The following is a 70,331-nucleotide window of genomic DNA, read 5'->3' as shown; positions in this document are numbered from 1 at the left end:
TTAAGAAAAGTTATTTGTTTTTCTGGGGGGGGGGGGGATGAAAGTAAGAATAAAAAATAAACTAAGATATAAATTGAACAATAAAACTTAGGATAAGATAAGCACTTTAGATCTAACAATACACTACAAATAGTTTTACCAAAAAGACTTAGAATAAACTTTGAACAAAAATAGACGAATATTAGTAATTTACAAACTAATGGAATAAAAACTTCAGAGTATTAAAAAATTAAAGAATCCAAAACTTGATTAATATAATTAAGTTAAATAAATAAATTAAAATTTCATAGCATGTTATGTATTGTAGTTTTATTTAATCTAAAAAATAGGCTCAGCTTGGACTGGCCCGCTAGGCCTGGCACAGGCCCAGCCCCTACTGGGTCGAGCTGGTCCTGGTACTAATACGTAGGACCGGTCGACTAAAAACCAACGGGCCAATCCTGTCCAAGGCCCGGCCCATTATGCAACTTGACCTACACTCTGTTATAATTGGGTGAGGCCTGTATGAATTTCCTGGCACAACTATCTTTCAGGTGATTAATTTCTTCTATGTTTTTCTAATTTTCTCAATATACATATTTTTTAATCTGTCAACAACAGCATAATTGTTGGACGAAAGTTATTTACATATAGTTTGCTATTATGCTCCAAACTGGTTTAGCATTTGTTGTAAGCTGCTTCTAGATGTATTTTACACAATTCTGATATCTTAGAGTGTGCACATGAGACTCCCTGGAGAAAAAAGTTAACATAATGGTTTCACAATCTGTTAGCTTGTGGTTGTGCAATTTAATGATCCAAAACAGTTTCATGTCTATGAGTAGACCGATGATAAGTAGAATCATGTTTCTAGTTGTTTGTTGCTCACACGGTTGTGTTGCAGGTGTATGTGAAAGCTAAAGAATGCAATCAACCTCTTTCATCAGAGGAATTTGCCATTGTACTTGGCAAGCACTTTACATCCTTTTATCAGCAGGTAATAGTTTGAGAGGTTTATGAACAATGCCAACTATGCCGTTGTGCGAGTCTTACCTACGTCAGTTAATGCTTAAGAATAAGGTTTCTTTGAGCTTGTAACCTCTGTGATTGAGTTGAAATCAAGCATGATTTTGGAACATATGACCCACATAATAAATGGGCTTCATTGCATCTGACATACATTAAATGATAATGTTATGTCAGAATGATTTCATAAATATCTAGTAACTTAGCCACAAGGAAAAGAAAAAATTATGTTTCGTGGATTTATTGAACTGCCTTAATATAAGAATCTCGTCTCTGAATTTATTTTTCCTGCTTTTCTTTTAATATGTTTATCATTGTTAGTAACATGCAAAGATTAAATCCTCAATGATGCAAGCTATTGAAGTGAGCTTTGTTTTCCCTATTGGTGAGGATTCCAGTAAATAATTTAATACGACGCACATATAGAGCTTGTTTTTGTTGGTTTTCTACAGTCTACCATTATTAGTTCTATGCGTGTCATTGTGACATCTATAGTTTGAGATAGCTTTTTCGATATAGTTATGAGAATTACGAAAATTTTCTGGTTTGATATAAGTTATGATGTTAGCAACCCTTTTGTTGATGTATTTGGCTTCGTGTTGGATATTGTCATGCTAAACTATTTTCATTCATACAACTAGTGTTTCAAAGTAACAAATAGAACTTCAGTTTACTGCTACTAGAGGCATGTTACCCATGGGTTGACGAACTGTGTAACTTCTCAATGAGCAATACGATCAAAAAGCATTTGATCTCATTACTTTTTTCAGGTTACTGCTGCTATAATTAATATAATTGAGAAGCCATGGGAGCGCATTTGCATAGATGGTCAACCACATGAACATGGTGAGTTGATGTGGTGCACATTGATTTCTGCATTTTTCCCTAGGGAAGGATCCAAATGAAAGTGCTCAACTTGGTGAATGTGCTCATATTCATGACACTTGTTCTCTTGGGGAAGCCCTTCCTCTAGCCATTAATCAAGCTCAAATAAACTTAGCCATTAATCAAGCAAACTTGATGAACGTTGCTCATAATGATCACTTTTGATTAAAGTTTTCTGATCAATCATTCTGAGGACTGGTCTGGAATGATAATCTTCAATGTGCTTCTGGGATTTCATTTCTGCTATAATCATTTTGGCTATTGGGGGGCAGAGGGCAATAGGTTATCTATGATTTTCTTTAGTAATTTTTGTCTAATGTCTCTTCTCAAGGTTTCAAGCTTGGATCTGAGAAGCACACAACTGAAGTGATAGTGAAGAAGTCTGGCGCACTGCAGATTGTTTCTGGTATTGAAGGATTGGCAGTGCTGAAGACAACACAAGTGAGTTGAAGCTAAACTGTGTCTGAGTTGAGTGGGCCGGAGAGTTGTTTTGTGCCCCCAATACAACCCGACCAACCAGAATTTTCTGGATATTCTCATTAGCCTCATATAAATAGAGGACTTTGCGTCATGTCAAATATGTGGTTTACTCAATGTAGTCAAAGTGATCAAGTGCCATCCATCCTGTTTTCGTCGTGTTAGAAATTCAAACATGAACTTCAAAGCTTTTATGTCATCAAGTAACAAGCATTTGAATGATTTTTTTCACCCCTGAACTCTTAAGCTTCTCAACTCCCGAAGCAGGACCCCATTCTTCCCACCATGTCGTTTTTTAAGTCTTTCCGGTTTTTCTATGCATTAATTATTTGGATACCCTAACATCTATTATACTTTTCCGAGTTAGAATAAGCACTTTCTTTTACCTGCTTATACTGCTATAAATAGCAACATGCTAATCCTTGCCTGTGGCCCCATGTACTTCAGTGGCCACTGGAATGAATGGGATGACAACTGTTTACATATCATCATATAATTTACCTGATTCATATCCTTGAATGTTGAACCTTGTAGAAAATTAGCAGTAAAACTATTGGCTAAAGATAGCATATAGGTCCCCCTCGCCACCATGCTGGTGATGAGAGCTGAAGTTTTGAAATGTCTCCACTGTGTGGGTTTACTTGGTGTCTTTGCCCATAAATTGCAAATTGACATGGTACAGCTTTTGTTAACCAATTAATATCATCATTGCCTTCATTTATAATTGAAATCATGCTTGCCTTTTATTTGAAGCTGTTTATGTATTGGACTTCACATATCTGAAAGTTGGTTGTTTCAATTACTCGTGAAACTTATTATGAGTTCTTTTGATTCATAACTATATATTTTGGATACCATATTTGAGGTCCTTTTCATACCTCCTAAAAAGGCAAGTTTTAGAAATTTTGGCTTGTTTTTCCTTAAAAGATTGTCCAACTCAACGAGTTACTAATTCATGTCATCTTGAAGAATAAAGCACACGATTGATTTGTCAAATAGAGAATGGAAGAAAAATTGTTTCTGGAGTTGTAAGCATGAAGAATTTATTGTACATCTTTCAATGGAAAAATTTCCATTCATACAGAATGCAAGTGATAATTCTTTGCCGTACTCCTTTGACTCTTGAATCTGTCAGAATAATCTTCCTATTTGTCTCTCTCACTGGATTTTACATTGTGACAGTCTGGTTTTGAAGGATTCATCAGGGATAAGTACACAATATTGCCTGAAACACGAGAGAGGATGCTGGCAACAGAGGTCACTGCATTTTGGAGGTATATTTTATGCGTGAGTTCGTGTACAAAACAAAAACAGTAATTTTGGGAATTCAAATCAGGAACTTATAAGCAATTGTACTTGTACTATATTTTTTCAGATGGTGATCAGATTTCTTGTCTCTCAAAGTTACAGTATGTGCTCATGTTTGTTTCTGATGTAGGTACCCTTTTGAGACTCTTGCAAGTATCCCTGCAAAAGAATTATACTTCACGGAGAAATATATGGATGTGAAAAAGGTTTTGATTGAAACTTTCTTTGGTCCTATTAAAGGAGGAGTATATAGTCCATCTGTTCAAAGTACTCTCTATTACATGGCAAAGGCCGTGCTTGCCAGGTAACTGTAATTTCTCTCTGGATCTGGGAGAGACATAACAATGACCTCCTTCTGGGAACACTTCAATCTAGAGTCCCCCTTCTGAGCATCCTTGATATCATTGCTTATTCTGGTTTCTGTGGTTACATAAAAACACGTATTTGCCTACCATTTTTTGACTCTTTGCTAATTGCATTTCAGGGTTCCTGATGTGTCATCAGTTAAGTTGAAAATGCCAAATCTTCACTTTCTTCCAGTCAACTTATCAAGCAAAGATAATCCAGTAATTGTAAAGGTATGTTTCCCACCTTATTGTTATAATCTATATACTATAAAATAGAATTTTATAAACATTGAGAATATCCAAAGTAAGGGCCATGTGTGACTGACTTTGATAACCTTATTGAAGTCAATATTGTCACCTAAGAAATTAAACATACCTTTATTGTACTAAATTTGGATGAATATATAATTACCCATCTTTATCCTAAGACATCATTTAAGTTGACACTCCTTGAATCTGGAAAGAGATATGTGATTTGCTTGCTCTGAATATGATTGGCTAAAGAACCCACCCATAATTCTTGTTCTTTTACCTTAGGAGTCGAGAGCATCTGGTTTTCTTCCAACTACATCATACACATTCTTCTAATGAATTCTTGTTTTTAGAGTTTTCTAAAGCATGGATCAAAAACGTTTTTGTCTTTAAACTAGAGAACTCCATGTAGTTAGTCAAATCCTTGACGGAAGTACGGATGGCCAACCACTTGTGAAATACTTCACAAACGTCGTTAATGTGTAGTTGTTGAACTATATATATTATGCTGAATCATATATACATTTTGATGATTATTACAGTTTGAAGATGATGTATATTTACCAACGGATGAACCACATGGATCGATCGAAGCCACCCTCAGTCGCATTCACTCAAAGATGTGAAACCTGCTGCCCTGTTACTGTAGAAAGAACTTTCCTGCCATTGTCAAGGGGAACTATTATCAAATTGCGGTCTTTTCCCTTTAAGCTCGCGATGCGTTGATAATCTTTTGAAACCCACACCTCTTTCGTAGTGTTTCTCATGGGATAATCAACTGTGCGTAGCCTTCTTCTGATCTTTGTATTCACTGTAGAATTTCGTGAAGGTGGGTTTCGTTTCTGTGTGTGCTATTAATAATTTGCGTCTTCCCTGCAGCATGTAGATTGATTTTCTTTGGATAATAGTTTATAGGGGACGTTTGTATTTTAGATTGAACTATATACGAAGGTGTACTACTCCTTACATGTCTTTTAAATCTATCTATACTATATATAAAAGTATAATCCTCGTGTGTTTGTTCCTATTGTGAAAAGACGTTTATATTTTTAAATAATGCTTTAAATAATAAATTAAAATTAGTTTTAAAAGATAAAATTTTATCAAAAGAATGACTAAGAGTCCTGATTGCTCTAAATTATTTGGACATTAATAATATATATTCAATTAAAATTAATAAATAGACAAACATTATTTCTACATGATTAGTCTTTAGCAGTTATTTTTAAAAATTAAAAATATTAATTTAGGCACAGTAAAATTTAAAATGAACGTATTAAAATAATATATAAAATACTAATATAAACTTAAAAAATGATATATATATGAAATAATAAATAAAATTAGAAATACTTTTAAAAATTTAAAATGAGTTAATTCTAACTAATTGATTTTAGAAACAATTATATTTTTGGTTTCATATGATAGGTTTTCTTCTTAATTTAGTCCTATTTATCATAATTTTCTCATATTGTATCTTGAAAGTTGAAAGTTTCTCAATTTTAGTTGTCATGTGCATTTTCTGGCCAATAGTTGTTAGCAATTTTTTGGACATTTTCTCGTCAATTATTGGACAAAAAATGTTATTGGACAAAAAATGCAAGTGAAAACTAATATTGTTGGACAAAAACTGCACGTGAGTACTAACGTTAAGAAAATTTTCAACTTATGAAATGCAATTTTTTCAAAAAATCTGTAACGAATGTGATTAAATTGAAAAAAAGCTCTAACATATGCAACCAAAAATACGATTTTTCCTCGATTTGATTCTAATACGAACAGTAGAAATTTATTTTGAAATTATACTTTTAATTTTTATCATAATATGCTAGAGGTAAAAATAATACTAATAGTGCGAGTCTCTTATTGTGAAAAAATATTTATACACTTAATGGGATATTCCTTGGAATTTTGATACTTTCATAATATATTAGTGATCACATAATTGTATCAATATTATGTCGTACTAACGTTTCACATAATATATATTTACAGTCATTCTAAAATTTTACTCATTATTAAAATATATTAGTTTTCAACTTCTCTTCAACAAAATAAATAAACCAAAAATAAAAATAGAACATAATCAATCAATGAAAAAAAACAGAATATAAGTTGACTATTTTGCCCTTAGAAGATACGATCCAACGAATTATCCCTATCACAATGTATCACGAGGAGTACTTTGCATAGAATTTTTTTTTAATTGAATTTGGTCAACTATGAACTAGTTATACGGCAAATATAATACATTTATCACGTAATTGGTGCACTATTTAAGAAGATTACATGTCAAATACATCATACTTATTGTATGATTTATTGTGCTTTGACAGAATCTGATTTAAATAAAATTTTTTATTGTACATATATACAAATTTGGATTCTTAAATGTGACCGATTCATCATTCTACGAATCTAATTTCCCCTATTTGTAGTGGCACTAACTCCATGTCGACAACTTATAAATTTAGGGACAAAAGTGAGGAAAAAAATCTAAACTTGTTATTTTATCCTTAATTATAATATGATCATAGGGATCAATTTGAGACAAAGCTAAAATTTCGGGATGTTAACGTTAAGAAATAAACTTGAGAAATTAGAGTGATTCTAAAATAAACAAATAATATTGTAACACACTTAATTTGCTAGGAAAGATCCTAAATATTTACTAAGAAAAAGAATTACTATGGCATAGTAAAATTTAAAATGAATAGTATATGAGTAACATGTAAATACTAATCCAAACTTCAAACAATAAAAATATAATATAGAATAAATATATTCAATTTTATTAAATTAAAAATATTATTGAAAATTTAAATCAAGTGGTTTCTGACTAACTGATTTTATTTTAATATTAATATTAGATAATTATTTTTAGCTTGTAAATTTTTTTCATTGTATAATCGATGTATCATTTTGAGAATACTAATAAGTATAACTTATGATTAAAACAATCCAAAGTAAGGAGCTTTGACTAATTATTTTTATTTTACTATTGAATTTTTTAATATTATTCTTTTTATTCTTATATTAATTGATTTGATACAAGATAACAAAATATGATCACTAGTGAATACGAAATACAAAATTTTAATTTTGAAAATTATTTTTTATTTAGTAGTAGCAATTAAATTTAGAAAGTAAATCACAAATAATAAAAGTAAATAGTTTTCTTAAACTAAAATAATTATTATCAATTTATTTTAAAAACATAATTGTATAATACTAATGTTTCAGTGACAGAAACATAAATAATATAATGAATTTAATATTTTTGTGACTAACTATAAATTATATATTTAACTTTATGAATATATTCATAAATATATTTATGAATATATTTATACACGTACATAAACAATTATATTTTTAAAAAAGTATAGTTTTTGTTTAAAGCACTTTAAAAACATAATTAGTTTGCAAACACCTCCAGGAACTTTGATTTTATGGATAGTAATAAGAAATTGTTATGTGAATAAAGTTTGCATTTAGATGGCAATGGTTCTGCTCAGAATCCCAAGAAGGAAAATTCATCAAGTACAAAAAATTCTTGGAATAGGAAAAAGACCTTGAGTAGAAATGATTATTCTTCCTACTCCAGTAGTCCAACACAAGTCTTGCACTACTGGAGAGGGGGAGGGGGAGTGATGATGCCTATGTCGATATTTTTCAAGCCAAAGTCCAAATATGGCCTAATTCCAAAAAGTCGAGCCCCAATTCACTCAGCCCAGCAGGCCCAAACCTTGTTGTCCGTCCGATACAATTCCCCAGCAGCAAGGCCTCCAACCTTTTCTTACCGTTCAGATTCATGAGTCAGAGCTCATAAATGAAACCTAACCAACAAGCTCAAACGCCAAATACCAAGGTTGCCACGTCAGCTAAATTCTACACATTAAGGGCAACGTCACCTCAAAAGAGCGTCAGCTAAGACCCCATATTATGTTGGAATCGGTTGCTGGAAGCAACAAGTAACTAATTTCCTACATTCATAGTTGACTAAGGCATATTCAAATAGTCATATTCTTAGATGATAATTTCAAATCAGAGATAGGTATTATCATTTCGAAGTTGACATTCTAAGGATTCTGATGATATCCAGCTTGCCCCTAACTAATCAACTTGGGATCTCTCTTGAATTTCTCTAAATAGAGACCTAAGCTTAGTCAACAGGTAAGTGTCTTCTTATTCAGCATACTTTCCCCCTCGAACAATAAGGCTATGCACGACTTGCTATTTTTCTGCACTCTACACTCATATTTCTACTTCCAACTTCTTGTTCAAGCACTCCGAACTTCATTACACCAATTATTTTATCTCATGTTATCTAAATTTTATCTTATTTTATTCTGTCAAAATCATTTATAGATGTAAGTATTCGAGTGCTAATTGCTCTCTTTCAGGTTAGTCCTCAGATAATCATAAAACTTTTGTGAAGATATCCTTTGATTCTTATGGTACTACTGGACCCTGATACACATCAATATATATATATGAAAAATAAATATTTATATTTAATTTATACTTACATATTGATTTGGCTTACATTCGATCAATGCCACCGTTGCATAATATATTGTCTGCTTTGATTTCGTATAAGTTTAACGATTTTGCCCTTAGAAGGGCCTCGTTAGAGATAACGCCTTGAGGATTATAAACCGCTCAAACTTCTCATCCACAAGTTTACAACTATTATGGGATACTTGCCTACATAACCTCTTACTTATAATTTCTTTTGATGATAGATATATGTTCTGAAATTCCTGAATAAATTAAATCCGAAAGAGAAAGCACGTGTGGTAGATAATGTGAATTCTTCTATTTCTCCATTTCTTTGTTTTTTTTTTTGTATTTTTAAATAAAATTTATTTAGGTATGACTCAAACGCACAACTTCATAGTTGTGAGACCTCCACTTCACAACTTAAGCAAGACTTCAATGATCTATTTTTCTATTTCCAACCAATATGGAAATGTAACTGTAACCCCATGTTATTCATCTCATCTTTTCTCAATTTAATGAGCAAAATTGAAGTGGAATGAGTCTGGTTGAGGTAAGATTTTATTTAAAATATTTGATTGGATGTGGGATAAAAGCATCTTGACCATAGTTGATGCGATGCACAAATAGTATTAGAAAAAAATAATGATTACACTACAAGAAAAATGATCAATAATTAACAAAAAAAATTGATGCTAAAATCAGCGTCAAACTGATTAGCAAGTAAAATTTTTGTTACTAATCTCATTATTTAATATTTTTTATAAACAGTTTATTGCTAAATTTATTAGTAAGTAAATTTATTGTATTAGATAATATAGATCAGCAACGAGAGTTTTACTTCTAATTATCTCGACGTTAATTTTTTTCCTTGCTATTGAACAATTTTCTTGTAGTGTTATAGATGGTGATGTGATAATCTTTTTTTTTTTTTAAATGGTGAAATATATTTAATTTTTTTTAGATGAAAAAATTATGTTTACAACCAAATACTACCTTAATATTATGGAATGGAGTGAGATATGATACATATATCTCTACATAAAATCCAAGCTAAAAATTTTATTTGTTAAAATATGAAATCAAAATAGTTTAAATATTAACTAATATTTCTTTTATACACTTAACTGTAAATTGCACGTTTTATCCTATTTATTCCCTATTAAATAAATAAATAGATAAATAAATTTTATTAGTATTATTTCCTAAAAAGATAGTTTCAATCATTATTATTGCTAGGAATTTGTGGTACACCTTATATGTACGTGAAGTTTATGACACTATTTATTTATATAAAAAATTTTATGTCTGCAAAAATAATTACAAGACAAGAAATACTATGGACCAAATGAGATTTTATTAATTTAAATGGAAAGTGGATACAATCTCTGGTTTAAAGATAATCCTCTAATTCTTTGCTCACTATGAGGATCAAGGGCTTGAAACTTATTCTTGAATGTGAATATGTAATCTCCTTCGAATTTGTCGAGCAAACTCCGTGTCGTTTTGAAATTTGGTATCAAGGCTTAAATATTTGATGCCGAGGAATACATGGAACCTTTGCGATTGCAGAGTTTCTTTGTGGCAGAGAGTTTTGGACATTGGTGTTTTGATTTGTTGTGTCTTCTGTGTTGTATGTAGGGACTTGTCTTGAATGTTGTATGTCATTTTATTTCGGCGGTGGATGACCCTTTTTATAGGCATGACTGGGGCTATAGTAGCTTGGGCTCACATCTGTTGAGCTTAAACCTCGTAGCTTTTGACATGGACTCATTAGATTTGATCAAATTAACTACTCTAAAATAAAAGAATAATTTATACATATCTTGGATCAATTTGAAAAATACATAAGACCCAAATCTAGTATGAACACTTATACAGATTTGTTGTCTTGAAAATATAAAAAGCTCAAATTTATTATGGACTTTAATTTGAAATCAATTATTAGCCAATTTATTTTGAATTTTTAATTAATAACTTTATTCTAAAATTTTAATGTCAATATAATTTAAGACAAAACCTTCTCAAAAATTTATTATTTAATTAAGTATATACAATATACTAAGTTAATACTAATTTATAAAAAAAAATATGCTAAAAAAATGCATGAAAATAGAAAAAAATAATTGAAATACCAATTCACCCCTTCTAATTATGTATAGTATAGATACAGATTACTCTTGCATAATTTAGTTTGCAATCTTAGTACACACAAAGGTGTAAATTGAAGATTTCACCTAGTCAGTGTGCAAAATGACGAGATAGTTGGATATTTGGGGGGTGATTAAGGTATTTTATTGAAAAGAAGGGGTCGGAATGCAAAGAAATGGAATTTGTTTGTTCTCCTCTCTCCCCGTCGACGAAACTGGAAGAACCACTTCTGATTCATTCTTCTTCTTCTCCTCCGACCCCGACCCAGATTTTTCCCTACTTCCAGTACTCTCTATCTCTCAATCTAGATTAACACGCATATATATATATGTGTGTGTGTATTTTTGTACGTAATTCTTGCCGTATATGACCTCAGAAATTTGTAGTTAGGGTGTAAGGATGGATGCAGATGAAAACCAAGAAGCCCAGATCCCAAAACCCACTAGGATTCCCGTTTCATCTTTTTCAATGAAACCCTTTTGTTTTCTCTCGATCTTGATACTGTTCTTAGCCATCTCATTGGGCGTAATAACCAGAACAACCCTCTTCAGGGTGTACCTTCTAAAAGCAACCATTTCTCCCCACCCTAATGTTTTTCAAGAATTGTTGAAATTTCTCCGGTTTACTGTGGTTGAACACAAGGAAATTACTGAGACCCCTTACTGTATCCTATGGATGGCCCCTTTTCTTTCAGGTGGTGGGTATAGCTCAGAAGCCTGGTCTTACATCTTAGCACTGAACAGTTACATTAGGAAGCAAAAGAACCCATTTTTTAAATTGAGAATTGAGCAGCATGGTGATCAAGAGAATGTTGAGTTCTGGGAGGGTTTGCCTTCGGAGATGAGAATCTTGGCTCTCGAGCTTCATCAGACTCAGTGTAGATTGGATCAGACTATTGTGGTTTGTCATAGTGAACCTGGTGCTTGGTATCCCCCTCTGTTTGAGACCTTTCCTTGCCCGCCGACTGGTTATGGTCGGTTTAAGGTTGTCATTGGGAGGACCATGTTTGAGACTGATAGAGTGAATTTGGAGCATGTGAGGAGGTGTAATAGAATGGATCATGTTTGGGTTCCTACTGATTTCCATGTTAATACATTTAGGCAAAGTGGGATTGATCCAATCAAGGTTAGGAAGGTTGTTCAGCCTGTTGATTTGGAGTTCTTCGATCCGTTTAAGGTTGAGCCGTTGGACTTGGCTTCAATAGGCAGTCTTGTATTAGGATTGGATAAATCAAATTTGAGAAAACAGTTTGTTTTCTTGAGTGTTTTCAAATGGGAATATAGAAAGGGGTGGGATGTGCTGTTGAGGTCTTATTTGCAGGAGTTCTCTGGAGTTGATGATGTTGCTTTGTATTTATTGACTAACGCATACCACACGGACAGAGATTTTGCTAACAAGATTGTTGAGTATGTTGAGGATTCTGATCTGGAGAAGCCTGCTAATGGTTGGGCTCCAATTTATGTGATTGATGGTCATATAGCTCAGATTGATCTACCAGGATTGTATGTGTCAGCTAATGTGTTCGTTCTGCCATCTAGAGGGGAAGGTTGGGGTCGTCCAATCGTTGAGGCGATGGCAATGTCACTGCCGGTGATCACCACAAACTGGTCAGGGCCGACTGAGTATTTGACTGACGAGAATAGCTATCCACTGCCGGTTGAGGGAATGACTGAAGTGAAAGAAGGACCATTTAAGGGGCATTTGTGGGCTGAACCTTCCGCTGATAAGCTGCAACTTCTGATGAGGCACGTAATGAGCAATCACGATGAAGCTAAAACTAAAGGAATGAAGGCCAGGCTTGACATGATGAGAAGGTTCTCCCCTGAAATTGTCGCTGAGGACATCATCAGTCATTTACAACAAGTTCTAGTCAGTATTCCTTGAGCCTTCCGAGTTTGGTTTCTTAAAAGAAGAAAGAGGGAACAAAACAGCTGGACCATGAGAATTCACGTCACTCATGCACGTGCTGCCGATCTTTTGGCCTACAACAATTTGGCTGACTTAAACTGAACTGGCTTCTTAGCCGATATCTTGCTCGCAGCCTGATTAAACTATGGGAGCTGATAGTTAGATTACCTTTTATCATTTGAATTGGTTTTTGCATATTGTTTATGCAGACTGATTTTCTTTGGATGAAAAAGATGTTACAATGTGAGGTATTATTGGGACTCACTCAGGCAGAAATGGGTTTTTGTAGGAATTGGTAACTCGAGCAATATTGTACCACTTTGTAGTTGAGATTCTGTCACTCAGATGCTAATGTTATATACGCGGGATTGATGCATAAAACCACTCTTTCATTTTCTCTTTGAATTTCTTCATGACCATCTGCTGGAACAATTTGTCTATGGCCCGGAAATCTGTATATAACTCATAAAATCTAATACATCCGAGGTTGAGAAATAGACAAGGTTTGTGTGATGAGAACAACTTTTCTAATAAGCTTGTTGGTCCATTTACTTCCGAATCCTGAAAGCCGAGGATGGCAAGAGACATCGGTAATGTTTGATTCTATTTTCTTTTTGTTTAATTTTATCCAAAAGGCAGTACAAGATTGATTGAATATTTGGTTTGTGATACTTGAGGTGGTTATATCAAGTGGTAAGTGGCGTGTAACTCTTGGAGATGGAGAAAAGATGGAAAGATACTAAGAAAAGATCCCGCAAACACTTGGAATCACTCCCCTCGAAAGTAAGAGGTGGGGAGTGTCGACCACCAGAAGCATCCTCAACCACTGAAGGATGGATCCTCGCCTCTCACTAGAACCCTTACTATGGGGAGGGCGAACTCACGAGGAGTTTTCAGAAGGATTTTCCCCAGAAGCTTTGAATCAACGCACTTGCTCCAAAGAAATCTTTTTTCCATACAAGAGATAACACATATATGAGAAATCATAAGTCACAATCATAAAAGAAATGGATCAATGTAAGAAAGGAAAAATACCATAAGATAAATGACCCATCAAGTCGTAAACTCGGTCAAACAACCCAGCCTCGATAAAGGACTTTTTGAGATCGTGGAAGGAAGAGGAGAATCAAACGACAGAGCACAAAGACCCCAATTAGAGTCATGGATATACAAACATTGCACCTTCTAAGAAAAGTAAGGTGAGGAGGAGGCCCCGACCATCGAGCGGAAGCATACCGATTGCCTAGGCCCAAGCGGTCGAGGCACCCACCTCGATCAACCTGCTGGTTGAGGCCATGTCCTCGACCAGCCTGCGTCACGGCCTTCTCGGCCACTTTGGCCAAGGCAGGCTTCACTAGACCTATGAAAGGATCTTATCCTACTCGATTGATTATTGACCCACATTGATGCTATTGGAGATATTATGAGAAGCTAATGACTAAACAAAGTACGAGCAGAAAAGAAAAAAGAAAAGTGGAATCAAAAGAACAATTTCAAGAAATTGAAGAGTAACTTTCCTGTTAGACATTCGAAGGACGACCGTTTGCTACGATAATTTATTATTAATCATCACTACAAAAAGATATAAAATTACCGAGAAAAGAAATCAAGTCATAATTTTAATACTATCACTAATTATATATATTCAGTGACATTAATTTTTATTTCGTCACAATAATATATTTCATAATTTTAATAATTATTATTATTTTGTAAAAATGGGTATCAGCAAAAATTAGTGACAAAAGGTGGTGTATAATTAAAGTTGTCACCAAATACAATTAATATACATATGTTGTGACGATCTAATAACAATAATTACTTGTTTTTACTATATTTTATAGTTACTATATATGTGTCATTGATTATATACAGTGATAATTTTATATACGATTCTTGTCACTAATAATTATAGAGTGACAATATAAAAATTATTGTTACTTAATATATATTTTATAGTGACAATTTTAAAATTATCACTTGATTTCTTGTCACTAATATCATATTTTTGTGTAATGCATGGAAAGTAGAACGTTATATTCTTGTAGCGATTGTAGCACAAATTGTATTTGGTCACATCATCACTACGAAAAAATAAATTATTCTCTATATAAATTGCAACGACTTTAAAATTACAGTAAATTAACACTATGTACCTCGATTAGACAAAATCGTTGCGAAACTGAAGTTTGATCATAGTTAATCAATATTTTCTATGTTTTTAGCCATGGTGAAAACAATTTACTCGGGTTTTAACTATACTAATTTTTTTCTAGTCTTACTTGCAGAAACAATGAATAATAGTCGTTGTATAGTCATGACTAATTAGTATTTTTCATAATTTTTTATTTTGATATTGGTAATTAACCATGAAAAAAAAAATTATTTCACCTCTAATGAATTTATAACATATTCATATAATTATCATTATACATGTGTACGCACTAGAAGAATTATAACATTTAACTACGATTAATTGTCATGGTTAATAACAAATAACCACAAAAAATAGTCATTGACTACAGCTACGCAACGATTGTTGGTCATATGTTTTGTGATGGTGGCTATAACAAATATTTTAACTATGGCTCTTATCCATGGAAAATAATTTTTTTTTTATAATGGAAAGCTAGTTTTTTGCATAAATTTTATTTAATTGTAGTTAATAATAATTATTTACCATAGTTTTTAATCATACCCACTAATATTATAGCTAATAATAATATTTTTTTCTAGTGACGTACTCATTAATTATAAAACTAGTGTGTGCAGTTAACTTAAATATATGTGCATAATTAAAATTTAAAATAATAATTAGTAAATTCAGTAATAAATTAATTACTGTAAATTCAAACATCATAATTAATCTTTTTATAGAAGCGATAATTAAATGATTATATCAGTGTTTCAACAAACTGAGTAATCGAGTATACATTGGTTCAATCGATACACCGATATAACTAAGAACTATGAAATAAATTCCAGTAAACTCATATAAAGTACGTAGACAAATACGCGTATGTCCGGTGGGACTCGAACACATGATGTCAAACTTGTTCATGAGACCTCAATTTCAAGTAGTGTTGTATCTATTATTCCATCAACATATACACACTCTGATGTGTAAAAAATCTTTTCTTAGATAAAATAATGGCGTGATCTTTATACACGTGGCGTGTATATATTAATTAAAATAAAAGATCCAGCATGATTAGCAGTAGGAATCCGATATGCTCAGCCTGAACCACTAGACTAATACATCGTCATTGATAATTATTTCATAATCAATTATGCAAACGTCGGATCAAACTGCGCGGTAATAGCAACATAAATCAATGGCATTGCTCAAGAAATTGCCTATAATAATGCCACAAAATTGGGTCTTGAAGAAGGAACTCAAAGAAGGCAAAAAATCAGATTCTTGACTGGATGAACAAAGAACATTTGCTGGCGACTTTACTGCACTAACTAAAAATAGATGAGTTTTGGATGAACATTCCAACACACTCTCCACGTAAAGCTGACTCATCTTTCTTAGTTTGCTTCTGAAATTTTGGCTAAGGACTTGTGATTTTTCAGTATAAAAACTGTGCATGTTCAGCCCTCTAATCCCACAACACAAACAGAGAACAGCACTTTTTTTCTGTTGTTTGGAGTGAAGATGACTGTCTTGATTGAGCACCCTGAGTTTGGTACAACCATTTGTTTTCATCAGCTCCCGTTCAGTCTTTCGATGATCGGTCGTAGCAACCGATCATGGAATGCTGTTTTACTTGTTTCTTGTGATGTTTTTCATGTTAATTCGTCCTGAATATGTTTATGGTTTGATTGTTATTTCTGATAAGGGATCGAAGAAAAGGAACGTAGAACGGTTGCTGACAGCGATGAATTGGTTCTGGATGAAGGATTCGTAGTGCCTGCTAACAATTCATACGGATATTCTTTCAGGTCTTATTTTTTCTTAGTCTTATTTTGTCCGATCATCAGTCTAATGTAAGATCCAAATTAAGTATGTCTAGTTTTCCTACATTGCAAAATCTTGAATGTTCGATGCCTAATTTCAACAGGGATTATGATGCTGAAAGCGAGAGAAAAGAGAGGGTAGAGGAACTCTACCGGCTCAGCCACATCAACCAAACATACGACTTTGTAAGAAAACAAGACAAGAAATCAAGGATGTTTTCTTTCACAGGATTGAATGCAAACTTGTCCCTCTACAAAACGTTAATAAGCAAATTAATCTCTGTGGATTAAGAAAAAGGGCAATCCGTCTCATGTAGGAGGCAACGAGCTTCTTTCTTAAGAATTCAGGGATCTGTTGGGTGTTCTGTTTTCTCTAGTTCAAGATTGCGTTTCATAATGGACTATGAAAAGCTGATGGATAATTTTGTGCAGGTGAAGAGAATGAGGGAGGCATATAGCTCGTTGGATCGGGTTGAAATGAGCATTTGGGAATGCTGCGAACTCCTGAATGAGGTCGTGGACGATAGTGATCCCGACTTGGATGCGCCTCAGATTCAGCATTTGTTGCAAAGCGCTGAGGCCGTTCGGAAAGACTATCCTGATCAAGATTGGCTGCACTTGACGGCCCTCATTCACGGTACTTAAGCTTGCATTTGAACCATAAACTTTAAAATGATTAACAATATTAACTGACCTTATAGTAATTTTTTTTTTGTTGAAGATCTTGGGAAAGTTCTTCTTCTACCTAGCTTTGGAGGTCTCCCACAGTGGGCTGTTGTTGGTGACACATTTCCTCTAGGTTGTGCGTTCGATCCATCTGTTGTTCATTATGAGGTCTGTCCTCTCATCAAGTTCCGACTGACTGCATATGTTTTTCAAATAGACTACATGAAAATAATGTTAGAAAAAATGAAATTCTCAAAATTGCAGCACTTCAAAAGCAACCCTGATCACAACAATCCAGCTTACAACACCAAGTTGGGAGTTTATAAAGAGGGATGTGGACTTGAAAACATTTTGATGTCGTGGGGGCACGACGACTACATGTACTTGGTAAACTTTTTTACTAAAAAATTTATGAAATTGTGTGGTAATTTTAGAATATATCTCCTCTTATTGCACTTGACATAGGCTTGTTATTGGGTAAGGAATCTACCCGGTCTATAGCCTAAAGAGACTTACTATGTTTAGTGTATGGATTTAGACTCGAGGGTTTTAATAGGTTTTGAACCCCAAGAACATTCTATCTTAACCTGATTTTTTGAAATGAATTGGGGTAGAATTTTACTTTACTGATTGATAGGCCTAGCCTGGATTTTGATGTATATAGCTTCTTCATCAATAAGAATGAGATTAAACTCAGCTACAAATATGGTTTATGCAGGTGGCTAAGGAAAATAAGACGACTCTTCCATCAGCTGCATTGTTCATTATTCGGTATCATTCATTTTATGGTAAGGATTTGTATGTATATGTATCTTTTTCATTATTTTGAATTAAGCTCCTGATATTTCAACATATTACGCAAAAAGCCCTTGATTTTAGAGAATTATATAGACAAGTAGATATCTCCCAGCCATCCATTCTTCAGAATGATATTTATAATGTAAGACCAAATAACATAATGTATTAGTGTAAATTTTTACAATTATGGGCTTTTATGTAATATGGCGAAATTTTAAGGGGTGTCTAAGTAATTTTCTTTATATCTTACCCTTGCTCCATATCTTTGGTTAAGCATTGCACACATCAGGAGCATACAAGTACCTAATGAATGAAGAGGATGCTGAAAATCTCAAGTGGCTGCAAATATTCAAGTTAATAGCTATTTCCTTGATTTTTTCTTTTTTGCATTTTGGTCCTGTAACTTCTTTTTTTTGGATTTTTAACCCATTTTTCCACGTATTCTTTGTACATGTAGCAAATATGATCTCTATAGCAAAAGCACAATCAGGGTAGATGTTGACAAAGTGAAGCCATACTATACCTCCCTCATTCAGAAGGTAAAAACTTAGCCCTTGTTTTCTTTTGTGTTCGTTTTCAGTTTTTAATATTTTTTCCAAAAAATAAAAAATAAAAATTCAAATATATGTTTTTTTATATGAATTTCCATTAAAAATCTTCTCGATATAATTATAATGAACTATGAATGTGATTCTTACATATATTACTCTTATGAATGTGCAGTACTTCCCTCCGAAGCTAAAATGGTGAAAAATTCGTACTATCGTAAAGAAGAAAAACGAGTCGAAAATGTTGGCCGGGATGGCGAATTATTGTGTTCTTCTTATGTGAAGCAAGTATTGGTGTGTTTTCTTATTGATATGGCGATGTGAATGAGGTTTTCAGTCTCCTATACGAGTAGAGATGCATTTATGTTTGTGTGAATTAATGAACTTTATTTCTCTTGTATTTGTGAAGAAGTAGTTGTTTAGCAATGCTCAAATAACTTATATATATTTTTTAAAGGGTAAATGCTATATTTGGTTTCTTGAATTTTTGTTTAGAATTATTTCAGTCCCTCAACTTTATTTTTTTATTTTAGTATTTTTGGATTTTAATTTTTGTTTTATTATGGCCCCTCTTATCATTTTTTTCGATGAAAATGTGGTTAAATTTTGAGTTTTTTGGAGAATAAAATGGTCAATATTAAATTTAATTTTCTCACTTTAATCTGTTAAATTTGTAAAATTGTCAAATTAGTCCTTTTATTTAAGTGAAAAAACAACTCTTTTATTTTTTGTATGTTGAATATGATGTAATTGTTTTATGTGAATAATAAAAATTTTGAATGCTTGTGAATATTATAATGACATATTACTTGACTTAAAATAAGTACTCTCTCTTTTTTTTTTTTTGCATTTTTAGTAGTTAAAAAATAAAAAAATATGGATAAGTTTTATAAAATATATCTAATATGAAAATATAAAATTTGATTAAACTTCATATATCTAATATGAAGATAAACTATAAAACAAATCTTAACAATATTTATAAAATCTTTAGATTTGAACTTGGTGGATTTCATATATATAGGAATTCATTCTAACAAGTTTTTTTAAATATATAGAAGAAATTCTGTAAAAGAAAATTCTCATAAAATGAGTCGTATACACATATATGAAATTCACTCACTCCACAGCTTTTATTTTTGTAAAATAAGCAACAATACTGAGGTTACCTTGCGCAATTGATGTAGGTACAACCATCCTATCTGATGTAGGTAAGCATCCCGCATTAGTTGCAGATGAGACCCACTTTTTCCCCTTCAAAAGAGTATCATTCCTGGATGTTGTAACCTTAACAAATCCGAATTGCCTGTACATCTCTCTGATTTGAGACACACATTTCAGAATCTGTTGCTAGCTAGACTACTTTATCAAATGTAGGTTTTATGAAATACATATGATAGCTGAAATCAAAACCAAGCAAGGCCATGAAAGAGGAGGTTATGATTTTGGGAATTTTAGAAAGAATTTTCATTAATTGATGGCAGCAAAATTGAGAGAGCTCTCCTTTTAAATACATTCAGGCATCAAATATTTATCTGCCAACCACCTAATCGCCTCATCCCAAAAAATGAGCAATTTCTATCTCCACATTGTTCGCTAAATTTAACAAATCAAACTTGAACAAAAGTTTTTGTTCTGTAAGCTTTCAAGTTCAATTCGATTAGTGCGAAAATACTAGTACAGAATTAACAATTATCAAATTCCTCAAACTCGATTCATTTTTTATCCAATTAAATCTCGTACGGGTACTATTAGAACAATTATCAAACCAAATTCAAACTCAATATTTATTCAAAAAAGCTTGAACAATAATGTGTGAAAGGTCTACTTGAGTCATTTACAGCTCAATTGCTAACCAAATTAATAATACCTAACTTCATCGTTCCTCCCAGTATCTCAGGAGCCTCATTGCTATTGCTGACAGAATCAACAACCAAACGCCTGACTTATTTAACAAGTATACATCAATTGTCCAGACCTGGGCAACTGCAATATCTTTTTTTTCCCCCTCCAGTTGTTTGAGCATAGAATTAGGCTTAATTGGAGAAAGAAAATTGGTGGAGAAGGTTTCCATCCAAAGGTTAATCCTGCTCGCACAGCGAATGTTTACTTCCCGGAGCTCATTGATGAGAACAAAATAAGTTTTCAAACAGCAACCAAGTTTCAAACACTATGCAGAAGCCGGTATAGTATTCAAGTAGTTGCCTCGTATTATCCTGATTCAAGATTACAAAACCAGAAATTGCAAGTTTAAGAGAATTATTTCAGTATAGACGTGCATTGTTTGCAGAAGATGTTGTCAATGCTGGAGGCATCAACATCTATAGGGTCCGGCCTTTTCTGCATGCATCAGTTTAAGTGATAGGTGGCGCTGATACAATCTAAATTGCTAGACCCGAAATATCTGTAGAAAACTTGAGTTATCTACTGAAGATGTGGAGAGAAAACCTTCAAAACTTCCTGGTATACAGGCTTCTTGAAATCCACTGCCTGCAAAGGGAAAGATTGAGGGAACGATGAAAATTCAGATGCAACAGAATAGAGAAGAAGTATTCACAGTTTTGCAGGATGAGGAAGAAAGCTGACATGATCAACTATTTCTTGGGGTGACATCCATGACCATTGTCCAAACTCGGCTTTTTCAGTCCCATCACCCAAAAGATTGACTTCTTCGTCCTTTCCAGTAAATTTTAGAAGAAACCTGAAGTTATGCACACGATGTATCAGAGCGGTAAAGGATATTTGGCCAAACAAAAAATGGAAGTATCGCTTAGACATGAAAGTATCAATGCAAATATTATCGAGTTTAACCAAAAAACATATACAGACAAATGGCTTGAACCCATCAGCGCCATGAGTAAGCTACAATTAAATAACAAAGCAGAAGGTTCAACAAAATATCTGCATGTAACTCAACAGTAGCTAATATCTGCATGTAACTCATAACTTTCCAGTACAAGACCCTCACTAGAGTAGTTTGGTAGGATTTCCAACAGAAATTTCATCCGTCTACATATAATAAACAAATGATGCTGTAGCCAGATTCGTGCCACACTTAATTCAACCACAGTGATGATCTTCAATGAGCACACATTCTTACAACACAATTTGAAGACCACTGTGATTGAAAATACGAAGAATCATGAATGCTCTTCCACTACTACCAACAAAAATCCCCATATTGTTATTAACCTCAACACCATTCCAAAGTTAATTTAGAATAACACCATCTCTTATCTTTCAAAAATGATTACCACCGCACATGCATCTCCATGCCCACAACCAATCTGAAAACATTATTTCATAGCCAAAAAGAACTATCCAAAGCACATAATGACAATTTCTTATTACGAATTCGAATAACTATCCAGGTTGTCCTGTCCGTTCAGTAATAAAAGTCATCAACGAGTAACAGATCTTTTGATTTAACCTGATTTTTATATAGACAGGGACTCCGAAAAGCCTCCCCCACCTCGGGGTGGTTTTAGTATAAAAAAAAAAAAAAAAAAAAACAACCAGTAACAGATCTAATTTCAAACCTTGAACCAGCATTAGGAGCCACAATATAGTTGCAGAAGAATATAAAGGGAACATGAATAATTAGAGGTCATGCCCTGATTACATGAACATCAGAAGAAACTAATTCCACATAAATGAGTAAAAAACCAGTAACAGATCTAATTTCAAACCTTGAACCAGCATTAGGAGCCACAATATAGTTGCAGAAGATTATAAAGGGAACATGAATAATTAGAGGTCATGCCCTGATTACATGAACATCAGAAGAAACTAATTCCACATAAATGAGTTCTCACTTTTTCCCCCTTATTTTCTGTCTTCAAGCAAATACCATGCAGATGCAGTTTTTATTTGTTTTACTTCCCTAGTTTGAAGCATATGTTTTTGTTTTCAATTAGCAACCACAATGGGAATATGAATCATTCTAGTGCTAATCCAGGACTTGAATGAAGTGGGTAAGTGGATTATGTTTCAATAAAAGGTAAGGGCATTCACATAAGAGATTGCTATGGATAGTGACATGATTTCTAATACATACGTGTTATTAATCTCATTTGAGAAGTCATAAAAGTTTAGGAACTTTAAGTCAAAGAGACAATGAGGGTTTTTGCTTTTATCTACAATAGGAAGTAAAATAAATATAACTATTTGAAGATCGAGTTAAGAACTTGAACTAGGAGAAATAGATGAATAGAAAGACAATCATATAATACTTATTAATTAACTTGGAGAAAAGATATTCAAGACATTAATGAGGTCAGACAGAGACTCACATTAAATAAGTATAAGATAAAGCTCCTATCACAAGTACAATGACATGGACCTAGCATCTAGAACAAGCCCATTTTGATAACATGTCCATTTGGTCAGTGCACCAGAAGGAGGTCCACGTCAACGAAATCAAGAAGGAAAGAAAGCCACAATTTATATAACAAAAAATCACAGATGTAAAGAAATGAGAAAGCAGAAGTCCAACCACTTCTGAGCTTGACCCTTCCAGTCTGAACCCCATTGCCGCTTGAGTTTTTCCCTGACATCTGGTGGGAAATCATATGTCAACCAATATGGCACCTGCAGAAAATATCTTTCAGATGAAAACATAATAATACAGGTCCGCAAAGCCACAATAGCACTCCAGAATATGAAATCTCTGTAGGTTTTGGCAACACGAAAAAGAAAATCCAACTACTACATGATGACCAATAACCATTTCGTTACAGCTTAAAACATATATTGTTTGTTGTTAATAAAAAAATTTAACGAGATTTTCAGTTAAAATCCTAAAGATTTAATTACAAGATAACAGCCTCCTTTATGCAATACACAGAGTTTTAGATGATCCTAGAACTTCCAGTGGACAGCCTGAACTGTAATACCAACGGAAAGATATATTCTTTTACACATCTCAGATGCAAGTAGTGCTTTTCCATTATTATCTACAAAAGGGTTGTCCACTACTCACCACAGAATTTAAGGGAAACACATCAGGCATGGACATAAACATATGAATTACAATGGCTATCAGTATCCACATGAAATGGCAGATTACTCCCTCAATGCAGTAGTATGATTCCGGAGTGCAATAAAGTACTTCCAGAAGCTTAGTAATAACAAATTAATTTTCCAAAAGCACAACTTGTGTTTTTGAAGTCTTAGCAAGAAGCTCTTGGTACTTTCCCCTCCCAATTTCTCCACTCCTCTCAAGGTTCAATATAGTAAATCATTCTAAAGTTCAACCAACCTCCATTCTTCCGTCAACTCATCAAATCTTTTCTTGAAAACCCTTTTGCTTACATCTAGGACTTCTCCATCACATTTTTTATTAATTAGAGATTTTAACACAAGACAATGAGTAAACGGGTACATAACAACAAAGAAACACAGAGTTTGATGAAATGGTAATCACGTAATTGTAAAAAGAAGCAATAAGACATTTGTTTTTCCTTACGAAATGTGTGTTTCACAGGTTACCAGTACAGTTTTTACTTTTAATAATTGTGGGGTTCCCAGCACTGAAGTTGAATTAATAGAAAAAGTAGGCAATTTTCACTCCCTCATGAATGAAGCAAGAGAATTCAGCTCAAACTTTAGAAAACCTATTGAGAGCAACCCAACAGACAGAAATGCAAAAGGAGTAAAATTTTCATTCAAACCTCAGCAACAATATCAGCTGACGTAACACCAGTCTCTTCTCTTAATTCCCTGATGGCAGCATTTCGGGGATCCTCGCTTTCATCAATTCCACCCTACAAAATCATAACACACTTCAACATTGTTCGGAAAAATATCAAATAACATAGGAAGAATATGCCCCTTATACATACATAAGCAAGGAGAAGGCAAGAATACCTCGAGCATTCTCAGAATAACTCAATTTAATCTCAAGTTCATATCAATAAAACAAACTGCACTCATAAAAAGAACCAATGTGGCCTTCAGATAACCAGTAGAAAGTTTCTTGATTATGGTTTTTCATTACGACACTCGAATACAACAGAACCCTTCTTATGTACAGCAGGCAAAAATGCAGTTTATCCACCAAAATTTCAAGAATCCAATAACAACAACCCAATAATATCAAACCTGAGGCATTTGCCAAGCATCTGGTATGTCAAGCCTTGAAGCAGCAAAGATCTAACACGAAACCCAAATGCACAGATAATCATCACTACCCAGAAACATAAAAACCGAATACATACAAACATAAATGCGCAAAGAGACAAAAAACCCCACCTTCTTAGAGGGGTTAATAAGACAAATTCCCACATTTCTTCGGTAACCTTCTGGTGGGCTATCCATGGATGATGATGACAGTGAAGAGAATGGAGCTGGGAGTGAGCGCGCAGTGAATTTCTGGAATCTTGAAGGGCAGTTTGGGAAGAGAAGGTTAGCTGTATTTATACGCTGCAACGGAGAATTCAAATGAATAAAAGATCGGCACAAAGCCATCAGCACAGTGGCACATAGCCGCTGTGGTTGTTTCTCCGAATTTTGCTGCGTCTGCTGGAGAATATCAAATGTCCATAATGTCCCTTTCTCATACTCTTTATCACCGGAATGGAATTTTTCTTCTTTTTTTTTTTTTTAATTCAACTACAAAAACAATTTTACATATTATTATTTACCTACTTATACTATTTATTAAAGTTCAATACCTTAAAATACTTTTGGTAGGCAAAATATAATTTAATTAAAGTACCCCCCACTTATTTTCTTTTTTTAACTTAAATATAACTTATAGGCCTATAAGTGTGATTTTATTTAAAATATAACAACTACCAGTATCTAATTTTGTATTATTTCTTTCAAAAAATTGATATAAATTTAATTCTTATGCTGTTGTGATAAATAAAGTATTGTGTTTAATACATTTTTTTAATATTGATTAATTATTTAATTAAATAAATATAATATAAAATTAAATTATGCACTCACATCAGGTGTGTTTCGATTGATTTTTTTTATATTTAAACTGGCATTATGCCATCCCTCATTGCCCATATTATGTATTTGTATTCTGATATAGATTCCAAAAGCTACAATGAGAGTATCATTAGAATAATCCCTCCACTCCTTACTTATTTCCAAATAGCAACTTGATTTATTGGTTTGTTTTGAAAGATGGCTTCTGTTCTTTTAGAAAACAGTGGGAGATGTTTAAGGTAATTTGGGTGAGTGTTTAAGCTCCTTTCCTTATTACTCCAAATGCTTTGGATAATCTCTTAAAGATGTCATAGAACTGGCAAAACATATATAATTTGGTTAGGGCTAAGCTGAAGAGAGTTCCAGCAATGCTCACTGACGCTCAAGTTAGTGTCATGTTTACGGTCTCTATATAGGTGTCAATAGTTGGGGTAGCAAAAACTGTATCTGAGCTTAGAGAGACAATATTTTAATAGTTTTATGCAGTGGTCCGTGCATACCGAAGTAAAAAGTGACAAATGGTGGTCCCAACAGACAAGGTAGTCGTTCTGTCAGGCAATCACGCATGTTCTTAGTGTCGTGTTTACGATCTCTATGTAGGTGTGAATAGTCGGGGTAGCAAAAGTTGTACATGAGTATAGAGAGACAATATTAATAGTTTTACGGTGTACAGTGGTCCGTGCATACCGAAGTAAAACAGTGACAAATAGTGTTCCCAGCAGACAAGGTAGTTGTTCTGTCAGGCAAGCACGCATGTTCTTAGTGTCATGTTTACGGTCTCTATGTAGGTGTGAATCGTTGGGGTAGCAAAAGTTGTACCTGAGCTTAGAGAGACAATATTAATAGTTTTACGGTGTGCAGTGGTTCGTGCATACCGAAGTAAAACATTGACAAATGGTGCTCCCAGCAGACAAGGTAGTTGTTCTGTCAGGCAAACACGTATGTTTTTTTCACCAAGTACAGAGGTCCCGTGGATTCCTTGGGTACTTAAGAAATATTAACAAGTGAAGAGCCTTTTTCCAGGACCTTGAATGTATGATTCCGAAAGGTCTCTTTAGAAGTCCTCTACAATGATACCATTCATATGAAGGTCTCTGTTACTCTTAAATGCCTCTAGTGTATTTTCATAAATATTCCCACATCAGAAGTTCCCCCGTTATCAAGTTTTGAGGAAGCGAAGCTTGGTAAATGGATTCGAGATGACCTTCAAGCCTTAGCAAATATCCCATCAATTTTTCTGAAGGTCTGCAAAGATTTTTGAACTTTAAATAATTTGACGTTCGAATATCGATTCTGTCATCTGAAATTTGGATTTCAGAACCTGATATATAAGTCTTATAACTATAGCATGCCTACTAATCGTGTCCTTACATTTGTGAGCTGTTGTTACTCACTGCAAGTTTGTGGCTAACAAGAGGCAATATACCTTTATTAAACCCACGCTTATCATAATAGGTTTTAAATACTGGTGCTTAACTGCAAAGTAACCCTTTGTCTTTTTTGTCAACTTTTTCGTTTTTGCTGAATAACCTTGCTTGTTCCAAATAACTCTAACTCTTGAAATTTTACCAGGTTCGTGTTCCAAATTTTTACATAAATTTATAAGTAATAAAATAGATTGCATAATGTATATTATGCTATAAATATACCAAAATATAGTATGAAATTTTATTTTATTATTATAAATATAAACTACTAATTAGTTTAGAAAATCATACTGAACAATTTAAAATTATAGAAAAGTATCCATTATCTGGAATAATACAATTAAAATATATAAAAATATTTTATAGTTGAGATTGATATATGTTCACAATCTGTAATAAATTTATATATTTATAAATGTTAGTATTACATTGATGTAACTATCATCTTAAATTGTTGAACAACATCGGGCCGTCAAAATTCGGATCAAACAGTTAAATATGATCAAACTTACAGAAAAATATGTTTGGTAAAGTTTTAAACTTATTGGATATACGGATGTCGAGATATCGTACTCGTAACATAAGAGTAATCATTCAAGATAGTGTATCATGGAATCAGACAATGTGATTTTAATCATACCATCTAATATGATCTATTGGACACAGTTTTATATATATTTAAATTTGGTATAAATTGGGTGCCCGAATTTTAAGATATCGTAAATAAAATAATAATTAAAATAATTAAAATTGTTCAACCATCATCATCATCATCATTATCATCATCATTATTATCATTATTATTATTATTATTATTATTATTATTATTATTATTATTATTATTATTAGATTAATTCATAGGAATCACTAAATTTCAATATAAATTTATAAATAATAAAATAGATTGCATAATATATAGTATGTATCTTGATATAAATATAAAACTCAAAAATAGATAAAAAAAATCATACGTGAATTACTTGTCAATTTAAAAAAAGTATAATACAATAGAAATATATATTAAAATATAACATAAAATTTATATATGTCATATTAAATAATAATTTGAATTATAAAAAAATTTCCTAATATTGAATTCCATCACTCGGAGTAGGTGATTTGACAGTTTGGGATGGTACAAAATATCCCTCTAAAACAAGAGATACACTACATTTATAGGTATGGTCAACATGTGACCAATTAGGCCGAGTTTCACCATGATTATGTCACTGTTGTCGTACGACGGGAAAATTATCTGCATACTAAGATACTACGTCAGTATTCAGAAGACAAACCCTTCGTTCTTGAGTATTACATGGATCGCTGTGACCTATAACATGACACTTCAATTTAATAAGAATACTAGATTGATTTTCTAGAAGAGAATGACATTCTACAAATAGAAAAAAAAAATCCATCAATAATTTAATTTCTGGACCTTAGGTGAAGAAATTTGAAATCAAAGTGGATTGATTGATGAATTAATTTATACTTAATATATAATTACCATTTACCAATATTAGTCTAACTCATGATTTAATAAGAACTAATCAAGATATGTGTCCAGTTCACCAGACAAAAATGATCTGATATAAAATCATCACGAACCAGAGAAAATGGGCTAAGTTCATTGCTGAAATTTAGGGTACTTGCAATAGCTTTTACTTTATGGTGAAAATAAGTTGTAAGTTAAGTAGTAGTGAAAATTAAGGCGATTTATTTGGCAAGAACGGAATCGACGGAGGTATCAATAGTTGGTTCGCGATGCAGTGTCCTGTGCTCGAATTATTCTTGATGGGTTTAGACTCCATATACTTAGTGTTGAACTACCTCATGGCATTAGTACTATCGCCTTGTAGTATGGAGGATACCATGGCCTACTTAAATTGCCATTTAATTTGTACATTATGTACTTTTCCTTAATGAAATTTACCATTACCGAAAAAAGAAAATTAAGGTGTTTGAAAACAAAAGTGAAAAAGTGGAAAAAAGCTAAAGTCAAAGTTTTGAGAAAACAACTTAATATTAACAATTTTACCAATACTCTGTAGAAGTCAGTAAAAACGGAGTTAATTATAGCTTTTGATTTAAATCGTGATAGTTTATAAACAACAGTGTAAATCAACTTAATATTTATAATTTTACCAATAAAATACAGAAACTGTACGAAACTAGAAAAGGGATTATCTCTCAGCAATCGAAGAGTATTGATGCCGATTTGAACTTTGAGGGTTCTAATCCCCCAAATTGTACTTTGAAAATATTGATAGAAATGAAATCAAATGCTTTTACTTAAAATATAAAAAGAAAATAATAGAAATGGAAAACTAAATTAATGTGGAGACTATTAGCTACTTCCATTATGTCATGACCCATAAATGTCAATTTATGCATATACAAACAATTACTCAGATTTAAATGTAGATCCCATGTACATATATATTCATATATGTTAACTGCAAATCTAACTTAAATTATATATATTTCAATTTCTTAATTTAATACTTTAGTACATTGGCATTATAAATTTAATATTATTGTTAGAAATAATTATATTTACACACCTTTGTCTATAAACAGAAACAATCTCTATTTTTTATGTAGTCACATAAACTATCTATGACTGGAAAAAAATTGGATAATTTGAGTAATAATTTGACGTTTCAAGACGGTGTATGTGTAATTCTTTTAAAAAAAGGGGTAATTTGTGTAAATGATGCTGGCATTTTTTGAGGATTTATATTTGATTTTTCAAAAGATAAAGATGATTTGTATAAATAGACCATAGATCAAGGAGCGGAAATACGATGACCCCTTATTATTATTATTATTATTATTATTATTATTGTGTAGTAAGTGGAAAGATTGTGAGGTGAAAAATGGCAACTATATTCTGATGAGAAAAAGATAATAAGAATAAATCAATAAAAAATATATCAATAAGATGTAATTCAATTGGCGAAATTGAGGTCCCATGTGTTGAATTATACCAAGATATAATACTGTCATATTTTAATAGTAGTTATGTGTATATTTTAATAGCAGTTATTGATTAATTATTGATATTTGATATTAATAATTAGTATATTAATTATTATAATTATTAGTAATTAAAATTATAATGTAGTGTTAATCAATTTACAGAAAAAAGAAAAAAAAAAAAGAAAGATAAGTGGAATTTTGGGGGTAAAAAAGGCTTTTGACATATATAGAAGAACACCCTGTCAAAGGCAAAGACTTCACATCTGTCCAAAACCATTGGCAACTAACTGTAGGCCACCTCATCATTCACCAACTTTTTTATATTCTCCTCTGCCCCCTCAACTTTATACTTATTCTATTTGTGCCCCTATCTATTGCAAAATGAAAATTAAATCCGGTCCTACTTGGTTTTATGATTTTTCAATCTTGGAGAGGATTATTATTATTTTCTTTGTAAAACTAAAAGCATTTTTTTGATATTATTTAATTAATTTGATAGTGGGAAAAATAAATTATGTGTCATTTTATTAGTTTCCATCTCATCTAAAATTAATAATATTAACTATACAATAATTGGTTAATTTGAAACGAAGAATTGCAATAATAAAAAAAACTAATAAATTATGAGCGCAATTTTTACCGATAAATTGAAAATTAATATTAATATTTACATATAGATCGAAAAGATGGTGTAATCTTGTTCCGAAAAACGAGTAATCTGGATATAATATTTTTTTTTCTTAATGGTACTAATAAAAATGAAGCAAAATAGAAAAAAAAATTTAAAATTCAATTAGATTTTTTTTTGAACAAAAAATTTGAATTAGATTATTGTGTTTGAAATTATATGATTTTACAAATATCAGGAGGATTTTGTAATCTCGAAATAAATATCAAAATATTTAATTTTTGTAAATTTGATATAAATGTGTGAAAAAGAAATAAATATCAAAGTTTTAATAAATATTGAAAATATTTTGAATTTTGTGGATTTTTTGGACTCGACGAAAACATTAATTTCTTCATAGATTGCATAATCGAATCTTTTGAGGCTTTTTTTTTTTAATTCTTTGAAATTGAATATTTTTTGTTGATAAACTAATTTATGAATACAATTTTTATTTATTTATACATGTAATAATAAAATAATTATGCATTTTTAAGAAATTAGAATTAATTTATACTTTTTCCGAATTGATAATAATAAATAATTAATCTTATTATTCTAATTACTTGTAAAATGGGATGGAAACCTAATATATAAAATAATTATACTTCTTCAACTGTTATTATTAAACAAAAATAAATAAAAATGGAGAGTTTTAGTCAGTAGTTCAAAGTATAGTCCCTAAAAACTAAATAACCATAAATTGGGGGGCTCTTATCTAATTTTCGAAAATACTTTTCCTACACCAAATGCTCTCTCTTCCTCTCTCTCTCTCTCTCTTGACTATTTTCTCCGTGTTTTCTCTCTCTAGTCTTTCCTTCAGAACCAGACAGGGATTTGGAGAGAGGAAAGAAATGGGAATTCCGGCGAGACGTGGTGGTGGTGGAGGTGGCGGAGGAGTGGTGGGGGTCGATATGCTGAGTGACAGAGCAGCACAGATGAGAGAGGCTCTGGTGAAGAGCCAGTCAATCACGGACAATATGGTCTCGATTTTGGGCTCCTTTGACCACCGCCTCTCCGCCCTTGAAACCGCCATGCGCCCGACCCAGGTATAAGTTTTTCCTTTTCTCTTTTGCTTCCCCAGCTTATTGTATGCTGAAGTTTGCTCTTCAGTTTTATATGGGATGTGGGGATGTTATGGTTTTGAGAGAACAGCTGTGATTTATCGTGGAGGCAAATAAATTCGTGATTTTTTTAGCTGGTGTAAGCAGAGGGAGAGAAGTTCAAAATTTCTGGATCTGTTCTCTTCTGTTACGTCTTTCTCCCTGTTTCCCCCTGTTTGGTGGAAGCTGGCATTTCCTTTCCCCCTTCCGAGGGGATGCTTCTAAGAACCTCATTTTACTTGGAAGATGGCAAGAATAATGGAAATTGAACTAGAAAGAAGATCTGTGCCATTTGTAGAATAGGGGGACTATGTGAAATCGTTGATCTGAGTTCTTTTAGTATATTAGCCCTTATATCTAAAGTTACATGACGCAAAATTTGAATGTTCTTTCTTCTGGTGTTTTTAACTGTCATTTCTTATTTTCTGATTCTTCGGTATCTGTTCTTATTATTCTAATAGATATTCTCATTTATATTTGCATTTGCCTCTTCAATGTCGTCAATATGAGTTGGATGATCAATTTTATAACAAAATTGTGATTTTTTCTCCGTGATCTTTCGTTGCCAAGTTTTATCGCAAAACTGTTGAAAACTTCGCGCGAAAGAAATGCAGCTGCGGTCATGCGAGCTCGTCATTATTTATCTGTTTTATTCTACTTATAGTCTCATGCCACTGAGTGCTCTGTCCATTGCATATGCTATTTCCTATTTGGAATGCCCACAAACAATTTCCTGTTTCATGATAATTTTCTTCCGTGAATTACCCTCTTTTTGAAGTATTGATGTGGCACCTCAAATCCAGTCAAAATGGGACTGTAAAATTGCGATGGTGGGAGTCTCATTTAACGGAATAGTAGAGAATGCATCAAGTTCTCTCATTTGCAGCTTTGCTTTGTTAATTTTCAAATTCATAAGAAGTTTAATAGATCAACCAACATAGTAAACACTTTCAAGCTCAAGTGAGTTGGAAATATAACTCGGTAATGTTTACTATTTAGAACTTTAATCGGATTGGTCTTAGCTGTTTTCTTGATTTACTTTGGAAAACTATGAGAAATGAACTGAAGTAATTACTGACCTTTGGTTTTTTAACGATTAATCACTAATAACAAGTGGAGGGACTTCTTGATGCGGTTCGTCACAATCCTTATGACTCAACATGTGATTTCTATTTAGCGTCCTAATTTTTTCAACTTGTTGGGAAGTCTTTTAGTTTTTTTTTTTTTTTTTAATTTCTAGCCATTTGACTTCTGCATTATGATATTTTCTTTGAGTTGCATCTCTTTTCATTTCTTAATTGGTGATCAATCTACTTTTGTAGATTAGAACACATGCGATTCGGAGGGCTCATGAAAACATTGATAAAACTCTGAAGGCTGCTGAGGTCATATTATCACAATTTGACATTTCTCGCCAGGTAAGATTCCACTGAATGCCTTACATTTTGTTGTTTGCTTGAACTTAGTTCTGTTCCAAGGGAGAAAAAGTGATCATCTCTGAATAAACATAAAATTAGGAGTTTTTATTTAATATAAATTATCATTAACTTCTTCTAACAATCTAATTGACATTTTGGCGTATCTATCCACCACTTCTGGATAAATCTTTACTAGCCTTCTTCGTTCATATCGAAATCAAAATGGAGCTTCCAGTTCTCGACTCTAATGGAAGACCACTGGCTCATACGTCATTTGTATATTTGCTTAAATTATTGAAATTATTGCTAAGAGATGTGAGGTTATTATTGAAAGTATTGCTGAATTTGCCACAAAAGAATGTTAATTTGCTTAGATAAATGTTCAAATGGTTAAATAAGTGGTGAAATTGGTAAAATATTGCTAACTTACTGAAGTGTGAATTGGATTAAATACTTGCTGATTTCTGCGAGCTATATATATATATTTGTTAGTTTCTGTCTTGTTTTTGTTTGACGCTACTATGCTACAAATATATAAGTATTTACACAATTATCCACCTTGCATTGGTAAGGCGTGCGCCGTGCCATGGCTCCAGGGAACTTTTCCGCTGTGGTTAGCCATGAGCTTTCAATACCTGTGTGGTCCACTTTTCCTGTATTGAATCTAAGCTCTTTTAGGTCACTGGATGATTGTAAAGATAACCTCTATTTGTTGCATATTAATATTATTAGATTATAATTAATTTAATTGAATATAAGAAATTGAGTTAGTGCAATTCATTGATATAATTTGGAATAGATATTACAATCCAATTATTTAAATATGTTACATGAGCAAGTTTTAGAAAGATATGAAAAAAATTGTTTTCTAGATATATGGGAAACTTACAGTAAACCACTAAATGATATGGCCAAATCAAATAGAAATAATGAAATATAGAATGGAAATCTTACTCCAAATACCTTTGCTAATGGATTGCTTCTTTCATATCTAAGCATGAACTTCGGGCATGGGCTTGATACTGACATAGGTTTTTGGTCGAGCAGGATTTAGAACTAATCAGTTGCTTTAATTTCAGGGAGGTAGCCTATATTTAGAAATTTTGTGAGGTTTAAAATGCAATGATCTGTTTTGTACTTGCTTTTGTTCTTTCTCTGCTATTTAGGAACCTGAATGATTACTTGGGTAGCATCATATTCTGTCAATTCTATATTTTTCGTTTGTTGACATCTTTGTTGTCTATTTTCTGTAGGCTGAAGCAAAAATACTTAAAGGGCCACATGAGGACCTAGAGAGTTATCTTCAAGCAATTGATCAGCTAAGGAAAAACATTCAATTTTTCAGCAACAACAAAAGCTTCAAGAGTAGTGATGGAGTGCTCAACCACACGAATAATTTACTTGCCAAAGCTATATCAAAGCTGGAAGAGGAGTTCAAACAACTTTTGTCGTCTTACAGGTTTGTTTTCATTCTTTTGTGCATGCTATGCTTGTCATATACTCTTTTCCTTTGCGTGAAAGTACATGTTGGTTGAGCTCACACTCCATACATGTCTTTGTGATAATGGGTTATGGTGCTGATCAGCTCTAACTTAACATGGTCACATGCTAATGACAAATTATTTGCATTATTCCTTATTAATTTGAGGCTAGAATACATTTTTATGTATGCTTATTATTGCAATATCTGGAGATGAGAAAATAGACTTGGTCATTGGTTATACAGGAGGCACTGTAATTAGTATATACCTAGATATATTTATATAGGACATACTTTATGCGAAAGGATTAATTTGTAACTGGCAGCTTGACTGTAGTATACAAAAAGTAGCTTAATCAAGTGACTGATATGTCATCAAGTCTACAATTGATTATGGGAGTGTTTTTTTCAGCTTTTGGCTCCCAAAAGCACTTTTGAAGTGTTTTAGATGCCAACTTCTGCCTCTGAAATGGCTAAAAAAAGCGCTTTTAGACCAAAAGTTAGAAGCACTTGGTGATGCTTTTAGCTGCTTTGGTTTTTTTGTAAATGTATTCAACTTTAACTTTTACTACTATACCCTTATTATAATAATCTTAATTCAACTTTACCGTTTTTAACTTATTTTTAAAAATTAATTGTATATTTAAAGTTGATATTGGAGTTTTCAAATATTTTGATAATAATTAAATTTAAATTTTCACATATTTACTATTTTAAAATTTTTATATTTATTTGCTTTATCATCTAATTACATTATTTCGTTCACATATTAATTTGATTAATTAATAAAGTATAATATATATATATTTGCAATCATGCAAGTTAATCAACTATTATATTACCTAGTGGGAATATTATTAAATTAAATATATATGTTAATATTTTTAAAAAATTAAATATGAAATATACTAATTGAAATAAAGTTTATTATTTATTGTGAAAAAATAATTATTATTGACAAACGACAAGTGAAATAATAAGAAAAATAGTATCTTTTTAATAGGGGCAAAACGGACTTTAATCAATTAAGTTTATTTTAGAAATGATTTTTCTCCAAACACTATCCAATTCAACTTTATCTGCTTTTCACTTTTTTTTACAAACAATACCCACTTTTGATTCTACTACAACTTTCAACTTTTTCTCTACTAAAATCACTTCTCTAAAAGTAGAAGCTTTTGCAAACACTCCCTATGCACCCTAAAATCAATATTGCTTTGGAGCATTATCACTTTAAAGTTCTTAAAATGCATATGAACGGCTGCTGGATAATTTCATTAAAGACAAGTAAACTCTCTTTTCTAAAAGTGTTCTTAGATGACATGTAGAATTCTCTATTGACAAATATGTCATACCTTATGGGGGATAGGTTTGTGATTTAACATGCTTTCCCCACTTTTAGTTATGATTTAATGAAGTCCATTCCTTTGGCCCCTTGTTATATTCATGTTTTAGATTATGTTTTGATGGTTGTTCCTCTAAGCTTACTCATTATAATGACCCAAGAATATGGACTATGCACTCTCATGTTACTTTTATGTAGTCTAAGTTGAATTTTCATATTTTCAGCAAAGCTGTGGAACCGGAACGACTTTTTGAGTGCCTCCCCAATTCTATGCGGCCATCATCAGGATCACCCGGAGATTCTAGCAGCAAACTTCCATCATCAAATAGTCATTCTGATCAAAACAATAGTGCAGAAAACTCTGTATATACTACACCAACACTAATTCCACCTCGAATTTTGCCTTTGTTGCATGATTTAGCGCAACAGATGGTTCAAGCTGGAAACCAACAGCAGTTACAGAAAATATACAGGTAGATTATTATCTCGATTTTTTGCTCAGGAGTTGTGTGGTGGCAAAAGTTTTGCTTTGTGTTCTCTATAAGAACATTTCTCCCTACATAAGTAACTTTAGAATCATTAGATGGTTTAAGATTAACTTTCAGATGTTCAGACTTTCTTGGAATTACCTGACCTTAATTGGATTCTACCACTCTTAACGTTTGTAAGATTTGGCATTTAAGGTTTTATCTTGATTGATCTAGTTGCCTCTAGCCATTGACATGTAAGCACGATCAGGATTTTGAAATGCTAGAAGGAAGTTAGTTGGTCACTCTTTCTGTAGGCATACATTTGCTTGTATTCTTCTTCTGGACTAGTAACTTAATGTATCCTCTTTCTTGCAACGAGAGGTCCAAGAGCAGCTTGTCAGTTGTAATTGATCCCTAGCCAGCCATCTTTACCTATAGGTGTCATTGAACACTATATTTGATATGCCTATTGTGCTTCTCTGGCGAGAGGTTGCCATCATATTCTCTGTAGTGGTCCTTTGAAGGCACTATGCTGCTTTGGCAAATATATGTATTTTAGAAAGCTGTTGTCTAATGAAATCAGAATCTCTTTTACATTTTAGAGCAGATTCTCTTCTACTTTTTCGCTGGGAAATTTTATGGAACTCATAAAAAAGATTGGACCCCAATAACACCATATACATATTATGACATGTAACACCAAAACAACCTTGTCTTTTAGGGCTTGGCAATGTTCTTCATTATTGTTCACTTTGTCTAGTTTAAAGAATCACGCTCCTGGTCCAAGACTAGTGTATGAACACATGCCAAGTCATTTTCATGTGTAGATTTCGCACAGATATTGAAGGGAAGTGTAAACTATGTGTGTCACTAAACCAAAAATTTGGATTTTCAGTACTCAGTTTTGGCTCGCTTAGACCTAATATGGGTGATGCTGAATCAGTTAATGACTTTGTAGGACTCCTCTTGTTAGATTTGTTTATGCTACCCCAGATATTGATTTTTCATTGCCTGTCCTGCTTCATTTTGGAAAATTATACTTGCTGTTATTATTTGAAGAAAGTTTTTTCTCGTTGAGTCTGGGGTGTGATAAGAATTCTAAAATCTGTGAGGATCACTAGACCATAATGTTAGCTGGAATATTGCACAGGAATCTTTGCTCTGCATAGTGAACCATGTGTGTCAAATATACGTTACATAGTGAATTAAATTTTGACGAGAAACTTCAATCCTCAAGTACTCTGGAATTTGAGTAACTTTCTTCTCCAAAATTTCACTATCTTCAAGAGTTAGAAACCTGTAGAGCCTCCAGTAGTTAACTGGAAGGTAAGGGTCATAACCTTTGGTTTGAGAGGTTCATCTATGGTGCGGAAGCTGAACTCTTTACAGCTTTCTGAACCTGTATAATCTTTTGTGGCTGGCTAATAGCATTTAAATTTTCATATCAGCATCTAGCTAGGAGCTTTCCCATGTATGTTTTGCAATCATCTCCACTAACCAAATTGTTGGGGATAGGCCAAGCTGCTGCTAATACATGTGGGGAAGTCAGTATATATCTGTCTGCATAAAATTCTTGCTTTTTTTCAATATGATAATACGTATTGTTTACTATTTAGGGATACCCGTTCTCCAGTTTTGGAAGAAAGCCTTCGCAAATTAGGAGTAGAAAAGCTTAGCAAAGATGATGTTCAAAAGATGCAATGGGAAGTTTTGGAAGCTAAGATTGGGAATTGGATTCATTTTATGCGAATTGCTGTAAGTTCTCTTGTCAATCAAGCGTCTGCTTGTTTGATCAAATTTGGTTTTCTAATTAATCATGCTCAAACAGGTCAAGTTGTTGTTTGCTGGAGAACGTAAAGTTTGTGATCAAATTTTTGAGGGCTTTGATCCTCTCATGGATCAATGCTTTGCTGAAGTTACTGCTGGGAGTGTTGCAGTGCTACTTAGCTTTGGAGATGCTATTGCCAAAAGCAAGCGATCCCCTGAAAAGTTATTTGTGCTTTTAGATATGTATGAAATCATGAGAGAGCTTCACTCAGAGGTAAGGAACAACTTGTTGAAATTATATTGTTGACAATTGGTTCGTGATCGCAAGCCAGTGGCAGGTTGTCACTGAAATCTCACTCCAGGAATTACTTTGCTTAGTTAAGATTGGCATGTATCTTTTTTTCTTCCCTTCCCACCAAAGCTTCCTCTGTCTGGTGCTTTTACTTTATTTACGATGGAGTGCTTACAGTTCACTTGCTCAGCATCCTGCAGCGGATTATAGTTGCTTCCTACAAATTATGATGATTTTTGTTTTCAAGTATTGGTTCTGAATCTCAATTTATAGTTTGGTCATCCATGTATAGCATAGTTGTACCCCTCTTATCAGTTGAGATTATTTTACTTTCTAGTTAGTTTATAGTTGACAGTTGGAAGATCCCCCTTTGTTGTGCTTCTTTGAATTTGTTGGCATCTAGTACTGACAATTTTATCACCATCATATACTTAACAACTCTATTTGATCTCCCATTTCATTTTTCTTGACTTGTATCTAAGGCTTCATAACATTACATGACCTGAAATGAAATGTTAATGAGTCAAGCTAACAAAAGCTGCATCTTGGCAGATAGAAGCTCTTTTTAGAGGTAAAGCTTGCAATGATATTAGAGAATCTGCCTTGGGATTGACAAAAAGGCTTGCCCAAACTGCACAAGAGACTTTTGGTGACTTTGAAGAAGCAGTTGAAAAGGATGCTACTAAAACTGCTGTTGCAGATGGGACTGTCCACCCTCTGACAAGCTACGTGATTAACTATGTGAAATTCTTGTTTGAGTAAGTGAAACTTACTTTACCCTTGTCCTATAAACCAGTATAACAAATATACCTGGTCTTCGATTTTGTTTGCGAAAAATAGGAAGGTTGATAATTTAAATGGGCACACTCCCAAGGTTAAGTTGTATAAGCTATGTATGACATTATTTAGTCATAGTAAAGTATGAAGAAGATGCCATTTGTTAAAGTGTATTTTTCTTCAACAGCAAATCTGAATCTAGTACAAAAATGTAAATCATGACATGATCCACTTACTTGTTGAAAACAAAACAAGCTATTAATTGTCGAGGGTGTACCTTTATATTTGTTAAGTTTTACTTACAAAAGACCGATTTTATTGCAATACTTCGGTAATTGCTGTATGATCCATTCTCAATCCATTTAAATTGCATCCAAAATCTTTATTAGCCATGCACTTTGTCCGGCTGTCTTTGTCCTTTTTCTGGTTGAAGTATTTTCTCGCATCTTTAGTTACCAAGCTCCAAGAGAAAATACATAAAGATTGGTTCAAAGCTACATATGCAAATTACCATTCATTTCCCAATAGATTTTAACTGAAATATTACGGAACTTGCTCTATATATGCAATTAAATATTCTTTAGCTTACCTCCAGCTGTAAGAATGCAATTTTCTCTTTATTGATTGAAAAAGCTAAGTATTCAATATGCAAATGCTCATTGTGTTCTTTATCATTTTCCAGCTACCAATCAACATTGAAGCAACTTTTCCAAGAATTTGAAAATGGAGATGGTTCAAATTCTCAGCTGGCTGCTGTTACAATGCGAATCATGCAGGCTCTTCAAACCAACTTGGATGGGAAATCTAAACAATATAGAGATGCCTCTCTGACTCACCTGTTTCTCATGAATAACATTCATTATATGGTCAGATCAGTCCGCAGGTTTTCTATCTGTCTCATTTTTATCTCTAGATCTTTGCCTCATTGCGAGCTAGTTTCTGTTTGCTAAATTGTTGGTTTTTGCTGCTTCCTTTAAGATCTGAAGCCAAAGATTTGTTAGGGGATGATTGGGTTCAGAGACATCGGAGAATTGTGCAGCAACATGCAAATCAGTATAAGAGGATTGCTTGGGCAAAGGTTTGTTGTTTTCCTTTTCATGATGCACATTAGTTAATCAGGAACTGATTATCTATAGCTCCCACTAATCCCAACGTAGGGATGTTATGTACCCTCCCAGAATAGATTGATGGTAGCTTAAAGGGGTCCTTGGCTAAGCTTAGTTGATATCTTATAAGCTCCTACATCTTAAAATATGTTTTAAAAGGTTAAAGATGTTGAATCTTATTTTGAAAATAAGATTTCGAAGTGTTTGGATAAATAAGATGTCATAGCTTATAAGATGTTAGAGTGTTTGACATAATAAGGTCTTTCTAGTCTAAGAATGACCAAAAAAGTCATCAACTATTACAATATAAAATCATATAAATAGAGAATTTTGATTTGGAGTGAAAAACGTCAATTGTATGACGAGTACAGGTGAAATACTAACAAACATATGAGTGTGTTTTTGTTTATTGGATGTTAAAGGTTAAAGAGATTATAAGATGTTTTAAAAAAGTTAGGTGGAGTTAACTTTTATTTTAAGAGCTTATAAGATTCAAAATATGTTTTTTTAAGATCTTATAGATGGGTTTCAAGAGTTTATAAGCTCTCAAACATTTTATAACATGTTTTAAGGAGCTTATAAGCTCAGCCAAACACCCCCTAAATGATATATCTCGTTGGCTGATATTTCATTTGATTGGTGGTCTATCCAATCCTGCGGACCTATTATGTGTGTTCAAGCTTACATCTCTTCGTCTGATCCCTAAATGCTTGGGAAATTTGCATAACTATATTTCAAAGGGGAGTTGGGGACCGACCAGCACTTCAAGTACTTGATGAAAATGGTGCATCAGAGTCACCTGCTAGATTGATTTTTTTTCTTTTTTTTTTTTTATTAATTTGTTAGTGGAAAGTGAGGCTCATATTTGCTGGGCTCCAGATCGTTAGGATAGAAATACGTATTATAGTAGTTTAAATCTCGTTTACTGTTATTTTAAAGTTTTTTCTTTTTAATTTCTGTGTTGCTGCTAATATGTATTATAGTAGTTTAAATCTCTTTTACTGTTATTTTAAAGTTTTTTCTTTTTAATTTCTGTGTTGCTGCTAATTGTCAAATAAAATATCGACCACTTTATGTGGAACTTGCTGACAGGTCTCAGAGAATCTACCACATTGTAATCCATTTCAAATTGTAACTCTATTTGCCTTTTTCTTCCACAGATTCTTCAGTGCCTTTCGGTTCAAGGCCTGACATCATCTGGAGGTGGTAGTGCTGTTAGTGCTGATGGAGGAAATAGTAGTGGAGTTTCTAGAGCAATCATCAAGGACAGGTGCCTTTGACTTGTTAATTCCTGGAAATGTTTGCTAATCGTTTTCTTGAATTTCTTAACTAACTTATTGCGGTGTATTCTGTAGATTGAAGACATTTAATATCCAATTTGAAGAGCTTCATCAAAGACAATCTCAGTGGACTGTTCCAGACACGGAGCTTCGGGAATCTCTGAGGCTTGCTGTTGCTGAAGTTTTGCTTCCAGCATACCGATCTTTCATTAAACGTTTTGGGTAGGTGCTCAGGTCCCTTTCAACAATTACCGACATAAATTTTCTGTGTTCTTGTACAGTAAGTACCTCCAAAAGTTACAAACTGCACACATGGAGATTCAACTCTGTTCCAGATAACAATTATCATAGCACATAACGGTTTCTCTAAGTGAAATCAAACTTAATTCATGAGTCATCAAATATATTTTGTGCGAGAGTATGATGCGGTTTTGACATTTGACAGGCCATTGGTTGAGAACGGTAAGAACCCCCAGAAGTACATTAGATACACGCCAGAGGATCTCGAACACATGCTTGGTGAATTTTTTGAGGGCAAGACATTGAATGAGCCAAAACGTTAGATTTTGATTCAGCTCTACTCTTCACCATAGGCTTTTCGGTCCTTGGATCTTATCATCACCTTCAGATGCATTAGAGCCCAATTTCTACCCGTGGATTGACAGGTGTTCTTGCTGTGCAACCTATACAAAATGTTGCGGTCGCATACAATAACAGAGGAATAAGGTAAAAAGAAGATGTAGGGTTGTCTTGGAAGCATCATGTCAATAATATGGATCCTTGTATATCCTTGTGTTGTTTTTCCCATGTCTATTATCAAGAATTTGAAGCTGTTTACTTGTGTTGTAGTATTGTACAGTGAAGTGTTTTGACAGATCACCTGTTCTTTGGTGGAGAATGATTTTTCAAAGTTACTAGCTATTATCTTCATATGTGAAATTCATAGCCTAAAACTATTGTTAGATTGGAGGAGTGGGTGGTGAAAACCAAACCACGAGTTCTCGTGGCAATTGAATTTGCCAGAACTTTGGTTAAGTGGGAAATGACTTGATGTTATATGTGTCCGTTATCGTTCAAGTTCATACATTACATAGTCCTTTGGTTTATAAACTGTATTCATTGATTGGTTTTGTTTGTTGGAAATCTGTTTATATTGTCTTTGGATTGATGGATTGGAGTTAAGGATTTCAAATTCATAATAATTTCATTTTCCCTTTTTTTTGGTGATTCTATGTTGCATTGTATTTCAAATCATTTCATCATTCTCATTTTGAGTTATATTTAGGAGAATTGTCCTATTTTATTGAAGCTAAAAGGAATTTCTCATTCTCACTCTGTTAATTTTCTGCCAAAAGGAACCTTAGTTTTAGGCTGATTCACAATATGATTTACAGAATCCTCCGTATAAGGAACATGATGCCATGGAAAAATAAATCTTACCTTCTCTCATGAATCTATTTCTAGGAAAGTATAATAATTAATATACAAATTGCCTATCATTAATTTAATTACACTCTAATACTCGGACATCTTCTTGTAAACTTTGGAGAGTATTTTGTCAATTGAATCTGACAAGCTAGGAGATTTGTGAGAGCTCCTTAAATACAGAGCTAGAGGAAGAAAACCAACCGACTCCCTAAACGTCAACCTCCAGCTGGAGAAGAAAAAAATCTATGAACGACAAGCAAAAGCGTGAACCAGAAAGTGTGACTTCAAACTAAGCAAAAATAGAGTTACTCTGCTGCGATTGGTGGTGAAGAAGAGGGGCATGTTTCAGTATCCCCCTCAAGCAACCAAGCAAATAGAAGTGGAAACAACTTCCTCAACACATCCTCAAGCTGCAGCTACCAGAAATGTGAGAAGGAAGGACAAGTCCTTCTTTCTATCTGTCTCGAACTAAGTGGCAGTCGATTTTCAAGTGTTTGGAGCGTTCGTGGAAGACGTGATTGACAACAATGTGAACTGCAACTTGATTGTCGTAGTAAAGAGGAATGGGAGTGGGAATGGAGATTTTTAAATCCTTTAATAAGAACGAAATTAATTGCAGAGCACAAACAACAACCTCAGACTTCTGTATTCTGCCTCTGTTGTAGAACGTGCGACAATAGGTTGCTTCTTGGTCTTCCAGAAAATCAAGGCGTTGCCCAAAAAAATGCAGTAGCTAGTCAGTGATTTGCGTGAATCAACGCAGCTTGTCCAGTCAGCATCACAGTTTGCTGTGAGCTCGAACAGATTATATGATGGAAAGAAAAGTCCCTCATCCGGGCAACCTTTTAAGTAACAAACCAGATGCAGTGCTACATCCATATGAACCTGATGATAAATACATAGTTTACCATGCTTTACTGGTGATTATACCTTCTTTTTTTAGCTAAAATACTCCTAATCACACATATTTATTGCTTTTCCAGCTCAAAAGATTTAATGAGGAGTAAAGATGGCAAATCGAGCTAAAAACAAAAATTTATGGCAATCAAGACTGAAGGAATAAATCCTAACAGATTTGCTGATCCGACTAGGCCTGCCAAGCTTAATGCTCCGGTCAACTCTGAAGAAAAAACGAAAGATGTGATTTAGGTGGAAGAAAAAGAAATGATTGTCTTATGATTTTGGAAAGAATTTCTTGGATATTTGGTTGATGTAAAAAAATAATTTACAAACTTAATTCAATCAAATATAAATAAATTATATAATAAATACAATTTATTTATTAAATAATTTATATTAAAAAATATTAATCATATAATAAATATATTAATTGGGTTGGATCGAATTTAATTTGTATAAAGAGGAAGCATAATTACTTATAAGAAAGGAGAAGTCGAGAAGAACAAGAGCTGCACACTTTTGACAAAAGCCAAGTGGCTGACCAGCCTGCAAATGGACAGAACTATGCCACGTGGCGTCACGACAAGCCTCAAGACCATTCTCCGCCACCACCACCACCACTCCTCCTCCTCCTCTGCGTCTGCATTCTCTCCATTCCCACTTCTTCTTCATCACTATTACTCTCTCTCATCATCCACAACCCTTCTTCTCTCATCCCTCAATTCCGACATGCAAAACAAATACCCACAAGGTAAACTTAATTGCTTTGCCTTTCTTTGATTTTAAATGTCTTTTTCTTGGTTATATATTTCAATTTTGACTGTTTCTGTGTATTTTAAGTCGAATGTTTCTTAGTTGAGTTTTATGTTATTTGTTGGGTTTTGGTGGTGAAGAGAGCGGGGAGGCTGTAGAGGATCATACCAGGAAAGGGTACAACACGGAAGCTTGTGAGTACAAACAGCCAAAACGTGTATCAGATCATATCATCCCTCATATTCTCAACCTGTGAGTACCATTCTCTTATTTATTTTATTTAAATTTCTTTTCTGTTTTTGGCTTTTTTGTGAAGTGGGTCTTGAATTTTATGACAACATCCAATGCTCATTTGCTTGATAGGCTGCTAACTTGTCTTAATTGAGGATGCTAGGGAATATCTATAGTTTGATTCTTGATTGATTGAACTAACTAGTGTATGGACTATAAGTTGTGGGGGATTCTTAGACAGTTTAAAGCAATATTTTCTTTGAATTTTTTTTTTTTTCATATTTTGGTATTATTATAAACTAGAATAATATGCTTTAGGATGGGAGTGAAGTAGTAGGTTTTTGGAACAAGCCCGGAAATAGTAAAAAGGTACAAACAACGAGACGCCCTAAACTTAAAACGGGCAATGCAATCTCCTGATGTAGGAAACAGTGAGCTTCTTTTTTAACGTGTTGTCATTCTTTTTGTTTTAGAGACACGGTAACAATTATTTCTTATACAATACTATTATTAGCTACGTAGTTTAAATATATATTGATAATCGTGAAGCAAAAATTCCACAACGGCTTGACACGTGAATGTAGGAATTCGTAAACTCAGGTCCTCCCCTTGCCATTGGATTAGCATCTCATTGGGTCCGGTTGAAGTTTCTAGTTTGCCGCATCACAATTTTTTGTTCATTTTTTTACAAACGCACCCATCATAGACTAACGCACTCATCCAAGTTTGAATCCCAGAGACCAATCCATTGGGCTGTCCTTTAGAGCCGTAGGGTTGGTTTGATGGTTTATGGGGTGATAGCCAATTTGACTGGTTGCTATGAGGATTTTCTATTGTAAAGCTAATACCGTTGTGTTACGGTCATTCAAGCTACACTAATAAAAAACGAAGCTTGACTTGTTCCGGTTCCATGTGCATTTAGGATTTGTTTGAAATAGTTTAATTTAGTTAAATGCTTATCAATTTTCTGCTGAAAATAAGTTGAAAAAAGTACTTTCGATTTTCAATTCATGATTTTGAATGGTTTAAACTAAACTAATTTAGGCAAAAGTTACAATCTTCTTCCCACCAACTTTTGTGACTTATTACTAAAATTATAAATATTACGTTTTTTTTTTTTTTTTTGTATTGTATAATGTTCCATCTTTAACTTTTTTCAACTTTTTTCTTTTGTTTTCTAGCACTCAACTTTCATTATATTTAAGCAACCAAGAATATTCTGATTTAGGGTTAATTATACTTAGACCTGTTTGAAAATACCAAATTACACTTTTCCCAAAAAAAATTCAAAATTACACTTAGACCCTATTATGTTTACTCATGGCCCCCTTCCATTAGGGTTGAAAGAAAAATATTGACGTTAACAAAAAAATTCATAAAATTTCAATGTTGTCCCTCATTTAACATCCCCATATATATATTTTTGTACTTATAAGCGGATAAATGTATCACATATACACAGAGTGAGGATAACATTATTGCGTTTTTCCCTTATAAGTACAAAATTATAACATGAGAATGTTTAAAAATGGAGATTTATGTAATTTTTGCTAACTTCATCATTTTTTGTCCAAACCATAACAAAAGGGGTCAGGGGTTAACGATGAATTTTAGGAGGGGGCGTAAGTTTGATTTTGATTTTTTTTAGAGAAAGTATAATTTTACATTTTAGAGGGAGTCTCAATGTAGTTAACCCTCTGATTTATTGTAATTCGTCATCAGATTGTCTTACATGTGAGACGGGATTTTAACATATTAGAAGACTAATTCCAACACAATTCTTTCTAAATGAATATTCTGTTGAGATTACATGCTATTATATTGTAATCAAATGAGAGCAAAAAAAACTTTCACAAAATCATAAGTTCGATGTTTTTTTTTCTTAAGCGATGAACTATTATTAATTGGAATAATTTGATTACAATCATTCCTATTAAATCTCAATAGCTAACAAACAAAATTACAACAGTCATACCTGATCAACAATATCAGATAAATGAAATCTAAACAATACCTACTATTACTGAATATTAATACCTAACAAACACAATTACGACAATCATACCCTAATCAACAATATCAGATAAATGAAATCTAAACAACACCTACTATTACAGTAGACAACACCTACTTTGCAGTAGAACAACATCCAACGCATATAGTGGGGTTCGGACCGATGACCCTTAAAGTTATTGGGCCTCAGCTTCACCAATTGAGCGAGGCCTCATTGACCACAAGTACAATGTTAATCAACAAACTTTTCTTCCTTTAAATTAAGATTACGTGCTAATTATACGTATAATTGGTTTCAATACTTTGGTTTTGATGATTTCAGTTATGCATCACGGGCAACACCTCAAGATTTTGAAATGTACGCGCCACACGCAACCTTTGAAGATCCGCTAATGTGTGCGCATGGGTAAGCTTTACTACTCAATAACGGCTTCTTACTATGAAAATACACTATCAATGAGGAATCCCATCTTGATTTGGAAACTGAAAAGTATATGTTGAAGTCATCGTTGTTTCATACTCTACGCAGAGTTGAGGAGATGTGTTGATCATCCCTATGTTTCATACTCAGTTCAGAATTGCACTGATCATCCCTATTTTCTGTGTTGCTTGCAGGGTAAACCAGATTAAGTCAGCATTCTATTCGCTTGCCAAGGTATCATGTTTTATTTTCTAGTCCATCCCATGTTTATGATTTTGTCCTAGTCGATTGAATGTTGACCTATGTCAAAAGATGTGTCTGTACATTATCGTTGTTTGAAACTAAAGATTCTATAATACGTGAGGAGGGTTAAATTGAACGGATCCTTTGGCGAAAACACTAGTATAGCCAAAGAACCCCATGAATAAAATAGATGGCTGCTTGACCCCCTGAACTCTTAGAGAAAGGGCATGTATGGATTGGATTTTCTATTCCAAATTATATTGCATTTTCTACTCTATTTAACATTACAAGCTACGTGAATAAAATCTTTTATTAAATAAAATTAATCACGTAATCTTGCTATATGTGGCTTGCAATATAATATGGAATAGAAAAATCTAATCCGAGCAACGGGACCCCTGATATGGGAGGCAATCAGCTTCTTCTATAAAATGTAAGTGAATCGCATTGTTTTTCTTTTATTAGCTTAAATTTATGGAGGTTTTTGCCTATTAGTATTTTTCATGAGGGGTAAAATGCAATTAACTCTATCTTAATTAGGAAGTGTTCTTGTTTTCTAAATTTGTCTCTTGGACAATCAGAAAATAAGTATGCTTTATCTTTAACTTTAATTTATAAAAAATGATTTTAAATCTATTAAATCAGTCTTGTGTTAGAGCATCCCTAAAAATAAATTGGAACCAATAAATTTGGGACAGAAACCACATTAAATTTCTACTTTATGGCATTATTGAGTTATTGTGTGGGGGAAATTGCAGTTTCATCCCATAACTTAAAATTCGTATATTTTTAGTCTTAATGTTTACAGTATTCTCGAAAATAGTCTCATAACTTTAAAAAAATTCCCATTTTCAGTCATATTCCAATCAACTTTTAGAAAATTGACGGAAAAAATTACATAAAAGTCAGGTGGCTGGTACCCTCTATTCCGAAAAGATAAGGGTCATGTGACTTGTACATGTTTTTCCCCGTCAATTTCCTAATGGAAGTTGGCAGCAGGACTAAAAATGAGAAACTTTGCAACTTATGGAACTATTTTTGTGAATTCTTTGAGCAATGTGATTGAAAATGTACTGGACCTAAATTATAGGAGAAAAGAAATGCAATTTCCCCTATCGTGTTATGAAGAGTTGCTACTCAGAAAGAAGTTCTAGGAACATAATTTTTCTGCCTTATGTTCCAAATTTCTCTTTTATTTACTTCAGGTCTTTAGTGAATCAAGAATCGTGAGCTACAGTATCGAAGAAAATGTAATTTCACCAGGGAAGGCGGAGGTGAAAAATCGAACTATCATTTTATGTTTCCGTTTCTATGTGATAACACAATTTTGCATTTTTGTTTTTGGACTATGTTTCACCTCGTTTTTCACATTCTTTTAATGGACGTTCGGTCATCCAGATACTGATAGACAACAAACAATACTACAAGTTCCTGGGAAGGGATATAGACTTGACATCACTCATCAAACTGTACACCGAGGATGGAAAGATTGTTCGTCATGAAGATCGGTATAAATGCATATCACATCCTGTCTATTCCATTACTTCCCCACTCTTCATTTTGATGTGTTTGAAATTCAGACAGTTCAGAAATGACATTATTAGACCAAATTATTTTCAAGTTTAGAGGGCTTTCTTAAGACATTTTATAGTTGTTTCAAAGTTTATTAAGTTGGTATATAAGTTTTCTCAAAATGTGAGCTTATACCCTATTCTGGAAAAAGCTAACGAGTTTCTAGCTTAATTTTAAGATTGGATCGAACTGCTTCAATTTTAGTCATATTAGTTACAAATTTGTCATCAATAACATGTTATAAGTTCCATAATCTTATTTTATTTAAATACTTCAAAAGCTTATCTTCTAAAATAAAATCTAACGTCTTATAAGGTATATGCATTTATAATATTTTTAAACCCTGATATCCTCTTAATTCATCCAAGATTCGAGTAGGTTCTTTCCTAGATAAATTTTGATGGCTTGAAACAACACATATATAGTTTTAGTTTGCTCTTGTGAATCTGGTAATTGAAGGTGATGCAGACGGGACATCTCGCTCAATATTTGCTGAATCTGTAACAGGTGGGACAAGAAACCTTTATGGAATAGAGAGACGGTAAAGGCACCGTTGGTCGGGCACATCATCGAGGCGAGTAAACGGGCGTCCATGTTTGCGACCCATGCTTTGATGAGGTTTGGAAAGGACCCAACTACATAAACTATGCAAACTCCCTTCACCCTTGAACTAGTGTTGTTTGTTTCTAGGCCTTATCATAATCTTCTATAGTTTTGTGATATGTTGAATGAAGTATGTGAGAGTAGCCCCTCGGGGTGTACACAGTTGTCGGGCAGAGCTACTTTGGTTGTGGTGTAACCTTAGGGTTGCATTTTAAGGACATTCAAGTATCGATGTAGCAAATTTAGTCTATTATGTTTTAGATTTTGTGTAATTTTATTCTATTGTCCATCGGAAAACTCTATTTTTCGTTGGAACTTGATCATGTGGGGGCTCAAGTGACCAAGAAATTGTATATATTGTATATATATTATATATATTTGTATCTTAAGATGCACGTGGACTGAGTTGGACTAAACCAATTAAGAATTGATTGAATCAATAAAAGAATAGATTGGTTCTGCTCAGGTCCACTTGGGACCGGGTCAGTCCCAAGACTCAATATTGGGGACCAGTCCAACATAGTGGCCCAGGACCACTTGGTCCTGGACCGGACCCGAGTCGGGCTTGTTGGGTCTTTTTATTTTTTGAAGTTTATTATATATTCAAAACTACTAATTTTTTTATATATAAATTTTTGTGTGATTTAATTTATTATTTATTTATTTTAAAAGACAATTATAATTTTAATTAATTCTTTATAAGAAAAACTCAACATCACAAAAATAAATAAACAAGCATATCGGGATTGATGCGGGCCTGGTCTGGGTTTGGGCCGATCCATGGGCTGAGCCCGAGTTTAAAAATGAACCCAATTGGGTTGTATTAAGATGCACATGTATGAATTAAAAATGGGTTGTATTGAAAATAGGTTGGTTCGGATATAATTGAATTCAGTACAGAAAAGATATAATTTATATGGAATTTTTAAACTACGTACCATTAAATTTTGTCTACAAATTTTTAGCAAGTTATATATGTAAGATATAATATATTATATTATTAGAACTACGTACCATTAAATTTTGTCTACAAATTTTTAGCAAGTTATATATGTAAGATATCAAATATTATTATATTAGACTTTATCAATGACTTTTTTAAAAATATTGCACTAGCCGAAAGAAGCAATATGGGCGTTCACAATTTGGTCAACTGCGCTAACCAAATAAAATTAAAAACTCTTTTTTTTTTAATAAAAATTTATTAGTTGATTCTATTTTTTATTTTAGTGTTGATTTACCATACTGTACTAAATAGTAAAATACTATTTATATTTTTTATTTAACTTTTATACACAATTTTTTATATTACTTTTGTTATTTAATATTTTAAAAAAAATAACATAAATAAATTAATAATATATTGTCCTGTGTAACCAACGCTTATCCAGTGTGGTCATCATCTAGATAATAGCACGCCACAGTATAAATGTAGTCCTTCGATCATTATGCTATGGTGGTGGCTCGCACATATGATGGGGACCATGAAACAAACCTCTATGGTGCAGTCTAAAATGTTTTATGTTGATGAATCGGTTGAGGCAAAGCGTCAACCATGATTACTTAGAGGTTTTCAATAAGTGATGTGTTCATATGATGATTGTTGAGTTTGATAGACAGAGACGTATGACGTTTGGAACTTCAGTTGATGCTTGAAAGAGTTATCAAGTTTACTGAACTAACTTATAAGAGATGTCATATGGAAGCCTTGAGGGACGGAGCGGTACGATTTGATACTCCTTTGTTATGATAGTGCATTAAGTAGTTCTTTACTAGAGGGTCCCTAGTAGCCTTATGCATAGGATTGCTATGATTTGATTGTGACTGACACAGCTATGGTTTCTCCAATAGTTATCAAAAAGCAATATTTCAGACACAGTCAGAGCATACATGTAGATTGGTGAGTTTTAAGATAGGATCCGTCGCTTATCATGTGATGACGAGAATTCTTATGTTCTCTATATTGCGTTCTAAAAAATTCGTGCCCACTGTCATTGATCATATAAGAAAGTGGTTTCCTATGTTGATAAATGAGAAGTATAAAGTGTAGAGTAGATATATGCAATTGACATAGATGGGAAGCTATTGCGATTCCATGTCCTAAACTTTGATCGAGAGATTGACTTGATAAAATGACTGTATTTGCATAGACATCGTAACTTACAGTTCATGTAAATTTACTTATTCTTTAGTATTATGGACCACATGCTAGGCGGCTTACCATTGTGGCCAATTAATTAACTTGCATATGATACAAATCCAAATCTAGCTAAGTAGTGAACCTAAAAGTCACGCACAAATGCTTGTGACGAATTAATTAAAAATTAATTTGGGCTTGTAAAATCAATTAATTGGATTAATTGATTAGTACTTGTTTTTAATTATTCTATTAAGTATCATGGGCCTAATCAAGCATGGATTCAATTGATTGGAAATCAATTGATTTTCACTTGGCCCGATTGACAACCTGCGAGTCAATTCAGTCAGCAAAAAACCTTGTCAATTAGTCTACTAAAATTGTACGGATAATCTACATCTACTGTTGATTAAAACTACACTCATCCAATGAATACAATATTTACTGCAAGTATCAATTGAACTCTCGATGCTTTGTCTCAAGGTTTTCAACTAGGAATGTTTCAAGTCAACCATCAGAAGTTGGTTTTGTAGCTGTCATCCAACGCACAACCTAACTACAAGGGTTATTCAACTGTGTGTTGGCATTTGTTATGACGTTAAAGCAATTCAACGTATTCATAAGCATAACAGACGCATGGTGCCAAAGATAAACACTTACTATATGCATCATGTTAATATTACACTATTAAAGATTGCTAATTTAAAACCACCATTCTAATTGACTTTTCAGTTACCTATTCTAACAACACATAGTTTTGGTGTCCCCTTAAACTAGCTTCCTCTCAACTCGTTCCGCTTGATGGTTGGTTTCACCATTGTCTTAAGATATCATGAAATTTACCTTTCCAACGAAAATTTTTTGTTTAAAAAGTTAGAGCCAGGTCTTTTTCACTTCTACCCTCGCAATGGGATGCGCTTCCTTCTTGCACCCAGCACCCCCAAGAACTTGAAGGTGAATTATTTTTTTGTTGTGCCTCCAATTTGGTAGGATTTCCCCCATAGATTGCTAGTAAACCTCGCCTCAGTTGAGAGATTTTCCACCCAAAGTAGAAGTGATGAATAGGCCTTCCTTGAAAGGTTAAACACCAATTCTTATGATTGTAAGGGGTTGGTGGATGAGAGACTCTTTTTCCATTTTTGTTCAAGTCCTTGGGAGGTTCCCTTAGAGACACCATTGGGTATATTTTGTTGTCCTTTTGATGTTATAGCTTGATATTATGGGACGTTTGTAATTCATGTTTTGGTGTTTTATGCAGAAATCGTGATATTCAAGAACCTCCTCATGGAGCGTAATAAGGGAAGTCCTGACAGCCTCATCTTGTTAATGCCTCCTCAATCGGGCTTTTGGGGAATCCTTGCTTGGAGCTAATCAATAGGGAAACGTCCTGCCGAATCCTCTAGGCGCCTCAAAGAGGTGATGCGAGGCTCGGGTCAGCCTATTGCCGCGGTACCCATCCGAGTGGCTACCTGCTCGACTTCTAGACCTGTCTCCTCCCATAAAGCCAACGGATTCCTCTCCCGCCGTCTGCACCATGTCCTAAAATGGAATGTCTATATAACTAACTCCTTTTATAGGAGCGGGAGGGGGAGACCTCGCTTTCTCAGGACTTGTTCCAGGTATAATGCTGCCAATAGATAGGTGGTTGGTAGAATAGGTGACCAAAAGTCAATTACATTGGTGGTTTTGGAATCTGTTCTAGATGATTTCTTTCCAACTGTAATATTGAATTATAAGTAAAATTTATTCTCTACAGCACTATTTTGTTCTGTAAACTTCTTATGTAAATTGTTTTACTGCTTTACATCACAACAAAAGCCCACAGACACCTAGGTTCATGAGGTTCTCTTCTACCAAGGGGTGTAGAGGCAACCTTAGAAGATTTATAGTCATTTGGAATAAAGGAACAAGATTTAATGGCCCGAAGATTAGAAGCAGTTAAAGTAGTGGAACTACCCAAACAGACACAATCAGAACTTATGGTTTACTTATGAAATAGATCTACATTCTCGTACTAAGAACTTGGGGTTCTTGAACCACAACAACTGAAGCCGTATTTTCCTTAGCAAGAACAGAGGCAATTTCCTCAAGATCAGATCTAAGTCTAAGAGGGAAATCACTCAGAGTCCTCTCCGCATAATGGCAGAAGGAAAGAGAATCATGAACCTAGAGAATTTTTTGGAACAAAAATATGTGTGGGATAGAAAGAAAACCTTCAGAGAAGAACATGAATGTTGGAGGAAAAGAGGACAGGTTGCTTTACAGTTAAGTTGTGCTATTTAAAGCTTACTATGATAAGTGCAGGAATTGAAACAGGCACGTCATCTCTTATTGGCCACAATCCGACTGAACTGCAGTAGTTGTTAGGCTTTATGTCACTTTGATAAGAAGTTAAGATTTATTCTAAGTCCCAAGGTATTTCAAGACCTATGAGACTCTAAAGTACTTCCAGCACTTGAAGGTCATGTTATACTTACTTAACAACTGCCACACTCTTGTAAGTTGATAAGGGGAGGAACTTCTGATGTAGGAATATATACTAGACACATTAGAGACCTTCACAGATTGGAAGATATTACCCACGTGTGTCAAGAGACCTTTAAAAGGGTATTTTGAAGACCTTATGGTTGAGTCTGTTTCCTCATTTAATCTGTTTGATTATCTAAGGTATCCGGGGACCTTCGTAGTTAGTGAAAACGATAGTTATCATTCCCTAACAAAAGTATCATCTTGTCGCCATGGACCAAAGCCTGTCACTATTCAGAACTGGATATGTACAATCCACTACATTCCGTTGATCATATTTTAGAGATAGAGTACACGTGAAATTGTACAATCTATCAGTATCTATAAACATTTGCTCTCCTGTATCAGATACAACTTTTGCTACTCCCACTCTTTACGCTCTTTCTCTCAGAGATCTTGAATTCTCGCTGACTTGAGTGCTGTAGAGCTATTGTCGGATCCCTTTTCGGCCTGTCTTTAATGCTTGTCGTTTTGTAAGATTTACTCCACATTTAAGAACATATTCGGAGCATTTGGTATAGTAAAGATCTTGAATACTTACTATAAAATATTCAGATCCCTTGTTGTATTTTCTTAGTACAACAATAATATAGATAGATAGATTATATACATCGATTGTAATTTCTGATTGTCTCTTGTGCGTCGATGCCGACAGATATTACCTAAATAATAATTTATTAATTGATTATAGATTGTCAAATGCTGATGATTTTTTTCTTGCTCACTCATTTTTTCTGATTTATTAATTACTCGTTAACTAGTTCTCGATGATTAATATTTTTGATGCAGTGTTTAATACATTACCAAAAAAAATATATTTTCAATATTATAAATTAAAAAAATATAATAAATTAATATTATCTATTACAATCAATCAAACAAATGAATGTCATGAAAATTTAAATTTTAACACCCCGGTATTAGTTGAAGTGACAGTCGTAGTTGATGAGATCAGCAAAGAGCTCAACTCCATGATTGCTCTGTTTCTTTGTACAGTTTAGTGTAGTCGTGTTTCAATGTAGTGGACTATTCTAATTATTTCTTATAGTGCATGAAACAAAGTCGTATTTTCTTCTAGTAATGCAATAAATTTGCTGGGAGAAATGTATATTTTAATTGATTTTTACGGCCCCATGTAGATATGTAATGTGCTCTCCAGACAACAAACTTTTAACCCCTAAACTAATCTCTCATTAATCATAATTAGTGGGTAATGGCTCAAAGTAATTAATTGTACGAATTATATAATAATTATCTTTATTAATTGCTCATTAGTGGGTTGGCAGACAAAATCATCGTACCAAGTATGCATACATTTTACACATGCAAGAAGAGCACTAGACATCTCATCCAAAGGCTATATTTTGAATACCCAATCAACCATGAATTGACCTCCTTTTTCATAAAAGATAATTGCCAAATATTAACTTTAATTATCTAACTTTTTAAGGATTGAGAATAGTTAGTGTAAGGATTATTTGTGTTCCTAACAACGACAAAATTGCATTCTTTTGTCCTATATATATATATATATATATATATAAGTTAATGAGGTAGAATTATATTTTTCGTCCATAAATAATATCACTTATTTGATTTCGGTCCCCAAATGACGAGTTATAATTTTATCCCTAAATTGTTATTTTATTTATGAAATTAATCTTTTCTGTTAAGTGTCTGCTAAAGTTGATGAGGGTAATTTCCAAAAGACCTGCCCATGTTTTTTAAAGGAATTTGTAGTAAAGTATAAGATTTGCACATAAAGGTGCGGGTTGGGTCGGGCCTGATCCGAACCTACGGACGCCCGTTTTAACAGCCGTTGGATCACCTGACACCATGACGCCCAGATGATGCCACATGGCACCTTACCATGCGATACCGTACGCTATAAATACCTGTATTTATGAATTTCATGCAAGTGCATTTATCACATTTTTCGATCTCACTAGCTCTCCACTTATCGCTTTCGACCCTACTTTTCTAACTTAAGCATCGTAGGGCCTTAGCTGGGGGCTACTCAGCAAGTCTAACTTGTGTTCTGTTCTCAACATCCACTAATAGAAAGCTTGAAGAAGGATTCAGCGACCTGATCTCAGGGTACCAGATTCAGAAACTCGACCCGAATTGTACGACCTGCATCAAAAGTGGATGGAAAAAATTAGTTGAGGGAAACGCGAGAACATGGTCCGAACGTGCTCTCCTCGACTCCGTGTTGTAATGTTGTTTTCTTGATCTTCATTGTCGACACCAAATGCAAATTACATTAGTGCATTCCTAACTGTGAAAAGTACAATGATGCAATAAACTAGATCTCCAAGAAAACAACAGGATTTCTTCTTCGTTTTGCAAAAAATCGCCAAGAACAACAATTGTTGAAGGGGAAAAAAGCAAGAAGCAGCCATGAGTTCGTCTTTCCTGAGTAGCAAAGGTTAGAGGGTCAAGAGTTTGTTACATTATTATATTTAGTTTATTACATTAATGTATTAGCAGTTGGTATTGACAGTGGAGATAACAGAAAAATAATACTGCAACATAGTACTGAGGAGAACACACCTAACCGTATTTTCAATTCGGTCGTGTTTCTGTAGGCTAATTTTTTCCGTTGTCCATTTTAACGGGCACTTAACGGAAAAGAATTAAAATTATAATTTATTATTGTTTGAAGACTTAAATTGAATTAGTAATGATTATCTATACTCTATACTACATGAAAAAGAAAGGGCTTCAATACTCACAAATGGCTTTTAAGGACACTGCTGCATCAATCTTTTGTAAAGTAAAAAATGATCTTTAACTAATAATATGACTAACTTATTCAACTTTTCAAATCTCATATTAACCGATAAATTATTTTTTTTCTTTTCTTTTCGTTCTTTTTTTTTTCCTGAAAAATATAATATATTGGTTTATGTATTTTACTCTTATATAATATATTTTAAAATGTGAAAGATTAGTTATCATATGCACACAGAAATTGCGTGTCACAATGTCTAGTTTAGATTCGGTCCACTACTGTTTATGGTCGGCCTTCGGCGGTCCTAGATCTCTAAGTAGGTCTTACTTGGGTCCATTTTAAACCCAGACCCAGCCCATGGACCGATCCAGTTGAGGCTCGCACCAAGCCCAGACTAGGCCCACATCAAGTCCAAATGTGCTTGTTTATTGTTTTTTTTTATTATATTGAGATTTTTTTATAAATAATTACTTAAATTTATAATTGTCTTTAAAAATAAGTAAAATTATACAAAAATTTATGTATAAAAAACAATAGTTTCATATATATATATATATATAAGGAACTTTAAAAAAAGACCCAACAAACCCGGCCTAGAAGCAGTTGGTCTTGGCCCATTGGGCTAGGTTGGTCCTAGGTATTCATTCTTGGGATTGGCTCAAGACCAGCCGGATCCCAAGTGGACCTAGATCGAACTAATATATTTTTTTATTGATTCAATCTGGTCTTAAGTTGAATTAGCCAAACTCAACCTATTGTGCATCTCAAGTATAGAATATGGCAATTTTCGAAAATTCAAAATATTAACATGGCACGTATACTCCATCATGCTTTTATTTTTGTGCGATTTCAGTACTTGCTTTTGTTCATGAGGACTAGATATTATTACCCGATCCCGTGGGACTAAAATTGAAAACATATTTGAAATTTTACCAACTATCTAAATCCTATTCTTTTGGATCTGGTCCTATAAATTAAAGAGGTGGTGAAAATATTAGTCCTATAAATTTGATGAGTAGTCATTTTAATCCTCGTGTGCAAGAAGACACGAATTTTTCAAAATGACAAAACCCCTAATTTTTAATCATGTGAGCCAGAAAAATTGTAATTTACGTCCCATAATTTATTTTATTTGTGATTTGATTCTATTATTTTACGACTCATTATATATAGTCTCACAAGTCCAAAAAAGTTGTAATATACGTCCCAAATGAAAATGGTCAATGGGACGTTAATTGCAACTTTTTTGAACTTGTAGAACTAAATCTATTAAGTTGAAAAATAATAGAATCAAAAACACAAATAAAATAAATTATAGAACATAAAATTATAATTTTCTCATGTAAGCCATACACGATCAAGTTCCGACCAAATTAGAAACTTTTTTAGTGGTCAAAGAATTAAAATTACATAAAATTAAAAAAAAAATAAATAATAGAGTAAACTTGACATATCGAAACTTAAATGCCCTTATAACACTACCCCAAAAGTTATAATTAAGAGGAAAAATATATAATTTTGCCTTATTACAACATATGTAATAAGTATCTTCTCCAGCAAAAGTTGTACATAATGATATCGTTTTAATTTAATTTTTACAAACCTTAGTTGTTATTATATATATATATATATACATATATATTTTCCTTTTCCTCTCTTCCATAAATTTTCTACTTTAAGTTTTCCTTCTTTTTCTTTTTTTGCATGGGATGATATATATATATATATATGTATGTGTGTGTGTGTCTTGGTATGGGGTGCACATGCATGCAAGCATTCATTCTCTCTCTCTCTCTCTCTCTCTCTCTCTCTCTCTTTCTCGTCCTCCTGTGAACAAAAATGACCAAACAATCATTGGGAACAGCATCATGAAACAATATCCAAAAATCCCACAAAATACATTCATTCCTGATGCCTTTTTATGTGTTCTAATCCCTCTTTTTGACTGAGTCATCAGCTCTACCTATCCAGATACATGAGGTATCTAACAAATTCTTTTTTTCTCTTTTGCTTTTAACTTTTATCTTTAAAAATCCATAGCAATAATGTGAATCTGATGATTTGATTTGAGGGATCCAAGGCGTTCATCATTGTGTGTGTGTTTGTGTGTGTGAGAGAGAAAGAGAGAAAGAGAGAGAGAGAGATTCGAACTATATATATATATGAGAGAGAGAGAGAGAGAGAGAGAGAGAGAGAGAGAGGGGAGAGAGAGGCAATTAGCTTCCCTTACTTTCATGCAAAAATCACTTATCAATAGAAAGAAAAGAAAAAAGCTTTATGTAAGCATTAGATTGTGACCATATTTAAAAGAGCCATTTCCACCTTTTCTTTTCCTAAAGAAAGACTGCAAAAGATCATTGTGTGGAAACTTTGTCTCCATGCCAATTACCCCCATAAGCTTTTTTCATATACCCTCTTACCCACCCCACCCCCCACCCCCACCCCTTTTGTCACACACACAAAAGCAATATATATATATATATACATACATACATATAATAGTAGTGATGAGCAAAAGTTTGAAGTATAGAAGGTTGTCTTAATGAGAAAGTTGGATTGCCTTAGAAAAGTATGTACATAATGGTCACTTTAGAGAAATATTAAACCTTGGAAAGACACATTTAGTGCCCCCTTTTGCCTTTTCCTTTGCCTTCTTCCCCCCCTTTGGGATTTCCCTATCCATATAATCATTATGTAGATTATATTTTCAGATCTTTGTTGTTGCTTTTCCTTTCAACGGCTACTCTTATCATAATTTAATCATATCTATAGCTAACTCAATCATTGTTTTTAATAATTGCTTGCTACTGCAAATATGTATACATATACGTACCACATATTTTTTGAAAAACATCGCAGTAATTATAATAAAATTAATTGCATTTTACTCCCTGTGTAATGCTAACAGGTAAGAGACCCAAGTCCCTTAAGTACGTAAAACGTGATCGCCTCAACTTTTTAAAACAATGTTCAGTACTACCTCCCACGTCAGGGGGTTGCGTTGCTTTTTCGTTAAAACTTTATACGATTGTATTGCATTTTCTTTTATTATTAGTATTTAGGGTTTTATTTATTTATTTTTTTCCCATTTATTGGTTTCACAAGGAGACATGTTGCATTTAACCTAATTAAATATGTTAAGCTTATAGTTTCCACATTATTGAATTAATTCTGGGATAGATCAAAGTTACCTCCCTTGAGATTTGACATAATAATTATAAATACTTCATTATTTTTTAAAATTTACGAATACTCCCCCGAAATAAAAAATAAATATATAATCCCTAGATGTTAAAGTGAAAATTATTACTTTAACTTTATTGTTTTTAAAAAAAATATAAAAAAATTGATGGTGGATAAAGTATGATCCATATGACATAATAGTCCATGAAAATATTTTAGAAAATTTTAAAAAATATATAAAATTATAATTCATAATCTAAAAGGATATTTTTGTCAGTTCACTGCGAAAATTGAATGAAAACTTAACGAAGCCCACTCTAATAGATTTGTTGGCAGACAAACATCAAAATAGGAGGGCATTTGTAATTTTTCAAATAACGAAAAGATGTTTATATTATTACACCAAATGTCAGAATCGACTGTAAGTTACCTATAATTCTATATAGCTAGCATAATACTAATTATGAAGGAATTCTACTCCATGCTTTAGCATTATCTACGTCGATAGTTCATAAGATAAACCCTGGAACAATATCATTTATGATACAATAAAATGTACTTGTTTTGATCTCTCTCATCTATCCATCACGTTTCGTGGTCTTTTGAGAATGTTTGCATGAAGCAAAAGCACATCTATGACTAGTTCCAATTTTGACGTTTGTTACCGAAAAAGTTTTAAGGTAAATTACAGTAATTTTTTTTTCTTAAATTTGATATAATTATAAATATCTCTTAATTATTTAAGAAATTATATATGTCAAACGCTTCATCTAACAATGAGCTCATTCTATTAACTTCCTTAATGTTTTCATCCAATTTTTGTAATGAATCAGCCAAAATAATTTTATATATTTTTTTAGAATTTTTTAAAAATATTTTTATGGACTAATTAATAATCCCTATGGATTATTTATTTCACCCACCTTATTGCTTTTTTTTTTTTTTACGTATTTTAAAATATTTTTTATTTTTTAAAAAATTTCAGCAAGGGTATAGTAGTTAATTATAATGTCCATCTCTCCATCTAGGACCACATATTATTCTTCATTTGAAGAGAGTATTTGTAATTTTTCAAACGAAAAAAGAGTATTCGTGATTATGACAAACCTCATGTGAGATAATTACTTTAAATTTTAATTAGAAAGAGATTGATGCTACTATAACTAGAAAATAGTATATAGTGAAAATTGATGAAAAGATGTAGTTAAAAAAGTGATTTTTACTGCGGTTGATCAACACTTTTGATCAGTAAAGGAAGTTGTATTGCGACATTGTGGGGAAGTTCCATGTCAAGATCAAGACAAGTCTTGCAAATGATGCGCTAATTATATGTCTCAACGATCACTTTCGGAAAAACAAGAAAATGTCGACCCAGTTAGTGTTAGAAAAAGACCCTTAAATTGTCAATATTTCTCAAAATTAACTAATTAATTAAAATATATACAATCAACTCGAAATTTCAGCCTTTTGAAGTCCCCATTTTCTCCTAGTACGTAATTGGGAAAATTTGAAATGAGAATAAATTTATTGGTAATTACTTTCGATTGACTTATTACCGACTTATTGCAGGTCAAATAAATCTTTTATGAACGAGCCAACTTTATAACGGTGAACATATACCTCCTCATATGCATTAAGGTATGAAGATATATAAGGATAATTTGATCATAAAAACACTTTTTCGACCTGCGATAAATCAGTAAAAAATTAATCCAGACAAATATAAATTTTTCTCCATCTTTGCGTTAATATCATCAAATTCAATGAATTTTAACTAAAAAAAATTTATTTTCAAAGCACTAAATATAATTTTTTAAATTATAAAAAATTGACGTGTAAACACATTAAAATTTACAAAAGAAAAGTGTGACTAACTTATATATATATATATATATATATATGTATATTGGTAATTTGTTTTTTCTTATTGATTAGGTGATGATTTCTACATATGATTCATCCCATAATGGGAGCAAAGCTCGAGGTAATGTCTGGTAGTGATGACAGAGACAAGCACCAATCATCATCACCAACCTTCTGAAGCCCATTAATAATTAATAATTCCTGAAAGTTAGGGTTTGAGATCAGAGGAGGAAAAATAAGGGCAAGAAATGATATTGAAAAGACTGATAATGATTTTTGGCTGCACTTATTACAGACAATATTAACTATAAGCACTTGTTCGTCAGTGGACTTCTAACTAATGTAAATTAATGAGATAGTGCTCAGTTTCTTTTACTAAGGAATTCATTCTTTTCCTCAGACAATACGTTCTTGATGGGAATTAATGGACCTCCTTTGATCTTATTTTTTTAAAAAAAATATTAGTTGGATGAATGTGCAATAATTCAAATTCTTTCTTTTCGAGGGGAAGAAAGATAAATTATAACGATTTTTTCTAAGGTTTGGTATAAATAAATATTTTTTTGTTGTTTGAAAAATTACAAATATCTCTTTAATATTTGATGAAATTATATAATTCGTGAATGGAGGTATAGAATTATCAACTTAATTTGCCTTACTGTATTTTTTTCTAAGAAAAAAAATTAAAAGTTTGTAAAATACATCGAACAGAATGGATGGAAATTTTTAAAAAATTATAAAAAAATTATCCAAATTAATTCATAAAAATTAAAAAAATTGAAAAAATAAATAAAATTATAATTTTTAGTCTGCAAGAGCATTTGAGTCAGTTCACCATAAAATAAATAAAAATTTAATAAAAATTAATGAATTGAGCTAATTGTTAGACGACTATTAAAACAAGGGTTATTCATAATTATGCCTAATGTCAAGAAAGGCTGTTATAATTTACCAAAAAAAAAAAGTATAAATTGAACCTCGAATTTCTTAAAAAAGAAGCTCCAGTTTCACATACTTATGTATATTTTTATAGGTAATGTTGCATTTAGATCATCCCAAAAATTAAAGAAAAAAGAAAAAACAAAAAAAAAGTTTTATGGTGCATCAAGATATTCAACACACACTCATATATATATATATGTATGTATGTATGTAATCTAAATCGAGGTCTAAGTGAGGTGGTGATTGTTCAATCTCAACGTTGGATGGTCAATGGAGACAGGGTCTACTCCTAGTTTTCGAATTGGAAGATGGACTGACTTGCAATACAACTTATTAGACTTGTTGATGTGGCGGTTTTCAGCTTAAATCCTCTAAAGCCTAAGTTAGAGTTTGTTTATGGTACCTAGAAGCAATATACTTTTGGTAATGACCAATTACTATGATTAAAAGTAAAAAAGTACGGTAAATCCTAGTCAACGACGATTGCACGACAACAATTAGCCATTGTTTCTGCAAGCGAGGTTAAACCATTAGTCACAGCTAAAAATCATAACAAATGTTTCAGCTACAGCTAAAACCATGATAAATGTTCATTTACCGTGGTCAAAACTTAATTCTTTGTATCAATTTTGTCGCGTAGTGGTGGATTTTATTACTTTACTATGATTTTTAAGTCATGCTTATTACAATGTTGGGGACAATAATTATTATTACTATTGTAGTTGAAATGACCACATCACGGAACTGAATCCTAGAGTGACTAATACACATCTTGCTAAATAGAGTCGGCACATATTTATATATAGAGCGCAGTTGTCATGAACGGCATACAATCACTTGTCCGAACAGAAACCCTTGGATGAAGCTGGCATCGATGGTAATTTCGAATTTTTAGGTTGATCCAACCCGACTCAGTTTAAAAATACGCAAATTCTTGTCTTGTTTTATTATTTAAAAGCTTATGAGGGGCAAAATTTTCAAGTGGGATTCACCTTGTTTAACTAAGCTACTATGGTCTTAATTTATCATTTCAACAAAACATACCTTTGTGGTTGCAATATTTTTAGGTGTTGTTTGGGTTGATAACCTTCTTTTGTTGACTCCAAAGTTAAAGAGAGCCTCTTTAGTGTTTTATGGTTCAAAGATGGGATTCCAGCTCTTATTTCAATATGGATTTCATCTTTAAGCTGCTGATCTTCCTTAATCATATACACGACAGACCTCTCAAGAATTCTAGGAAATTATATATTCGACAAAAACTTAAATGTTTTTCTAAAGTTGATATAACCCTTTGTAGGAAATCAAGGAGCCGTCACTTTTGCTTCGGTCTGTAATCACCGGGCGATAAACAAAAAATTTTATCCAAGTAAGTCTTTTATGTAATAAATGCTGTATTTTTTTATTTTTTTTGTTTTGGGGGGGGGGGGGAAAAATTCGAATCTTAAAACCCTAAAAAAGGCCATATCATCATTTTTCGATTGCTTTTGGACACCGGTGGCTGGAGCATTCAAGTTGCACAAAAATTAAAATTTAATATCCTAAATTGTCACCTTTGAATCTGGGTGTCTAATCTTATAATAGGTAAAATTATATTTTCGATCCTCTAATTTATTTACTTTATATATTTAGTTTTGAACATTTCATATTTGATCATTTTTTAACAAATTTAGTTCTGTTTTGACAATTTTGATCTTCGTCACATCGTAATAGACTTTATTTTTTGTCCTGTAACTATAGATACGAAAATTATCAATACATGACTAAATTTTTTAAAAAATGACCAAATCTGAGATGTTCGGACTAAATTCGTTAAAAAAATAATTAAATATATAAATAGAGTAAGTTATAGGACTAAAAGTGCTAATAACCCAAAACTATACAATAAAAAATATAATTTATCTTTATAATATTACTCCTAATGTGCTGGACCAAAAAGACAATTTAGCAGGTGTAATATTCCCATGATCATCATAGTACTGACAAATTAGTATACAATTGTTGTAATGATCAGCAAAAAGAACCTGCAGTCTGCATCTATATAGTTAACAAGTACATTTCAACTTCTTTATCCTCAGCCCAATACAAAATGACTAAGTACTCTAACTAAATGGAAACACAAACTAACAGATGATATCAAAAGAGAAAAACTAAAAATCAAGAAGGAAAAATACAGTAATCCTACACTGATTTCTCTCAAATTTACAAAACCTGGATCTTGAACACAACTTTCTTGTCCACTAAATCCAAAATCCCAGTTTCAGAATCTGAAATCTGATCTAATTCATCATCACCATCTTCTGTTGCAATGTTCAAATCCAATACCCGACATTCCTTCTGTTCATCACTGTCCTCTTCTTCCTTCTCGCAACCCTTTTCTGCAGAGGGAGGAGAAAGAGCTGATCTTGAGTCAGAGCTGAAAGTTTTGCAGCTGAAAACGATAATGGCGTCCCTCATGAGCACAACCTCACCATCGGCAAGTGTAATGCTTCCGTTCTTTATTGCGCTTTTCAGCTGCCTCAGAGAGCGATGGTCGAGCTGATCAACGTCTTCCACGTAGAACACACGGCTAGGATTACTGCGTACAGCGTCTGAAAACCTGTCGTACAGACTCCCCCCGTGCTCGTTTCTTGCCCTCTTGTTGCTGACTTCTTCATTCGAATCAGCTCTTGTTGATGACGAGAAACTGCTGATACCAATGGCAATGAAGTTATCGTAAGAGCCAAAGACATTCTTGGCAAGTTCTCTAGCAATAGTCTCTTTGCCATCATGATCAACACCCAAGAAAAACAGCCAACTTTCTTCTCTATTTTCGTTCTTGTTGTTGCCTGATCTGCATCTAAGGATTGTACTAACAATCTCAGGAATTATATCTTTCTGCCATGGGACTTTCTTCTCCAATGCACTGCAAAGAATGTTGAGGTTTTCGGAACTCAGCTCCTTGTATCTGTGTGAGAACTCCATAATTTCTTGGCTTGCTTCACTAGATGAAGCTGAATTAGGACTTGAATTGGGGTTTGATAGAAGTTCAGGCTTTGCTGCTGAGGAACTCGGTTTAGAAACTTCGTCGTCTTTCTCAAAAAGAAAGGTTTGGTGCTCCTTAGAGGGCCGACTTGGTTCGAAAACGACTGGCCAATTTAGAAGGGTTTGGTGAAGTTTAGATTTGTTTAGGCCATTTGAAGATGTAGAGGTAGAGGAAGAAGCTGGAGATGGTGAGGATAGATTGAAGACTTTCCCTAGAAAATGGGGTTTCTTGTGGACAGAAGTGCAGATTGAGTTCCATTTCTTGCAAAGATCTTTGAGTTTATCACATTCCTGCAACCATGGGCAAGAAAAGTGTCAGATGATATTCTACTTAAACTGCATAAATTTCAACGAATGGTCTCATTTGGGGAACTGAAAATCTAACCTGATCAATTCTTCTGTTCTCATCCTTGTACTGTTGGAGCCATGTTGGCAAACTTGAGCTGGAGGGCTCTTGTTTAGAGCTCATTACAGCTTGAGCTTCTCTCTTGAAGTTCACTGAACAATCTGAACAGAAATTGAGTTGATTCTTCATCCCAGCCTTCTGGAATAGCCAGTTCAAATCATCTACCGGCTCCTTTTTCACTTGATCATGCATGCCACTGCCCAAACCAAAAGACACCAAAATGTAAATTGACCCCATGAACTAATTTCATGCATCCGTCGATCCATCTTTGAATGAAAAAATCATGCCCACGTAAAACGGAAGAAAAAAGGGATGACTACATCCTCTCAACCATAATTATAAATATAAAAATATCACTAACAAAGTGTGTAAACGTAATTATTCAAACCGTATCGAAAGTTTACCTGTCAAGGCTGAGACTAAGAGCCAAGTTGCCAGCAGGTATTGTAAGAGGGTGAAGACTCCAAAGAGTCTCCAAAGAAGGCCTGCCTGTTCTACATTTGGCATAGGTTTGGAAGGTTGCAACTCCCATTAGCCAAAGCTTCTTACTTTCTTCTGCTCCACATATCAGTTTGCTGAGCTCCATGATCATATACTCCACAGGGCAGTAGTAGTACACATCCCTTTGCTCTCCATTACACTTACACCAATAGTCAGAAACCCAACCAAGATCCCCCAAGTACAATACTACTCCTCTACTCACATAGGATTTCACAAGGGCTCTCAGCTCTCCAAGCTTCACTTCAAACTCTTCCCTTGAAATGTTCCTCAGAGTGAAAAGGGGAACACTTAGAAACTGCACAGACTTCATGTCGTCCGGGACGTCTCTCTTGTCGAACTTCTCAATCAACCCTTTAACTAAACTCTCAGCAGTATCTGGAGATTCACTTACAATGACATTGTTTTTGGTGTTCTTGTTCATCATGGCCTCCAAAACACTCATCACATCTTCATTCTGTTGTACTGTTTTGTTAAGTGGCAGTAATCTGAACTTACTCAAGCTTGTCGTAGGCATTGCTTGAGGCGGATTACTGTTTCCAAGAACTAAGGTTTTGGTGCTGATTTCTTTGGAATGATGCGGAGAACTGCATTTCTCCAAGGAAACAGCTTTCTCCACATTGGTCTTCACTTGAGTGCTGATGAAACCAGCTTCTCTCATGACTCTACTAACACTCGGATCATCAAGAATGGAAATCACAAGCTGCTCAACCTCAACTTTGAGGGCTAATATAGGCTGCTGCTGCTGGTTCTCTATTGACCCGCGACGTTGGTGAGCCTGAGCCCGCTTGAAGGCCGCGACGAGGGCATTAGACAGTGACGGAATATGAGAATGAGGGCTGATGAGAGGGGTAGAAGCAGACGTTGGAAGCCGGTTGAGCGCAACATTGAAGCAAAGCTCAAGAGCCTTACATTGGAGAGGATGAGAATGAGATTGAAGGCAAGCCCTTTTCAGCAAACCTGTTGAAGAAGATATCATCGCGCTTGCTACATGAAGGGGCGTAACTTGCGCATGGCCTCGCCGTCTCGCAAGGCTGACTGCCTGCTTAACAATGGCAGCCGATTCAAGAGTTAGAGACTGGTGAAGAGTGTAACCTCCAGTCCTCATCCTTAATTCCCAAAAATTTGTGTGTACTACTGCTAAATGTTATATATATATATATACACACACACAGTGTCAAGAATGGTAAAGAAGTATAGCTAGAGTGTTCTTGAGGTTTAGAGAGTTCATTTGAGTGGAGATCAGAAATATGAGGCTGAAGCATATGGTTATGAAGGGGTTTAATAAGAGAAAAAAGGGAATGGGAAGTGATCAGTTTTGTACCTTTCTTGTTGTTGTTGGTTTAGTGTGGTAAAGTTTTTCAAAATGTAAAAAGTGGAAGGCATGTGAGGCAATGCTAAGTTGTCTCAATAGCTTTCTTCTTGCAAAGGGATAAAGGCGTGGGATTGATGAATATGAATGAAGTTAGACTGATTATCTTTTATGGAAAGTAACAACAAACATTTTCACACACAAATATATATATATATAGTTATAATTATTGATTAATATTAATTAAGCCCACTTGCAATTATAGATATTAATTATAGATACTTTTTTTTAAAAAAAAAGTGTCATCTGAATTTAAAGGCTTAATTGCATTTTTAGTCTCGTAATTAATTATAGTTATTTGGCATTTTAGTTCTATAATTTGTTAGGATTCTAGAATGATCTTTCACCTTTTTTAATTTTGCAATTTCAAGATAAAATTTTACCGAAATTTTCAATGTTGTCTGGATTGTGACATGTGCCGATTAAAAATTAAAAAGAAAAAACACATTTTATTGTTTGATTTTTGTGAATGTGGCAATTTATGACATGACACCTTTTTTTTTTTTTACATCGACCACTTGCCATGCATATCATCATAATTCAGCCCATAAGATGTATTTTCTCAATGCACATGCCACTTTTCGTTCAATTTATCCTGAATTCACAAAATTAAAACATATGAGGGAGCAATATACAATCCTAACAAGTTACAGAACTAAAATACGAAAGAAGTATAATTATGGGGCTAGAAATGCAATTAACCCGAATTAAAATGAAGATATTAACGCGTCCTAGTAATTAATTCTCAGGCGTTGTTCTTGCCGACGAAAATATAATAAATACTACACAAATTCTAAAATTTTCAAGTTTCACCAAAAAATAGGAAAAAGTATTATTTTAGTCCGCTAAGTATGCCTAATTTTAATTTTAGTCCGATAACTATATCCATTTTTGTTTAGGTCCAGTAACTTACGAAATTGCTTACTTTTAGTCCTCTGGTAGATTTTTGGATAATTTTACCCCTATGAGTGCATATGGACTAAAACTGCCTTTCAAAACTTGCATGGGTAAAATTAGCCGAAAATTTGCCAGAGGACTAAAAGTAAGTAATTTCGTAAGCTATTGGACCTAAACAAAAATGGACATAGTTATCGGATTAAAATTAAAATTAGGCATACTTAACCGACTAAAATAATACTTTTCTCCAAAAAATATGATCAGGTTAACTCAAACTGATTCTTAAAATTGAACATAGGGCACTGCAGTATACTGATATGACCTTATATAATGATTACTAATTACGATATTCAAAAGTGAATAAAACTCTAACGAATATTAATTAACCACGCAGCATATATCACAACCACTATCGATTGTTGTTTCATCACGCAAGATCAAAATATTACTACAACAAATGTTTCGATCCGCATTAAGAACCATGACAAATACTTTATCTATATATAGTTAAGTCAACGACGATCGTATTGATGTAATCATCAAAAGTTAACTCATATAATTATATTGATTTACCATAATTTTTAAGTTGCAGTCGTAATGGAATAATCAATTTATTTTTTATTGCTATAGTTTTTATTGCTCACATAATATGAAGAGATGAGTAATAAATTTTTATTATGTGAGTATGAGAACTTTTCCATAAAGAGAAAAAAAGATGAGA

The 70,331-nt window shown here is 33.2% G+C and overlaps 7 protein-coding genes across 7 annotated transcripts in view; 5 read left to right on the top strand and 2 right to left on the bottom strand.

Annotated features, from left to right (window-relative positions):
• LOC105161011 (uricase) overlaps window positions 1-5,283 on the top strand; it is a 6,484-nt gene extending 1,201 nt beyond the window's left edge. Inside the window, exons 2-8 of the mRNA XM_011078557.2 lie at window positions 884-976; window positions 1,776-1,851; window positions 2,222-2,331; window positions 3,550-3,641; window positions 3,806-3,979; window positions 4,160-4,253; window positions 4,817-5,283. Coding sequence (XP_011076859.1) covers window positions 884-976; window positions 1,776-1,851; window positions 2,222-2,331; window positions 3,550-3,641; window positions 3,806-3,979; window positions 4,160-4,253; window positions 4,817-4,900 — 723 coding nt within the window. The 3' untranslated portion in view covers window positions 4,901-5,283. The remainder of the gene's footprint in view (window positions 1-883; window positions 977-1,775; window positions 1,852-2,221; window positions 2,332-3,549; window positions 3,642-3,805; window positions 3,980-4,159; window positions 4,254-4,816) is intronic.
• Window positions 11,086-13,241, top strand: LOC105161009. Its single transcript, XM_011078556.2, has one exon. The coding sequence runs from the start codon at window positions 11,328-11,330 to the stop codon at window positions 12,810-12,812; it is 1,485 nt and encodes a 494-aa protein (XP_011076858.1). The 5' UTR covers window positions 11,086-11,327; the 3' UTR covers window positions 12,813-13,241.
• LOC105161008 (probable inositol oxygenase) lies at window positions 16,358-19,293 on the top strand. Its single transcript, XM_011078555.2, has 10 exons — window positions 16,358-16,528; window positions 16,682-16,784; window positions 16,904-16,985; window positions 17,232-17,436; window positions 17,521-17,633; window positions 17,730-17,852; window positions 18,184-18,253; window positions 18,538-18,616; window positions 18,721-18,802; window positions 18,987-19,293. The coding sequence occupies exons 1-10, from the start codon at window positions 16,498-16,500 to the stop codon at window positions 19,011-19,013; spliced, it is 915 nt and encodes a 304-aa protein (XP_011076857.1). The 5' UTR covers window positions 16,358-16,497; the 3' UTR covers window positions 19,014-19,293.
• Window positions 20,950-25,335, bottom strand: LOC105161007 (nudix hydrolase 26, chloroplastic). Its single transcript, XM_011078554.2, has 6 exons — window positions 25,064-25,335; window positions 24,914-24,964; window positions 24,484-24,576; window positions 23,307-23,401; window positions 21,398-21,512; window positions 20,950-21,301 (listed from the first exon to the last, which is right to left on the bottom strand). Exons 1-6 carry the CDS (start codon window positions 25,277-25,279, stop codon window positions 21,236-21,238), a joined length of 636 nt encoding a protein of 211 aa, XP_011076856.1. The 5' UTR covers window positions 25,280-25,335; the 3' UTR covers window positions 20,950-21,235.
• Window positions 31,597-42,956, top strand: LOC105161006 (exocyst complex component EXO70A1). The gene is made up of 12 exons (XM_011078553.2): window positions 31,597-31,878; window positions 33,255-33,350; window positions 34,604-34,809; window positions 36,400-36,648; window positions 38,262-38,400; window positions 38,474-38,686; window positions 39,257-39,462; window positions 40,164-40,364; window positions 40,460-40,559; window positions 41,748-41,857; window positions 41,943-42,089; window positions 42,313-42,956. Exons 1-12 carry the CDS (start codon window positions 31,684-31,686, stop codon window positions 42,428-42,430), a joined length of 1,980 nt encoding a protein of 659 aa, XP_011076855.1. The 5' UTR covers window positions 31,597-31,683; the 3' UTR covers window positions 42,431-42,956.
• LOC105161005 lies at window positions 44,677-50,354 on the top strand. The gene is made up of 7 exons (XM_011078552.2): window positions 44,677-44,946; window positions 45,089-45,200; window positions 47,515-47,598; window positions 47,808-47,847; window positions 49,062-49,130; window positions 49,255-49,364; window positions 49,936-50,354. Exons 1-7 carry the CDS (start codon window positions 44,748-44,750, stop codon window positions 50,069-50,071), a joined length of 750 nt encoding a protein of 249 aa, XP_011076854.1. The 5' UTR covers window positions 44,677-44,747; the 3' UTR covers window positions 50,072-50,354.
• On the bottom strand, window positions 65,343-68,650 carry LOC105161004 (protein SMAX1-LIKE 3). The gene is made up of 3 exons (XM_011078551.2): window positions 67,248-68,650; window positions 66,823-67,039; window positions 65,343-66,728 (listed from the first exon to the last, which is right to left on the bottom strand). The coding sequence occupies exons 1-3, from the start codon at window positions 68,447-68,449 to the stop codon at window positions 65,616-65,618; spliced, it is 2,532 nt and encodes an 843-aa protein (XP_011076853.1). The 5' UTR covers window positions 68,450-68,650; the 3' UTR covers window positions 65,343-65,615.

This window comes from Sesamum indicum, linkage group LG4 (assembly GCF_000512975.1).
Source record: "Sesamum indicum cultivar Zhongzhi No. 13 linkage group LG4, S_indicum_v1.0, whole genome shotgun sequence".
NCBI classification, from domain to species: domain Eukaryota; kingdom Viridiplantae; phylum Streptophyta; class Magnoliopsida; order Lamiales; family Pedaliaceae; genus Sesamum; species Sesamum indicum.
Note: the sequence above shows the minus strand (reverse complement) of the source record. Positions and strands in the feature narration are given on the sequence as shown.

Excerpts from the sequence above, each read along its gene's own strand:
- LOC105161007 (XM_011078554.2), bottom strand. The coding sequence starts at position 25,279 with ATGGCTTTGTGCCGATCTTTTATTCATTTGAATTCTCCGTTGCAGCGT. Across the intron at positions 24,577-24,913 it reads ATGCTTGGCAAATGCCTCAG|GGTGGAATTGATGAAAGCGA; the intron begins GTTTGATATTAT and ends ATGATTTTGTAG. Across the intron at positions 21,302-21,397 it reads CCCAAGAAATAGTTGATCAT|GCAGTGGATTTCAAGAAGCC; the intron begins GTCAGCTTTCTT and ends TTCCCTTTGCAG.
- LOC105161009 (XM_011078556.2), top strand. The coding sequence starts at position 11,328 with ATGGATGCAGATGAAAACCAAGAAGCCCAGATCCCAAAACCCACTAGG.
- LOC105161008 (XM_011078555.2), top strand. The coding sequence starts at position 16,498 with ATGACTGTCTTGATTGAGCACCCTGAGTTTG. Across the intron at positions 17,853-18,183 it reads ACGACGACTACATGTACTTG|GTGGCTAAGGAAAATAAGAC; the intron begins GTAAACTTTTTT and ends TGGTTTATGCAG. Across the intron at positions 18,254-18,537 it reads TCGGTATCATTCATTTTATG|CATTGCACACATCAGGAGCA; the intron begins GTAAGGATTTGT and ends TCTTTGGTTAAG.
- LOC105161004 (XM_011078551.2), bottom strand. The coding sequence starts at position 68,449 with ATGAGGACTGGAGGTTACACTCTTCACCAGTCTCTAACTCTTGAATCG. Across the intron at positions 67,040-67,247 it reads CTTAGTCTCAGCCTTGACAG|TGGCATGCATGATCAAGTGA; the intron begins GTAAACTTTCGA and ends TGGTTTGGGCAG. Across the intron at positions 66,729-66,822 it reads AGAACAGAAGAATTGATCAG|GAATGTGATAAACTCAAAGA; the intron begins GTTAGATTTTCA and ends CCATGGTTGCAG.
- LOC105161006 (XM_011078553.2), top strand. The coding sequence starts at position 31,684 with ATGGGAATTCCGGCGAGACGTGGTGGTGGTGGAGGTGGCGGAGGAGTG. Across the intron at positions 36,649-38,261 it reads CAGTTACAGAAAATATACAG|GGATACCCGTTCTCCAGTTT; the intron begins GTAGATTATTAT and ends TTTACTATTTAG. Across the intron at positions 41,858-41,942 it reads AGAGCAATCATCAAGGACAG|ATTGAAGACATTTAATATCC; the intron begins GTGCCTTTGACT and ends TGTATTCTGTAG.
- LOC105161005 (XM_011078552.2), top strand. The coding sequence starts at position 44,748 with ATGGACAGAACTATGCCACGTGGCGTCACGACAAGCCTCAAGACCATT. Across the intron at positions 44,947-45,088 it reads GCAAAACAAATACCCACAAG|AGAGCGGGGAGGCTGTAGAG; the intron begins GTAAACTTAATT and ends TTGGTGGTGAAG. Across the intron at positions 47,848-49,061 it reads CATTCTATTCGCTTGCCAAG|GTCTTTAGTGAATCAAGAAT; the intron begins GTATCATGTTTT and ends TATTTACTTCAG.